The sequence below is a fragment of the Amphiura filiformis genome, chromosome 13 (genome assembly GCF_039555335.1).
Source record: "Amphiura filiformis chromosome 13, Afil_fr2py, whole genome shotgun sequence".
NCBI classification, from domain to species: Eukaryota; Metazoa; Echinodermata; class Ophiuroidea; order Amphilepidida; family Amphiuridae; genus Amphiura; species Amphiura filiformis.
The window spans coordinates 5470657-5542745 of NC_092640.1; the positions used below are offsets into that span (position 1 = coordinate 5470657).

The following is a 72089-nucleotide window of genomic DNA, read 5'->3' on the forward strand; positions in this document are numbered from 1 at the left end:
TGACAATATGGAGTATGCATAGGCGTAGATCCCGGGGGGATGGGGGGGATAAATCCCCCAATATTTTGTCAGGGGGTGGCCCATACAATCATCCCCCAATGTTGACGCCTGTATGTGTGTTTCTGACCAAATTAACCTCATATTTGGCCATTTTAGCCTCAAAAGTGCAAATTTTGTGCGCGCTTCGCGCGACATTATTACACTTTTGCATCAAATGTCATCAGTTTAACTTCAATATGGCCAAATTTTTCGCGTGCTTCGCGCGCATTTGTACCATTACCTTATTCTATTGCTGCTTTAAGAAATTTTTTCCAACCCCATCCTCCCCCCCCATGTCCAAAAGAAATCTACGCCACTGGGAGTATGAAACCGTAGGAGCTGACAAGGACAAACCATACTACCTGGAGGTGCACTGATGTTTTGCGCCATACTGCTTTTGCGCAGTTACTGTTCATTTTCCTATACACAATACACAGTGTTCTCACCATTGAGGTGTGACCTCTACAAACAGTGTATGTGTTAGAGGTATAGGGCATTTCCTAGTTAACGTCACTGTGTGAAAAATAACCGGCCAATATTGTTTGTACTCTCTGAAATTGTAGGAAATATAGTTTTGTAACATGTCCTAAATTTTTAGCTCATTTAGATATTTGGAAATATTCGCACTTTGGTGTTTTAGTAAGGAAGGGCCGGCACGGCATGGCCTGCAAAATTCCCTGTGTAAATCGAATGCAACTTTTAGTGACTATCACTCACTTGTAGACCGCTCTCTTCCGAAGGGCATTAAAGCTAAACCACTTGACGGATATTTTTTGTACTTGTTGTCAATCAAGAATAATGTATACATTACATGTAGGCTAAAAACTGAGTATGTGGGGCATCTGCAAATGTTCGTACCTCCCTGATATGTAAATGACAGACATGACAGATAACAGCAAAAACAGCTCCCATGCATATCCATGATATCTGTCCATAGCTTTGGACAGGGGGATTTCAAGTGGGTGATTATGGATTGGCAAGTGCCATATTTGGGCATAATGGTAGTCCACCATTCAATGTGGATGATAGACTATACTTTATCGATTGGTTTTGCTGGAGTCGTTTCCTGTTAACCAGGTTTAAGTACTGTAAAAGTCGAATCATGTTTGCTGTGCAGTATAACTGCACTATGCACTATTTTTAGCCCCACATGTGATGGGTCGGCTGCCCGGCTGGCTGGGTTGGGCCACCTTAATCATGAACCGCGTTTTCATATTGTATAATATCAAGTGTACCAATCTAATCTGAAGAATCAAAAGTTAATGACTATCTGGAAGACAGTTTGCGTTCCAGCAAACACAAAACATTTTCGACTTTATTTGTAGAAGGTCAGAAAAGTTACCAGAAAACGTTTAAATGTCGTATAAAGAGTATAAAACATTTTCATAATATTCAAAAACATTTTTTGAAAATATTCTAACATAATGTTATTTTAAGTGCTGATTAAATATATATTTGGCACAAACATTTTACATTAACATTTTTGTAGCATAGAAGGCTAATTACTGCAAAGACGAGTATTTTGCACCGGTAGTTCATAATCACTTCATTTGTTTATTATGGCATTTTACGTTCAACTACCAAGAACATGATGGGAAGGTACATGGTTGACATCCTATGAACACATTAAGATTCCATAATACTATACTACAATTTATGCAACATTTGTTGCTGTAGTGTGCTTTAATACAAAACATTTAAAAAATGTTTTCATGACCTTTACATAATCTGACATAATGTTATTAAAACTTTTTACCAAAACCAAAAACCAAAATACGTTGATTTTGCAGATTTGAGGGTTGTGTACACCCATTCCACCACACTCCCACACCCTTTGATGTAAATAGTTTACCTTTTATGCTGTAAAAATTAAGAATAAAATATGTAAAAGTAGATGTATATAATTAGAGGTAGCTTAGTGTTAGCCTATAAAGCCAATCTGAACAAGCCTTAAGCCTATGGCCATAAAAGTATCATTAGCAGTGGCATAGCCATCTGGGGAGGGGGAACAAAATGCAAAATTTGTACCAAAAAAACAATTGCTGAAAAATGCTGACTAATTTTTGGAAAATGGTTGGTCCCAAACCCAGGGTCCCCGACTAAAAGTCAACTACTTTTGTAAAGATTTTGTCTTGCCTGAACTACATGTATATTCAGGAAGAGAACTAGTTCTGCTGTACATATTCAACCATGTTCTATTTCTCCTGTTATGTTTGTTAATTAAGATCATTACTAACCAGCAGGACCGGATTTACCTTTTACAGGACCCTGGGCCCTGAAGTTACTGTGAGGAAGGCATGTGCACTCAAGTGGCCAAGAGTTAGTTTATAAATAGGGGCCTGCTATAGACGAATCCATTTTCACGCATTCCTACACCTCAATGGCAGCCATAGCTGGGTCCCCCTTAGGTCTATTCCACCTAAAATGTGAAATGATGTGACCTTGGCGGGGATATTAAACTGCATTTCATCACCCGTGTTACACGTAGACAAAAGAATGATGAAAGTTTACAATAGAATACAATTCAACATCGATTTTTAAGCGGATTTAATCCACCCAATTGGACAGTAACAACACCAGTTTGGTGCAGACGGGACCCAGTAATGGCCGACTGAATTCTGACCATCACTTGGCTCGTTGGATTCGTCTATAAGATCAACAGAAGCGTTGGAATTCATAAAGTAGACGAGCATTATATTGTTTCAATTAGGACGTTTAGGCTACACACGAAACAAATTTCAATTTCAGACCATTTTAGGCCAAAATGAAGTTGAATTTTACTATGTAAAGGGCCAGTTTGTGCAAAACTTTGCAATTTTACCATATTTTGGTTCGAAACATGATGTTTTCGGGCTACAAAAAACATGCCCAAATCAATTTTGGCCCCCCCGATGATAAATTTGGCCCTGCTAACCAGTGTGATTAAAAATTGCCATGGGGCGTTTTACTTGCTGTCTTTTAGCATGTTTAGGGGGCGGCCTCGCTGAAAGTGAAGGCAAAAGAACTTTAATGTAAATATCATGCTATAATCAAATAAGTAACACTGGATGTACATAAGGCCTAAAAAACAACAACAAAAAGTATTTACCGAACGTCCGACATTTACTTTATAGGTTTATTAAGGGCAATATTAAGGGCAATACAAATTTTTTGGGCCTAATATACGTGCACATATCGAGGGTTGACAAACAGAAGGCCTTAACTCAAAAAGTCCCTTTTTGAGAAAAATATGTAAAATAATATTTTGCATATGAGATGTGACCAAGTATTATTGTGCTATAGATGCAATAGCAAGTTGAATTGAGTTAAGGCTTTATGATTTTAAGAATATGTGGGTATTACAGATTATTTTGGTACCAAAATCTCAAAATGGCCAAAAGTGAGTTAAAGCCTTCTGTTTGTTAACCCGCGATATTATCTTTAGCAGTGAGACCAGAGGGAGAGCAGCCAGGGCCGCCACTAGAGGGACTCAATTTTGTCGGCAAAAATTTACTGTTGTCGTCAAAACCATGTGACTGTCGGCAAATGTAGTCAAAGGTCTTTTTGATTGTCGGCAAATTTGCAAGAGTCAATTTAAAGATTGTGTTACGAAATTGTGCTGTTGTTACATAATAGACCTATTGTTAATGTTAAAGTAGTTAATAGTTTTAAAAAATAAGACGAACAAATTTGACTCCTACATCCTTCCCCCCCCAACTTTTTAGATTAGGCCCTATGTTTTTAATAAAGTCCCCATGCAGATTCTCAGTTCTGAAAGACCACCAGACAAAAGAGTAAAGATTGGATGCTGGTATAGGTAGTTTGTTTTAAGTTCAAATGCATTTTTATAACATACAGGTCATTTAGCTGTTGGTTACACATTTTGGTGATGTATCAGTTACAATCTGATAGCATAATAACACTTGCATGACCAGCTTAAAGCAAAAATGTGTGATTTGCATAAAGAATAGATTCCTATTTAAATGTTTGTTTTCACTGATCACAGTATCCCCTTTTAATTTCGAGCCAAACAAATGAGGTATAACGAAGAAAATTACGATTTCATTCCAGCGCCTACAATGCGTGTACTACGCTCGCCGATCGTAACATGTAATACTGCACGGAGCATCGCGCTCAACGTGTGTACACATAAGCTGACATCCACGGGAGATGTTAGCAAGCAGTCGATCGATGAACTCTGAATAAAACCGGGTCGACCCGGTTTTAATATAACAAGTTAAATTTTACTGTTATTAAAGCACTTCAGGCTTAGTCTTTTACGTGGTATATTTTAGTACACCACTGAGCATTATAATTATGCAAAAAGTAGAAATCCAAGTAAAATTGAGGGCGTCGCTGTAAGCAAATCACACATTATGGCTTTAACTCATACACTCATATAAATTGTTCGTTGGCATTACTCAGTAAGTTGATGTAAGTCGTTGCGTCAACTTTCCGAGTAATACCAACGCGTACAATTTTGAGTAACGCTGAATCGATATCATTATGTTGGTCGCACTCATTTTATTGAGTTGTTACAACTCAGAAAATGAAACTAGGTTAGCATAATTTTATAGAGGTGCGCTATAGTATACAAAATTTTGCACTGATTACAAAAATAAATATATGAATACTGCTAATTGTGCAGAAAATTATCCAATTACGTGAATTAAGTAACAAAGTACCAAGTTGGAATAACTCAAAACAATAAGTACCAGTAACTTAATATGAACGAGTTACACCAACTTACATGTTGAGTTACAATAACTCAACTAATTGCTTCTTTGAACCTTGTTTATTTTTCTAAGTTCCCTGACCTTAAATTCAGAAGTTGGCATTACTTAAAAGTTGACGCAACGACTTACATCAACTTTTTAAGTAATGCCAACAAATTTGAGTGTAGGAGGGGTACACACATATTTTCATGTTAACGTTTTACGATTTTTTTTACCGTTTCCGGTGTATCAAATCTTATTTCGGTTCACCTTAGGTCACTTTCAAAATTCTGAAAAAAGTATCAACATATATTTGCCCTCATCATTCTAGTATGCTAACCTTGAAGAAGCTACCCTTTACAGAACCAACGTTATAAGCGCGGAGGTAGAACTTATTGAATGACCCTCGTAGAAACCCTTGATGCCAGAGTTGCATTGAAAATTAATCAGGAAATACCTTATGGGCTATTCCAGTTGAAATCCATATAACCCCTATAGAAGACACAACCCTAATCTTACACACACTGGGTGTAGGCCTATATTTCAAATAGAGTCACCCATTCAGATAACTCAATTTTGAAATTCACACCCCCTGTGTGGAAGATTAAGGTCATGTCTTTCATAGGGGGTACATGGATTTCAACTGGAGTAGCCCAATCATTGAAAACAATTATTATTAGCACACTTTAAATATAATTTTCCAAAATAAACAGACTGCCTGGAAACACTGGTAGGCAAAGTTATTTGGAAAATGCATTATTTTTGTTGTGTCCTGTTCTTACTTCTACTAAATAGTAAATATCTTTCGATAATTTATGATGTTACAAAGCAATTCTTGTATGGAATAAAGGATTTGTTACCCTTGAGTGACCTTAAACCATTCTTTCTTTGGCGGCAGTTTTGAAGACAATTATTGAGGTGTGTGAGTTTCATCATTTGAAATGCCGGCAGAGATGGATCGTTTTGAGAAGGTTCGTCTTTAGTGTCACAGCACGTTTTCGTCCATTTTCATGTGCCATTGTATTGCACTTATTAAAATTTGATACACTGTTGACTACGGTATATATTTTTGATATTTTGTTTAAACACGGTATAAATATGACAATTGACTTTTATTTATATTCCTAGCAATGAGAGAAATTTTACATTTTGGCCCCGTTATGACCTTCGACCCCTTGCGGGAAGCATAGTATAGGGGACATAGAAAATATGGAACCAATTCTAGTTTTATAATATGATGTGTAAGGATGCCAAAATTATTGGTTCCACTAATGTAGCAAGACAAAATGCTATCTCAAATATAAATCCTGTTGCTGCACTGCCTGCATGCTTGTAATTTCAAAGGTCAATTTTGTTGTCCACTATTATGACCATTACACATATGAGCTGTCATCAAAATAAACTATCAAAAATGACAAATGGGGATTCCTCATCAAGACTGCTGGTGCCATATTCTAAACAACGCCAGTTATTGGTCATAGTGGATGCAGTTGTCATAGTAACTTATCAATGAAAAGTCTTCAGAGTGTTGACTTTATCTGACCTCATCCTTTAAGTAAATGTAGCAGTGGCATAAAGGGTTTGTGGTATAGCCCTACCACAGGGCCTTTTTTTACACACTATATACTCCGAGACACCATGCTATAAACCATAGTATAAACTGAGAACTGCTAAAAACCCAGTGATAGCTCACAACACACTAACCGCTGTGTCCCTAAACGCTGTGTCCTCGGGGACAGCGGTTAGTGGGTTAAGCAGTTCTCGGGGTATAGCGCATACTGCAGTTACTGTCCGTTTTCCTATACACAATACACAGTGCTCTTACCATTGACGCGTAACCTCTACAAATAGTGTATGTTAGAAGTATGGGTAATTGCCTAGTTAACGTCGCTGTGTAAAAAATAACCGGCCAATATTAAAAGTACTCTTCTAAAATTCTAGAAAATATAGTTTTGTAACATGTCCTAAATTTTTAGCTAATTTAGATGTTTGGAAATATTCGCACTTTGGTGTTTTAGTGATGCATGTTATAGGTAATAGTACATTGCCTAGTTAACGTCGCTGTGTGAAAAATAACCGGCCAATATTAAAAGTACTCTTCTGAAATTCTAGAAAATATAGTTTTGTAACATGTCCTAAATTTTTAGCTAATTTAGGTGTTTGGAAATATTCGCACTCTGGTGTTTTAGGAAGGATATGTAAACGAGAGATAACACCAAAAAAATATGAAGAAATTATTTCCAAACCGTGTTACGGCCCACAGCCATTATGTTTCTCATTTTCAAGAATGTGGTTAACAATATGCACAGTATTGTCTCATTTCGTGAACAAAGGCCACACAGTAATTGTTACCTTGCGTTTGCTTTATAATCGTTCACCCAACTGAAACTATAATACCAGCTCATTGCTCATTGCACAGGTAAAACAGACACATGTGTGTGTGGATTTAACCAGAGAAGATCTGATGTAACATAGTTGAGCTGTTTTCAATTAGTGTTATCTTGGTTTAATAGCTTTTAATGGGGTTTAAGTCCTGCAAAGGTCGTGGTGAATTCTACTGTAGACATGACTGCGTCATGGTAGACTGCTTTGCATTCCATTTTAAAACAATTCATACCATTCCATGCATAAAACACAACACATCCACATCGACCCCCAGTGACTGCCCTGCCCTTTCTCATGGATAGATAGCTGTTGGATCAGAACAGAATTGGTGGATTTTCCATGCTGGGATTAGAGGGATGATAAATTTAAATGGTCTACTACAGTAGACTAGGTATAGCGTGTCTCCGAGTATAACGTATAAAAAAGAAAGAAAAAAGGTCCTGTAGTAGGGCTACTGTGGTAAGACAGTTGTATGTAGAACTTTTTGTTTTTTTGTTGGTGCCATCATTGAGCCATTCCCCTCAAAACAAGGAATGTGTCAAATGTTTACTCTTCTGATATTTTGATAGCTGTAAATATTGGGCATTATCTTCAGAATTGCGTTATACCAAGCAATGGCAAGCATAGATATATTCAAACAATTCCTGCGAACATATCAATCATATTAAAAATTGGATGGATGGATTTTTCTTATGATATATGAATCAGTCTTGCTAGCTCTAGCTCAACCGATAAATGTATGTATCATGCTCAATCCATCCAATATACATCCAACTTGGTAGCATGATAGAGTAGGTCTATGAAAGAATTCTGACAGGGGGCTTGGCGCCGCAACTGCTTATCGTTATCTTCCGCAGTATGTTTGCAACCCGGTTTGCAATCATATAAGGCCGTATGCAGACTTTTTTTGCAGACGTAAAATCGATCATATATTTCTGCCAGATATTATACATAACATATTATCGATTTTACCATGTTTATGTCATCAAACATTCGTTAGAACTTAAATAATAAATCTGAATCTTAGATGTGTATATTTTACACAGGGATGATTGAAAAAGAGAAGTTCGCAAATTTTGCAAAATGAAGGTCCAATTGAAGCCATTTGGTGCATCATTTTTACACTATTTAAATCATTGCTTTAAACAGAAAAACGGGTTCGAACTCAATTTGCACAATTCTAAATATTACACAGGTCCATTGACACCATCGTTTTCAACTATATTTGGCATGCAAAACCGTTTAAGATCATATTCAAAGATTTTGGGGTCACATTGATCCCTAAATCCAAGATGGCCGCCAGCGCCATATTGACAAAAACATGAAAATCTATACCGTATACCATGAAGTGGATCATGCATGTGGATAGGCTATACTGACAAACAATGTGTCGTTTTCCACTATTTTTGGCATGCCAACTCTTTTTTTGTCATATTCAAAGTGTTTTGGGGTCATCTTGAACCTTAAATCCAAGATGGCCGCCAGCGTCATATTGAAAAACATGAAAATCGATATATCATGAAGTGGATTGACTATAATAACCAACAATGTGTCGTTTTCAACTATTTTTGGCATGCAAAACCATTTAAGATCATATTCAAAGAGTTTGGGGTCACATTGATCCCTAAATCCAAGATGGCCGCCAGCGCCATATTGACCAAAAACATGAAAATCTATATACCATGAATTGGATCATGCATGTGGATAGGTAATACTGACAAACAATGTGTCGTTTTCCACTATTTTTGGCATGCCAACTCTTTTTTTGTCAATTCAAAGTGTTTGGGGGTCATCTTGAACCTTAAATCCAAGATGGCCGCCAGCGTCATATTGAAAAACATGAAAATCGATATATCATGAAGTGGATTGACTATAATAACCAACAATGTGTCGTTTTCAACTATTTTTGGCATGCAAAACCATTTAAGATCATATTCAAAGAGTTTGGGGTCAAAATCCAAGATGGCCGCCAGCACCATATTGACAAAAACATGAAGTGGATAGGCTATATTGACAAATATTCCACTATTTTTGGCATGCCAAACCTTGTCATGTCGTATTCAAAGTGTTGGGGGGGCATCTTGACCCCTAAATCCAAAATGGCTGTCTAAGCCATGTCGAAAAACATGAACATCGATATTTAAGATGTGACACACATGAGGCCAATGCTTATTTTTACTCAATTACTTATACTATAGATTTTGAAAGTGTTACCTTTGTTCTTTCAGGGAAGTTGCACGTTAAGAGCATGTGATGGAGAACAGAACAGACACTGAAGAGCCACAGAGCAACCAAGAGACTGATAAACTAGAATGCATGCTGAAAGATCATTGCCCTGTAAAAGACAGTTTAGAAAAAGTAGAGAAATGGGAGAACATTAAGGACAAATTTTTACAATGGAAGGGCCTTGATAAATTTCAACATGTCAATACAACAGTGGAATGGGATAAAGGACCTAAGGGTTATCATATGCATGCTACTTGTTGTACCACGATGTCTAACACACACGCTCACTGCCAAGCCACAAAACGCAAGCACAAATCTGAGAAATAAAAAAAAAGGTTGCGATGTCCGGTCAGTAATCATCTTTCTCAGGACCTCCTCCCAAGAAACTTCGTTCAAGTATAGGTGTTCTGCATGATTAGGCATTGTGCGTCCACAAAAGTCTGGTAACCGGGACAAAAACACTTTTGTTACTTTTGACACAAGATGCATGGAGAAGATTCAAGGCACACACTATCTACATTGCAGATGAGGATACAGGAGAGCGGTTAGATACGTTTATAACGTCAATCCCAAAGAGGCAAACAGCCTTTGTCTTGGAAATCAGATACCACCGTCATTGCTGGCGTCAATATGTCAGCAATCAAGCGAGAGATAATCTCAGTGAAAATGCAGCGCATCTACAGCATGTTAACCTTCGGGAGGCTCAAGCTTTGTTCTTTCAACATATCGAACAAGTCATATTTAAAGATCGTGAAATACGCACCCTTGAAGGACTGCTCCAAGATTACATGCGCATTACTTCAAACTATGGGTACTTTTCCCAAGTAAGGTCCAGCTACCTCAAGAAACTTCTTATCAAAGAATTTGGAAAAGTCATAGGATTTCACGAACGTATTCAGAAGAATGTTAGTGTATGATACAAGAGCTACCGGTACATACATCGAGGCCGCGCTGTTATCACTAGGAGTAACGGATGACCAGTTGGTCAACAATGTCGCAACACGACTTAGAGAACAGGTCATCAAAAGAACCACTATTCCTTGGCCCCCGTACATACATGAGTTGGAGCAAGATGAAAACTTTAGTGAGCTTCTACTAAAGCTCATGAACTGGTTGAAAAAACCTAACACAGGTTCAGCTGATGACAACCCAAAGGTCGGATCAATTTCGTCAATCTTAGAGAGCAATCGTTATTTACGACAGGGGTTGGCATTTTGAAGGGGGAACCCGATTTTTTATCTTGAGGGGGGGTCGAAATTTTTGTTGAACCAGGAGGGGATTGTTAAGTTTTAAATGGAGAAATTTGTGAAAACAAGGGCGGAATTTGAAAATTTGCTTTCCCCCCTCGCGTCCACTCAAAATTGTCAGATTCCCCTTTTAAACTTAACAATCACCCCTCCTGGTTCAACAAACCTGGACCTTACTTGGGAAAAGTGCCCGTAGTTTGAAGTAATGCGAATCTTGGAGCAGTCCTTCAAGGGTGCGTATTTCACGATCTTTAAATATGACCTGTTGGATATGTTGAAAGAACAAAGCTTGAGCCTCCCGAAGGTTAACATGCCGTAGATGCTCTGCATTTTCACTGAGATTATCTCTCGCTTGATTGCTGACATATTGACGCCAGCAATGACGGTGGTATCGTGATTTCCAAGCCAAATGCTGTTTGCCTGTCTGGGATTGACGTTATAAACGTATCTAACCGCTCTCTAGTATCCTCATCTGCAATGTAGATAGTGTGTGCCTTGAATCTTCTCCATGCATCTTGTGTCAAAAGTAACAAAAGTGTTTTTGTCCCGGTTACCAGACTTTTGTGGACGCACAATGCCTTATCATGCAGAACACCTATACCTGAACGAAGTTTCTTGGGAGGAGGTCCTGAGAAAGATGATTGCTGACCGGACATCCCAGCCTTTTTTTGATTTCTCAGATTTGTGCTTGCGTGTTGTGGCTTGGCAGTGAGCGTGTGTGTTTAGACATCGTGGTACAACAGGTAGCATGCATATGATAACCCTTAGGTCCTTTATCCCATTCCACTGTTGTATTGACATGTTGAAATTTATCAAGGCCCTTACATTGTAAAAATTTGTCCTTAATGTTCTCCCATTTCTCTACTTATTCTAAACTGTCTTTTACAGGGCAATGACCTTTCAGCATGCATACTAGTTTATCAGTCTCTTGGTTGCTCTGTAGCTCTTCAGTGTCTGTTCTGTTTTCCTTCACATGCTCTTAACGTGCAACTTTCCTGAAAGAACAAAGGTAACACTTTCAAAATCTATAGTAATTGAGTAAAAATAAGCATTGGCCTCATGTGTGTCACATCTTTTTCATGTTTTTCGACATGGCTTAGACAGTAATCTTGGATTTAGGGGTCAAGATGCCCCCCAAACACTTTGAATACGACATGAAAAGGTTTGGCATGCCAAAAATAGTGGAATATTTGTCAGTATAGCCTATCCACTTCATGTTTTTGTCAATATGGTGCTGGCGGCCATCTTGGATTTAGGAGTCAAGGTGACCTCAAACTCTTTGAATATGATCCTAAATGGTTTTGCATGCCAAAAATAGTTGAAAACGACACATTGTTTGTTATTTACTTCATGATAAATCGATTTTCATGTTTTTCAATATGGCGCTGGCGGCCATCTTGGATTTCGGGTTCAAGATGACCCCCAAAGACTTTGAATATGACAAAAAAAGATTTGGCATGCCAAAAATAGTGGAAAACGACACATTGTTTGTCAGTATAGCATATCCACTTCATGGTATATAGATTTTTATGTTTTTGTCAATATGGCGCTGGCGGCCATCTTGGATTTAGGAGTCAATGTGACCCCAAACTCTTTGAATATGATCTTAAACGGTTTTGCATGCCAAATATAGTTGAAAACGACACATTGTTTGTTATTATAGCCTATCCACTTCACGATATATCGATTTTCATGTTTTTCAATATGGAACTGGCGGCCATCTTGGATTTAGGGGTCAAGATGACCTCTCAACACTTTGAATTTTATCTTAAAAGGTTGGGCATGCCAAAGATAGTGGAAAACGGCATATTATTTGTCATTATAGCCTATCCAGAACATGGTATATAGATATTCATGTTTCTCAAAATGTCACCGGCGGCCATTTTGAAAAATGAGCTATAAATAGATTTTCCCGCCATTTTTGGGAGGGACATAGGAGCTATTTTTTCTTAGAATATGTCCATCTAGTCAAATCCACAGAGAAACAAAGGTATACTATGAATGGTCACGGATCGTAAGAAAATGATTCAACTAGGGGGACCCAAATCCGCACCTGACAGTGCATGTAAGCTAACTTAAACAATTTGGAATTAATCTGGGTTTTAAGTTCAGGGGGTTTTGTCATAATATGAAACTATTGGTATTAAGAAACATTTGTGAAATTGGTCATGGATGTATTAGAAAACTTCCTCTGCATGGATTTCAAATTTGTCATGATGAAACTATACTGGTATTAAGGAAACAATACCGAAACAATTACTTCCACTATGCTGATCAATGTGGTAACAAATGTGTCGCAAATAAATATTGGAAAGTTTGATGTATGAATAAGTAAAAGTAGGTAATGGGACTACGCATCCTGCACAAGAACAAACAAACACAATGGGGAACGATTGCTCGCTGCAAGAGGAAACTGAATATATTTAATAAGAAAGAGTGAGCAGTTTAACCAACCCAAAGTGTTACAATTAAACGAGACAACAAATAAACACAAATCCCGACTGGCACACAACCCAACTTGAAAAGAAAAGCAAGGGAATGTGCCGACATGGGATTCCAACCCACGACCTTCCGATCTCTAGACGGACGCTCTATCTGTTAAATCTATCTATCTGATACATGGTGATTGAAACTGGGTACTCATGTGAGCAGTCGATGTATACAATACACACAAACAAATATTACACAAGTACAGGAGATCAAATGATGCTTAATCATTTCCCCCAGTAAAGTAGGTAATGGGGATACGCATCATGCACAAGAACAAACAAACACAATGGGGAATAATTGCTCGCTACAAGAGGAAACTGCATATTGAAATAATGTGGATGTGGTAGTCTACAGTCAAGCGTGGATGATATTTGCTCTCATATTTCATGCATAAGTTTTGAAATCTGAGAATCCAGTATTTTGTAATTTCCCCTCTTTGTGTTTTTATTACATTGTTTCTTGTTTGCGTGCATATGATATAAATGCGAACACTTAAATCAAACAGTCATAGTTGACAATTTGTCAAGAGCATAGTGTGACCACAAATCTACAATTCTGTAAAGAAGTATTGCAATGACAATGGCTTGCAAGACTACATTTTATCTGTTGGCTTTGTGTATCTGTGTCAGCTTTATCTTTCATGGTAAGGAACAAGATTTTGCTCTTTATTTAATATTATTGTTTAAAGGTATTTTTTTGTCTAGCCTGACAAAGGATGTGACAATTAGCAAACTAGCTTAGGCCCGCTACATACTTTTTAGTGGCTGTAGAATATTATCTATTTCCAGTAATGTTTAATTTCTAACAAATGTTTGATGCCCCCATCACTTCGCCAATGCCAATCTCCTTTTTAATGATAAAACTTTTATTGTTTTATAGGCCTACATGTAGACTTAGCGATCACTATACATTACTATATACTATAGTCTATAGACATATATGGACCTGGCAGCCTTAATACATTCTGATGTGTAATCAATCATCAAGGGCCTTCAATGTATGTAAATGAAGTGCCTATTTGGGTGGGTGGTAAAGAAGTGTGCTTTATAGATGAATCCAACGAGCCAAGTCATGGTCAGGATTTGGTCGGGCATGACTGGGTCCCCGCAGCACCAAACTGGTGTTGTAAGTGCCCAATTGGGTGGATTAAAGCCGCTTAAAATTCGATGTTAGATTCTTTTGTGTTGTAAGCTGTCATCATTCTTTTGTCTACGTGTAACACGGGTGGTAGAATGCAGTTTAAAATACCCTCCAAGGCCGCATCATTTCACATTTTAGGTGAGATGGAGCCGACGGGGACCCTAATATGGCTGTCATGTAGGTGTAGGAATGGGTGAAATTGGATTCGTCTATAGGCCTGAGACCGGCACAAACACACCTTTGCGATACATTCAAATTTAGTCATACCACTTTCTCAAGTGGGGAACTAACCCATGACTTTCTATTTATCACTTATTGACAGTCACCTCCCATGTAAAGTGTTATTATGTTATCAGTTACCAATTTAATGGCGGAACCCTTTTGTTCGAAACAATGGTTACACTTTGATATAATAAGCCTGTCGGCAAATCCATTTGGTACAAAGGAACAACATTACATAATTTATATACCCTAGTTGTTCTAAATTTCTTTAATCAATAACATGTAGTTAGGGACTTCAATCTGCCAAATATCAACAGTTGTGTTCAATCTGATACGAGCATAATTTTATTGCTTGAACAGGAATTTGGCAAGGCGATCGATAAACATTCGGAGAGGCAAAAGAGACGTCGCTTTTGTGAGTTGACGAAATCTCAACTTCCGAGCGATGTCGCTTGACACGTCAACCAATCATTTCCTAATAGGAAATTTATTGCTATCATCTGGGTCTCTTATTTTGCTAATTAAGTTACCTTTCTCGATCATTAACTTTCGGATATTAAATAATACAAAGCAATAATTATTGATGGCAATGGACGTTCTAAAAATGTATTTTGTGGCTTTTTGTGTTTTACAATCGTAATCACCGTGATTATTATCCATTCCAGCTACATACAGTGACACATTAATTTCCCTGGACCGTTGATTCTCCTTTAAAAGTCAATATAACAGGACTGTAGTGCTAGTTATCATGCCCTCCAGTGAACATAGGCCTAATCTTTCCCAGGACAATATGCATGAATATTGAGCAGTTTTAAGTCAGTCGTTTTTATACACATAAATTATACAGGCTGTATCAAAATGATTCTCTGACTTTTCAATTTTTGTGAATTGTTTAGTTCCGTAAAATTTGTTGGCATTTAAAAAAAATATTAAGATCTCTATAAACACCAGGTGCAACACCCCTTGATAAATTTGTGACTATTTTTGCATATTTCTCAAAAAATAATAACACACTGGTAACAAATGTATATTATAGGGACAAGGAATCCAGTTACTACACTGGAGTTTTCAGTAACTCAAGACAAGCAGTACATTATTTATGATAAAAAAAAGAGGTACCGCTAGAATGTACCTCATTTCTTAACATAGGACACGTGATACGCCAGTATGTCGAATAATAGTTGAATTCATACCCATATTGGCCACACAGCCGCGATATACCAAAATAGTGGTGTATGTCACATATTTACGACATAGTGGCGTATGTCACTGATACGCCACTATGTCGTCCAAAACAAGGGGAATGTTGTACACAATAATTCCATTGAGTGAGATACGCCAAACCTAATTAGTGATAATACTTAATTAATTCATGACATGCAAGTTTGTCAGAATGTAGTGCTTTATACATAGATTATGAAACTGATCTTATCTCATTTTGTCAAAAATGGCTGATACGCCACTATGTCTTGCGAGCGATTATAATGAACCACTTGAATCACTGAAATTTCAGTGAAGTAATTGGATTCCTTGCCCCTATAATATACATAACTTTTGTTACCAGTGTGTAGTTATTTTTTGAGAAAAATGCAAAATTATTCGCAAAATTTATCAGGGGGTGCAGTACCACCTTAATTGACTTAAGTAAGGCATTTGACACTGTAAATCACAATATTCTGATTAAAAAACTGAAAATCTTGGAGTCAGCAAATACAGTATTGGATGGTTCAAAAGTTATCTCTTTAATCGTACTCAAGCTACTTTTGTAAATGGTATACTTTCTAACTTTGATTATATTAATTACGGTGTTCCTCAGGGCTCAATCTTAGGACCACTCCTTTTCATTTTATTTATGACTTGCCTAATTGTCTTCACTTTTCTCAAACAAGTATGTATGCTGATGACACTATTATTTACTGCTCTGCCAAAATGATATTGATATTGTAAATAGCTTGAATAATGATCTGTCGAGTATCAAGTTATGGTTAAACAATAATAAACTGAGTCTGAATGAGAATAAAACTAAATTTATGATGCTGGGTTCATGGCAGCGACTAAGTAAAATTAATAACAATAGCTTAAATGTACATTTAAATTGGAATGCTATAATTCAGGTTTACTCCAACACTCATCTAGGTGTAATAATTGATTGTTATTATTTAAATTGGCATGAGCATATGGAATTTGTTTGTAAAAAATCTGTATCACAATGATCAGAAGGGCTAAGTATTTTGTCTCTAACAGTACTCTTAAACTTATCTATAACTCTATTATTGTACCACACTTCAACTATTGTGATATAATTTGGGGCAACGGCAATTGTAGCAAAAGTGATCCTATTAAGGGGGTTCTACACCCCTGCCCAATTTTGTACAAGTAAGATATGTATATTATAGGGGCAAGGACTACAACTACTGCACTGAAAACTCAAGGCAAGTAGTTATTGATTTATTGATCAAATATTGGTTTTCCCTCATTTTTGACTGTAACTCCACAACTGTTGTCTGTGCTGAAATGAAATTTCTAGTGCAGTAGTTGTAGTCCTTGCCCCTATAATATGCATATCTTACTTGTCACCAATGCGCTCTAATTTTTGAGAAAAATGCAAAAATAGGCACCAAATTGGTCGGGGTGTAGTACCCCCTTAAGCTACAAAGATTACAAGCAGGAGCTGCTAGATATATTTGTAATGTTCCTTGGGATACCCTAGGAGCTGAAGGTCTGGAACAACTTAAATGGTTATATCTTGATAAGATTAGAAATATTCATCTTGCTGAATGTATGTATAAAGTGACAAACAATATACTTCCTGTAAGGCACCAGAAACAAATTTGTTCGATCTTTGGATCGACCGTCGATGCTGATTCGATGCTTGTTATTAATGAACTATCAACTAATTAATCAGAATTAACGCTAAATTTATATTGGACAATATCAATACAGGCACAAATTACAATTTTATCACAATTAATAATAGTAAATTAATTGATTTCATAAATAATAAGGATCGACCAAGCATCGATGGTCGATCGAAAGAAATCAAGAAATTTTAATATTCCCTTTTCTGCAAATAGCTACAAGAAGTGTAGTCTTTCTTACAGAGGTGCTACTATGTGGAATAATATGTCATCTCCAGCACAGTCCTCTGATTTAAATTTTACCTAATTATTTTGCATTATTTATTTTTTCCTACTGCTTTAATATGTATATGTTTTATTCAACTGCCACCACACAGATTGGGGATACTCCAGATGTACACAGGATGGGGAATGCCTTAACAACAGGCCCTCTGCAAATGATCTTACCCTTTTTTACAATCCGAAGGAGCCTGACAGCTTCCATTCCCCGCGCTGGAATACAGGTTCAAACCCGGAGCTCGCCTTTGCAAATGCCAGTTTCCTACACGGCGAGTCCTTGACAGATTTCCACGATCTCAACACCGACCTTCGCTGATAACATCTCCATCTCTCGTAGCATCAACTACCAGCAAAGCAGTGAAGCGCTGGAACTTTCACAAAGCTAACTGGGAGCAGTTTCAACGGATAACAAACGAGCAGGTCTCAAGGCTACCACGCCCAGACAGTGAAGACCTGGACTCATCATACAAGGCCTACTGCAACCTGCTCATCCATGCAGCAAACCAGTCAATCCCACGTGGCTACCAGAGGAGCTATATACATCCCATGCTGGGACGATGAATGTCAAGAGCTGTATGACGATTACATCGAAGCTGGACCAGGTGAGAGGTCACAAGGAACTGCTTCCACACTGCTGTCACGCCTAGATGAGAAGAGCCAATAACGCTGGGCTGAAACTGTTGAGTCAATTGACTTCACTCACTCCTGCCGCAGAGCATGGCACACAGTCAACCAATTAACTGGCTGGGAAACTTCATCTCCAACCAAGCGCCCAGTAAGTGCTAACTCCATCGCATCTCAGCTAGTCCAGAACGGCCGATTCAAGATCCCAGATCGGGATTTTTCAAAATGCGTTGCCAGGGAAGTGGCCAGTCTTTGGAAGACGGACACCCATGACACGGAGCTAACCAATCAGTTCACAGTGGAGCAGTTCCTGAGTTCCTCCTTCATGCTGGCAACGCTGTTACTAACTGGCTCTCTTTGTCATCTTCGATGAGCCAGTGTAAAATCCCAAAGATCTGGCGCAGGGCTACTACCGAAGCCGAACAAACCCAAGGATGATCCAAAGAGCTACAGGCCCATCTCATTGTTGTGCATCCGCTACAAACTTCTTGAGCGACTAATTTACGCACGGGTCAACCCCAGGGTAGGTCAACTGTAGATCATGTGACCCTCCTTACACAGGACATTGAAGATACATTTGAGAACTAGGAGAAGGCAGGGGCTGTCTGTGTGGATGTAACTGTTGCATATGACACCGTATGGCACAGGGGACTCACTGCAAAGCTACTTCGTATGATACCGGATTGGCGTATGGTTCACGTACTGAAGACCAGTGACGGACAGCAAAGCAGACTCCGCCGGCGGGTTTCTCAGGGATCTATATTGGCTCCTTTGCTATTCAACATCTATATTCATGACCTGCCAGAGACAACATCAAAGAAGTACGGCTACGCAGACGACATAGCCATCCTGGCCATATGCGTAGATCCCGGGGATGGGGATAAATCCCCCAATATTTTGCCAGGGGGTGGGCCGTACAATCATCCCCCAATGTTGACGCCTGTATGTGGGTTTCTGACCAAAAGGCTTGGCCATTTTAACCCCAAAAGTGCCAATTTCTTCACGTTCGCGCGAATATATTCCACTTTTGCACCATATTTCATCATGTTAGCTTCAATATGGCAAAATTGTTCACGCGCTTTGCGCGCATTTGTACCATAAACTTATTTGGTCGCCAAAAGGTGCTGGATTCGCTATACTTCAAGAAATCTTTTCCAACCACATCCCCCCCCCCCCTCATGACAAAAAATATCTACGCCACTGATCCTGATACAATATCAACATATCTGAGGAACTGGCGCCTTAAACTCAGTGAAGGGAAAACAGCTTTCCACCTGAACAACAAAGAAGCTAAGCGGGAGCTAAACATCGTGGTCAATACGAGTCGACTTACTTTCCAAGCTACTCTTACCTACCTTGGAGTGAAACTGACAGATCGCTTACCTACTGACAACACCAGACCTCCGCGACAAAGTCACAGCACGGGGAGCTCTTATTCGACGCCTCGCAGGAACAGGTTGGGGAGCCAGCATATCCACCTTACGCACTGCAACGATGGCTTTGGTTTACGCCCCTCCCGAATACTGCACACCTGTATGGAGTAGGAGTGCCCACGCACACCTGGTGGACACAAGCTTGAACAACTCTCTCCGCACCATAAGTGGTTCCCTTCGCCCAACCCCAGTAGAACAGCTGCCAATACTAGCAGGTATTCCACCAGCCGATCTGAGGAGGAAGTCGCAGACCATGGTCTTGACTCGGCGTGCTTTGAACAAGGCCATCTTCTCCATGAAGTGGTCAACAGAGACGTCCAGCAACCTCGACTGAAGTTGCGGCACCCATTTACATCAGGCACAGACCAAGGAGACATCGACTCACTGGACTGTTAATGAATGGCAGCAGAGATGGCAGTCGTCATCTTCGCCCCTGAAGATCTATATCCCAGATACGTCGAAATCCAGCCCTGGCTCGCCACGCCATGCATGGGTGAAACTCAACTGTCTGTGAACAGGAGTGGGCCGCTTCAGGGCCAGTATGGGGCCTCACCCAAAGCCCACTTTGTGAATGCGAACCCGGGAGTGCGAAAAGGAAGAGCAGACGGCAGACGAAAAATTACTCATGAGAGCAATTATTCTGATACAGCCTGATACCGTATAGTTTGATTCAGACTCCAAATCGCAGCGTGATGCGATGCTTTTAAAACTGAAATCTGAGCCAGGTTTTTACGAGCTTGGCGGTGATGAGATTCGCATTGCGCTGCGATATCGTGGCCGTGCACACTTGTAATTGGCTGCTGGAAAATCAAGGTCATCAGAATGATCATAAAAGGAGATGCAAACCCCACATACTTTTAAAACATTGCAGCATCACGCGATGAAATTAAATTGTACATTTTGATTTCATCGCACGGTGCTGCGATATTTTAATAAACGGATGTTGAGTCTAGATTTCTGTAACAAATTGCCTGTAGAATATTAACGACGCTTTTTGTGCCAAGTTTATAATTAACTGACTATTAATGACATATTATGTTTGTTCTTTTCCTTAGTTTGTGATGCTGATGCCCATACACAAGGCCAGGACTTTGTTTTTAGTATTCCTGCCAAGAGAAGCTGTTCTCCATATATTCTGTTGACTGCCACATCTAAGAGTGCCGTAGTTACTGTAACTGTACTTGCATTTAGAGAACAATATCTGGTGGGCACAACCAATGTTGTCAGAGTTGTGCTTCCACCATCTGCGTGTGTACGTACCTCTGGTGTGAATGACCAATCCATCAATGTACATTCCACAAACACAATTTCAGTACATGTGTTTAGCAGATATAATCATGGAAATTATGGTGGTGATGGTTTTTTAGCAATACCAACAGGAAGACTTGGGTTAACATATTACATCGCAACATATCAACCATCTAGTGGCGATCACTCATTTATTGCCATAAGCTCCTTAGACATCACAACTACGATTGAAATAACTCCAAGACATGAAAGTACGACCCAAGTCACCATTCGTCCTTACGAAACGTATGTGGTTCACTACACGAATATTGATCCTACTGGTACTCACTTGAATGCTGACCACCCAATTTCAGTTGTGGCTGGCTCTGGATGTTATGATAATAATAAATGTTTGCCCTTATTTGAACAACTGCCACCAGTTGAAGAACTTGGGTGGACATACTTTGTTGGCCCCTTTAAGGGACGCAATTCAGGCTATGCATGTCACATTATTGGAGCGAGTGATATTCCAACAAATATTCAAATATCCAATAGAGATTCTGTTCAACTCAACTCTGGAGACATTGAAGAGATTGAAGTTAGGGACAATTCCTTGCTTGAGATTTCTGCAGATAATCCAGTATTGGTGATGCAGTACATGAAACCCCGCGACACTAGTTTTGGAATCCCATCAATGGTATTAGTTACCTCAGTTGACCAATTTTCTACAAACATTAGTTTCCCGGTATCTGAACTTTCAGATTTTACCTATTATGTACATGTGTCCATTAACTGTTTGCATAAATCTGATCTATTCTTTGACGGAAAGACAATGGCGGACTGGGAAGTCTTAAGAAATGTACGTGGTAGCATGTGCCTCTTACGTAAGCGGACTACATCTGGCTTGCATAATTTGGGGCATCGTGAGAATGCACCATTTAATGCTATAGTTTATGGATACAAATCCAATACTGCCTATGCTTATCCAGCTGGTTTTAATTTACACAGAGGTAAGTACATGTATAGTAATGTGCGTAATCTGTGTGACATAATATATGGCGGGGGGCATGAAAACAATCAATCTGAGCACATATGGTGCTATTTATTTGTTTATTTATTTATTTATTTATTTATTTATTACAACTGCACCTAAGCAAGTGAATGTTCAATTTAATGCTAAAATGGTCAAAAATGAGGATAATGGAAGATGCACATTACAACTTTGTTCAGTTTTGTCGCAGTATTAAGGTGGGACCCGAGGCCGGGGAGGGGGAGAATGATAGCGGGCTAGAATCTTGTTGTGACTGTGCTAAAGACAACATTAATTAACAAAATTGCAATCATATTTGGATGACAAAAATTGGAGAAGTAGATCTAGTCTGAAAATAATATGATAAAAATCATGCCATTGCTGTCATATTGCAGGACCTGCTTCAATAGAAGATATGGTGTCGACACCTGCAGCACCGACCCATCATGTACCCACAACAGCTAGACACTTTGATAATGATGATGATATGGTATCAACATCTGCAGCACCAACCCATCATGTACCCACAACAGCTAAAGACTTTGATAATGATGATGATATGGTATCAACATCTGCAGCACCAACCCATCATGAACCCACAACAGCTAAAGACTTTGATGATGATGATGATATGGTGTCAACATTTGCAGCACCAACCCATCATTTACCCACAACAGCTAAAGACTTTGATGATGATGATCTAGTTCGAGAGTTGGAAAGACTTGCAGAAGTAAGTTGAATAAAAATTACTAGGACACATTTTTCTAATTCTGTGACCGGTTGAAAATCTGTGAAAAATCTTGTGTTGTATTACAGATTTTTCATGAATTTTTCAACCAATCACATATTTTTGTATCCTAGTGAATTGACAAAACAGGTCTTCTATTTCAAAGTGAGATTATGGAAGCTATGCAATGTAGCTTGTAGCCCGGCATTATAATCAACAATAATTATTGGCTGACACGAATTGGGGCGAAAACAGTTGTTTGGAAATATGTGTAACGTTTCAGCTGAAGCATGAAAGTGTATGAAACATGAAACAACACCACTGTACATACAAAATCTCCTAAAATCTCACACATTTTCTGATGGTATGTTCCTACGATCACATGCTGATGGCAGTCTGCTTGAATGTAAAAGAACTCACACAACATATGGGAATAATGCCCTCTGCAATTCTGTGCCAGCTCTCTGGAACAAATTACCTGTAAAACTTCGTACTTCACATAGTCTGGCCACTTTTAAATCTAATCTGAAAACCTATTGTTTCCAAACTAAGTTTTTTATTTTTAATTAAGTTGTACATTTTACTGTAGCCTAAGATGTAGTGTAAGTTGTACTTTTAAGATCATTGTAAAGCGCTTTGTTCATACTTATGCTAAGGCCATATATAAATTCCGTTTATTGTTTATTGTTTATGTGATAAACTTTTTTTTATTTTGAGGGGACATTTTTGTTTCTTTGTGAGGCAATTTGTTATTTTTATACATCCTAATCCAGAATTCTAGTTGCATATTTCATAGAAAGCATAGCCAGCCGCATGGGCGTCTTTTGGAATTTTCATTAACATTTATAAAAATGGACTATGTTCTTATTGTGTATGGCATATACGACTAACCTTCGTGACCCATTAGAAAGAAGAAGGAGGAAAAGAATGAAAATGTCAAGAACAAAATGCTGACAATGCTGATGTAAAAAAAAGAACAGGGAGAGGAAGAAGAATCGAAGGAGGGAGGAAATAAGATGAATAAGAGTTGCTGGAGGAGGAAATGTTGAAGAAATAGGAGGGAGTGATGCTGAGGAAGAAAAACAAGATTTAATTGACAGTGAATAGGAAAAATGAAGAAGGGGAAATATATGGAGGAGATGATGCAAAAGAATTTAACTAAATTCATTCTCTGTCATTTTCCTTTTATATGCATCATTTTATACCAGGAAAATGTTTCGAGTGATAATGTGGACAATGTCGGTGGCGAATAACTTAGCACTCCTGATTGCCATGGCGACTGACCTTGACGACCAGCATTTAGAACTTATCAGCAAGATTCTAACCAGAATAACCGCCATTAATGACCCATCATCCGAGGTGAGCATACAATTTCTCTTATGATAAACAATTTGTAAAAAATCAAAACCAGGGGAAAGATGTCCGAAGTGGGGAGCTTCCCCTTCTCCTAACCATGGCCAGGGAGGGAATGGCTCCTTTGCTTCCTCTTCCCTCTCTTTCTCTCCCCTCCCTTTTCTTTCTCCCTCTTCTCCTTCGTCCTTTACCTCTGTGCACTTACTTGTAGGTCATGATAGTCAAGGGTGATTACCTTAATTGTTATGTATTTGCACAATCTTTATTTTAGTTGATTTATGAATTTCTAGCAACGTCAGCCTGTTTGTTGATGTTCTACTTTTAACTTTGTTTCACATACCTAGGTGACACAATCTGTTGTGAGAACTGTTGACAATGTTCTTAATTCTTACGTTGAGACGGACGATTCAAGCTCAGACATTTCTGTTCCTGAAGCACCCAATCAGATCCATAGAGCTTTAGAAAGACAGATTACTGCTGTGCAATCACAACCAAGAAATACCACAATCGAAGGAAAGCATGTGTCTATCCATGCCGTCAAAGCTTCGCCAGACTCCATTGGAAATGGAAAAATTGTCTTTGAAGCAGTTGCTACAGGAGATGATGAAAAGCCTATCAACACTAGTGTCAGGTTGTCGACTGGAGAGCCACCAAAACCCGAAACTGAGGCTGCTATTTCCTTTCAACTTCCACGGGAGATAATAGATGATGCAATTGTAGAAGATATGAAAAATAACAACAACATAGGTAATAAGAAACTGTCCCTTTTTTATGAGGTTTTCCTACTAACTTAATTTTTCACAATGAAATACTATATAATACATTTTGTTGTCAATTAATATTTAAAAATGTACAAAACATTCTCTTGATTTTATTACATAAAATTGTTTTCTATTCATTAAAGGTAACCAAAACATTGCCATTAGTTTCCTACTATACCAAAATGCAGCATTGTTTCCATCAACAATATTAGCAAACGAAACTAAGAATGCACAGGGTTCGTATCTCAGAGTTGTTGCAAGTCACATTATTTCCGCTACTATAGAAGGAGTCTCAGTGTCTGAATTGTCTCCAGCTTATCCAGTAGAGTTGTACTTTAATATTGATAAGGTAAGATGATTTCATCAGAGGTGTAAGCTAAAAACATTTTGTTTTGTCAAATTTGAAGATATAAGGATGCAGTTTAAACCTTCTTTTTGATTGCTTTTGATTTTTAAATGTACATATTTATGTCATTCAAGAGTTCCGATTCGAGAAACTAATCCTTTAAAGTGGCAACTTAACTTTAAGGGCGAATTTCTCGACGGGTGGCTTAGCAATTGGCTTGTCTAGCCTCAAGGCTTAAGAGGTCGTAAGACCAGGCTTAACTGAAAACGTATTTCCCGAAGCACGGCTACCATAGCCTCGAGGCTTCGTTAGCCCGTGGGCCAGGCTTGTAGGATTAGCCGCAGGCTTTAGTAAAATTGCATTTCTCGAAATCAGTCTTCTGTAGCCGTAGTCTTCGCAAGCCTGTTAGACCAGGCTTACAGCGGCTTTTCTTGGCCCTGCCTCAGAGCAGGTCTTAGGTCGTAAGCCTTGGTCTATTTCAATTTACAAATTATTTAAATTGTAACGCAAAGTGTATCTTTCATATTTTGACGGTCTTTCAATTAACATGAGTAAGCAGTCGCGTAACTAGGGGGTGGAGCAGGGGAGCTCTTGGTAAATTAGGCTTATACTTCTGAGAGTTATAAAACCTCATATTTGGTCATTTTAACCTTAAAAACTCAATTTTTAAGGTTAAATAAATTACATTTATCCCACTTTTGTACCATTGGCCTATATGTCACCAGCTTTAATAGCTTAAATATGGCATTTGTACCCGGGGGGTCACTGCCATTGTGGCCTGTACACCATCCGCGATAATCAACTTTTGAAAAGCACCCTAAACAAGGATTTAACCCTTGGCTAAAACGACACCCTAAACAAGGATTTCATTCCTAACATCAAATTTCATACCATAAATTTCATTTCCGCGTATTTAGAAATTGCAATTTTGCTACCCTTTTTCCAATTTTTCATGTTTTGACACCCTAAACGCGATACGCGCGTATCGTGCCTACCCACGAAAAACGACCCTTTTACGCGTTTTCATTATCGCGGATGGTGTACAGGCCACAATGGGAGTGACCCCCGGGCATTTGTACCATTTTTTTTCAATCCCACCTCCCCCCCCCCCACGCCAATGTTCCGGGGACACTTTCCAAGCAGATCCCATAACTCCTCAGACCCACTCCACCCCTTACAAACCCAAACAGCATGAACGATGCCTGCCCCTCATTTATTATGTTTGCCCCGCTTTCCCCACCCACCCCCAAATGAATGATGATTTTTTAACAACGAATATAATTTTAAAGAAAATCTTTCATCATCATCATGATCATCATGATCATCATCATCATAATCATCATCATCATCATCATCATCATCATCATCATCATCATCATCATCATCATCATCATCATCATCATCATCATCATGAAGACCTATATGATACCACCTGTCCCTATCCAAGCCTTAATAGTTTGATACTCGTACTTTTCATAAGTAGGCCTATTCAATATTATTTTGGAGTGCCTATATTATACCAGGTTGGACATCAATTTAATACAATAGAAGAACGACAAAATTGGTAAAGATATAGTAAATATTTGACACGAATTAATAATGCATGCAGTATTAAAACTGAATTTACGGATAAGATGCATATAATATTGCTATATCTTCTACTTAAATAATTACAAATATTGTACCAACAGTAACTTCATGTGAGATCTGAGAAGACTACTGATATCAGCAGTAGATAGCACGTTGATTGCTTTCCTTTTAGGGTAATCACAGATTCCTTTCCATTAGGCTTAACAGTTTTACCCTTTTTGGGATGCAAAGAAAAAACCACGAGTATAAAGCATATTCGTAGGCCTATCATTCATACAAGTTGGACTCATAAAAGGTCAAGTGGAAATAAAATAATACATAAAAGACACAAAAACAGACACAATATTCTTGCATCAAGTTGTGTACGGTATAAGCCCAAGCACAAGACCGTGGGTCCAGGCTAGTCTTTGCGCCGGGAACATTGCGATAATGAGACGGCAACCTTGTTAGTACGGTAAACCGTGAGGACCACAGCTTATGTACATCTATACCTCCAACAGCCTATACAATTAAGTCGCTGGTTGAAAGGGACGAGGTTGTCATGCGTTAAGCCTGCCAGGCCACTAAGACTAGGTTGAATTTGCGTTGAAGAAATCCGGCTAGAGTTAAGACTCGGGCTTCGAGAGCGGGCTAGGCTTAGTAGCCTCAAGGCCACCTTAAGACTACGGCTTAATAAGACTCCTGTCGGGAAACTCGCCCTAAAAGTTTCCCAATATAAAATAAACATTGCACATTTACACTCCCCACTATAGGCTATATGTAAATCACTTTTGTTTCTAAATTGGTCTAGTCTACTCCTAAAGTAAAACAAGGTATCTGCTGAAATTAATAAATTAGACACAATGTTTTACTTTGGATTGGAGATATAGGGCGAATTTCTCGACGGGTGGCTTAGCAGTTGGCTTGTATAGCCTCAAGGCTTAAGAGGTCGTAAGACCAGGCTTAACTGAAAACGCGTTTCCCGAAGCACGGCTACCATAGCCTCGAGGCTTCGTTAGCCTGTGGGCCAGGCTTGTAGGATTAGCCCCAGGCTTCGGTCAAATTTGCATTTCTCGAAATCAGTCTTCTATAGCCGTAGTCTACGCAAGCCTGTTAGACCAGGCTTACAACGGCTTTTCTTGGCCCTGCCTCAGAGCAGGTCTTAGGTCGTAAGCCTTGGTCTATTACAATTTATAAATTGTTTTTCTTTAATATTTTTGACGGTCTTTCAATTAACATGAGTACTAAGCAGTGGAGTAACTAGCGGGGGAGTGCAGGGGTAGGGGAGGCTTCCTTGCCCCCTCCCCCCATGAAAAAGTTAATTAGGCCTACTTCTGAGAGTTATTTTTTTAAATTGCTGTTGCTATCATAGGCCTACTCAATTTGAATGATGATTTTTTTTTGAGCAACGAATATAAATTTTTTTAAACTTCTTTCATCATCATCATCATCACCACCATCATCATCATCGTCATCGTCATCGTCGTCGTCGTCGTCGTCGTCGTCGTCGTCGTCATCGTCGTCGTCATCGTCGTCGTCGTCGTCGTCGTCGTCGTCGTCATCATCATCATCATCATCATGAAGACCTATATGATTCGTCCTGTCCCTATCCAAGCCTTTATTAGTTCGATACCCGTATCCGACCTTTTCATAAGTATTACAATATGATTTTGGATTGCCTATATTATACCAGGTTGGACATCAATTTAATACAATAGAATGACAAAATTGGTACATGTAAAGATATAGTAAATATTATGTTTTTGCCTTAAATAATGTTTTACTTTTGACAAAAATTCGAATGATTTGTTTGAAGTGTGAAACAATTTTTGCTTTACTTTTTAGGGGAATCACAGTTTCCTTTCCAGTAGGCTTACAGCTTTACCCTTTTTGGGATGCAACGAAAAAATCACGAGTAAAAAGCATAGACGTATCATTCATACAAGCAGGACTCATAAAAAAGTCAAGTGGAAATAAAATGATACATAAAAGACACAAAAACAGACAAAATATTCTTCAATCAAGTTGTGTACGGTATAAGCCCAAGCACAAGACCGCGGGTCTAGGCTAGTCATTGCGCTGGGAACATTGCGATAATGAGACTGCAACCTTGTTAGTACGGTAAACCGTGAAGGACAACAGCGTATGCACATCTACCTCCAACAGCCTATACAATTAAGTCGCTGGTTGAAAGGGACGAGGTTGTCAAGCGTTAAGCCTGCAAGGCCACTAAGACTAGGTTGAATTTGCGTTTAAGAAATCCGGCTAGAGTTAAGACTCGGGCTTCGAGAGCGGGCTAGGCTTAGTGGCCTCAAGGCCACCTTAAGACTAAGGCTTACTAAAACTCCTGTCGGGAAACTCGCCCATAATGTCCTAAGTATTTGGGCTAATATATTCAAAATCCACAATCCCCCTGTGGAAGATTTTGGAAATATCTTCCACAGGGGAGCATAAATGGAATTAGCACATTAACCAACTCTATCTGAAACTCACCCTCCCTGTCTGTGGAAAATTCAAGTTGGATCTTTCTCAGAGGGTGTATGAAATTCAAATGGAGCTGATGTATTCCTTTTGAAATTCGCTCCCCCTGTGTAATTAGATATTTCCAAACTTTTTCACAGGGAGAGTTTGGATTTTAAATAGAATAGCCCATTTCGACTGTCTCTTATTCTGCTTATGATGATATTACAGGAACCTGGGGAGAAGATAGACAATATTCAGTGTGTTTATTGGGATATCACCGCTAGTAACGGTCTTGGAGATTGGTCCGATACGGGGTGTCAGCTTCAAAACAGTTCAACAGGTGGTCAAGTGATTTGCCATTGTAATCATCTTACTAGCTTTGCTGTTATTACGGTGAGTCTACCAAGGGCAGTTTGAGATATGGTCAACATGTGGCGTTCTTGGAGGCTAGTATACGGCAGCTGTTTACACTAAAAGTTACAAACACATGCTTTGCAATATTTATCTTTGTCACACCTTAACACACTTCAACATTGTAGCATTCTAATCAAGCATTTTTGGTGTTTTGGGTGTGTTTTGGATTTTTTGGTTGTATTTTTGTTATATTTTTGTTTTTGTTTTTTGCATTATAAATTATTATATAGTTCTGATGGTCTGTGTTCGGACCAATGATTATAATCAATATCATTTGCTTTAATGTATGGTCTACATAATCGGAGGGCAGTATTCAAACCTGTTCAATATGTTCAATATAGCCCAACATTTTTCCTGTGTCATTTTGCATTGTGACAAACAGTGTGTTTTCGGTTCTCCTTAGAGCAATGTTTTGCTGAAACTATCATAGCTTTCATCTTTGTTTTTTTCTCTACCATGTTGATGTACGTATTATTGTGAAAGGAAATTACTTATGCGTTTGTGGCAAGTGCAAAGTGTGCGTAATTAAGCCTTCAGACTTTTTACTTCCATTTAAAAGCCCAAAGACCATGCCCACATAGTTTGCTGGGCCTATAATTGGCTAAAATTATTCGGTTTTGTTAATGCTCAAATCAATAATGTCCCAACGTACGCATATTCACATAAGCGTTGCACATGCTATTCCAAGGTTGTTTAATAGTTTGTAAAACTGCGTCATTTTTAAGAACAAGTGAACACTGATGGCGCTATTTATCTTAAATCGCGTTTTTCCATCTTTACTAGGTATAATGGCATTAAAGTGACAGAAAAAGAGACAGAAAAAGAGAAATGGCAACGAAATAGTCAAAAAACTTGTTATCATGAAATGTTAGGAATATAACGTATATAATTAAATTTAGTAAGATATATGTAAATAGCGCTCTCAATTTGAACACAAATATACACGTTTATAGAATAAAAAATACCACAAAAAAGCAGAAAAGGATGAATAAGTTGAAAAAGAAATAAAAATCTATGTTAAAAAGAGCTGGAAATATATGTACATATTAGTATGATAGTTAATTGTTGGTATTGTCCAGGTCTAGAAATGAACATTTTATATAATGTTTTGTTAAAAAAACAAATGATCACATCAAACACATTATGTTATGAGTCTCATTTTCTTTTGACAATTATAAGCTGAACAAATAATAGTAACTGTTTCTAGGATATGTTATTTCAAAATTGTATGATTTTGATATTTTCAGGATCGATTTCAAGGAAGTTTTTACGGATTGGACTTGTTTAGCAAAATTGGATGTGGGATTTCCATCGCCTGCCTGATAGTCACACTTTTCATATACTTATCCAGCAGGTATGTTCGTAGTACAGTAAATGGATGCAAAAGCTGATAATTGCCATTTTCAAACTTTTTTAGTTAAGGCCACCAACATCTGTCTTTTTAACGCTAGCTTTAAATTGATACCCTTCTTAAAAAATTAAGTTAATATTTTGAACAAATCAAAATGGCATGTTATTTTATTTAATCTTATGCCATAAACATAAACAGTTTTATTGTTGTTATCCTACAAAATATTGACAAAGCGAACTTGACCTTTGCACCGAAAAACAAGAGCTACCAATCACAGAAGCGCGACGGTATCGCGTGGGCGTGTGCATAGTCATTATACATAGCGTATCACGCACGCGCGTGCAGAAGGTGTGTTCCAGGAGTCATTGTCATCGCAAATCAAACTCTTTTGATTGGATCGCACTTGCTGCGTATATTCTTCAGGTTATGAATATTATGTAAAATATTTTTCTGCCAATTTTGCCACTATAGAGGTAGTCATTGTTACGTCAACGCCGCCATCTTGTGGGTACGGAGTGCCTTGTTGCCAAGATCACCGCGTTGACGCTTGACTGAAGAGGTGCGTCACGCGCTGCAGGTGGTCCAGATGTATTATCATATTTCTTTCAATTGGTCAATTTTTTCTCAAAGAAAATCCCGCCCCTACTGGCCATACTGATTTTTAAAAGTTAAACTACCAATAATAACATTTTTGTAGAAACTGGACCTGCATGTGCATTCCTTGGGCTCACGCCTCAAGTTCATAATAATTGGTTACCATGTACAGGAAGTCACATGTACATGGAACTTCAAACTTAAGACCACTAACGTGACAAGTAGGAACCGTTCATAAAATATGTCCTGGTGCTATATTCAAAGTGAATATGATCTGCACCGAAGTATCAATCATGTGATCGTTCTTTGTCTCATAGAAGTTTCACTTTGTTTTTCCTTGCAGAAGCTTGCGTATGAAACTACCTCAACGTATTTTTATTAGTTTTTGTTCATCATTACTATCGCTGTACATTGTCTTCGTTATTGGCATTGAACAAACAAAATCAGCGACTGGATGCGTGATTGTGTCTATGTTGTTGCATTACTTCACATTAACGACAACTTTATGGATGGGTGTTGAAGGTCATATGATGTACATGAAACTTGTCCAAGTCTTCAAAAAAGGTGCCCATATTTCGAAGATGATGTTAAAAGCATCAATAATGGCATGGGTTAAGTACGTCATTATAATGTGTTCACTTATGATTAGGTTTTCATATATATGTTGATACAGTCCTGGGGCATAAGCATCTGTGTGTGAATAAAAACGTAGATTCGTGGGGTGGTTTTGAAAAAGCAAAACACAGAGCTGTGCTTAGGGTCTAACTTGATTTCATAAAAAAGGGTGTTTAAGTACCATGGTTGCTTAGGGTAGTTTTTAAACTTGTCGGCGTTGGAATATGATAACACACTGAATATCTGCAATGAAGTGATTTTAAAAAGTTTAAACAAGCGTAAGAAATCGTAACCTTTCAAGTGTTTCCCCTTACTGCCCCCTCGATTGCAAAAGGCTGCTTATGTCACTGGTATAATCATGTTTTAATTTTTCACAGGCGTACCAGCGGCTATCGTATTGGTTGTTGGCATAGCTGATATCAATCAGTATCGCAACACAGAATAGTAAGTACAGAGATTTCTTTGAAAAGAATATTCTTTGATTGTAATTGATAAAAATAGATAAATTTATTTTGTAGAGTCACAAAAAGATTTTCCGATGCTAGATTATCCAACTGGTTCAGGGGATTAGCGGTCTTATCAGCATTTATACAGTCATTCCAGTGACCCATAACCCATATGCACTGCGCTCTCCATGTTAAAAGTTATTATATTTTCTCATGGCTTTGATTGTAATTTTTACATCATTGTATTTTTTTGTATATCCTACCTTTTTAAAGGTCTATATAGTCTGCTACAGCTCGGGTCTTTATCTATGCCCATGCAACGGGGCATAGATATTGTATTTGTTCTTCTCCTCCTCCTTCTCAAGACCATTTATTTGCACTCCTCTAGCGAAAGAACTGAAATAGCCTCAGGGCCCTTACTTGGTGTAATGATGGCCCATGACCCCTAGATATTTTGCAGGGTAGTCTAAACCCCAGAGGTCAATGGTCATAGGCTTTAGGGGGCAATATGTGTAAAATTTGAAGCATCTCTAGCTCAAGAACTACAGCGCCCTCAGGGTTCATACTTAGTATAATGATGGCACATGACCCTTAGAAGTAACTTATGGTAGCCACACCCCAGACGTCAAAGGTCACAGGCTACAGGGAGCAATATGTGTAAATTTTTAAAAGCGCTTTAGCACAAGAACAATAGCGCCCTCAGGGTTCATGCTTCGTACAATAATGGCCTATGACCCTTAGATATTTCCTTCAGTAACATCGACCCCAGAGGTCAAAGATCATTGGCTACAGTGAGCAATATGTGTAAAATTTCAAATAGCTCTAGCTCAAGAACTATAGCACCACCAGGGTTCATACTTTGTACAATAATGACCCATGACCCTAGATGTATTCTATATTAACCGCATCACCAGTGGTCAAAGTGTGAAGACTTTAAAAAGCAAAATAGGTACGACCTATATTAACACAGTGTAGCGCAATAGGTAGTATTTTGTTAGCAATCTGTGTTTGTAATTGAAGGTCTGAATCGTACGGCAAGGAAACTGATCACTTGACAAAAACTCCCTTAAACGGGAATGTGTAGGCATTTTGATTTTGGTTCCTTGGACCACCTCAAAAGCTTGTCATGATGGGACAAGAAGGGATGGGGTATTAGAGAGTGTGGTCCAGTCTGGCGGTGTTTTAGAGCGAGTGAGTGTCTGGTGGAGTATAAGAGAGAGTGAGGGTCTGGTGGGGTATTAGAGAGTGTGTGGTCTAGTCTGGTGGTGTTTTAGAGAGTGTGATGGTCTGATGGGATATAAGAGAGAGTGAAGGCTTGGTAGGGTATTAGAGAGAGTGTAGGCCAGTCTGGCGGTGTTGTAGGGCGAGTGAATATCTGGTGGAGTACAAGAGAGAATGAGGTTCTGGTGGAGTATTAGAGAGAGTGTGGTCCAGTCTGGTGGTGTTTTAGAGTGAGCGATGGTCTTGTGGGGTATAAGAGAGAGTGAAGGCTTGGTAGGGTATTGTGTGTTATGAGCATTACATGTATATCAAATGAAAGCTTTAAACAAGGGCTTTTACATGGTGCTCACCAAGTTTTCTTTTGTGATTGATTGATGTTGAAGCTTTTTCGCAAGCTCAAAAATTAGTTTGGTCAAGACATTTACTAGACCCCAATTATGATAGCTTTTGGAAACTTTTAGAGACACAGGTTCTTCAGGTATTTCATAACGATACTACAGTTTTATGGAAAGCTGATGCGCCAAATTGTGTTCTTGCTTTGCTAAAAAATTCACAGTTAGCTGAATCCCACAGGGTTTGGTATTTGTTCAGAGATAAGGTGATAGAGAACCTTGGGTACAATGGTTATCATCTTCAGAACTCCATTTGGTGGAACCGGAAGGTGCGTCTTAAAACTAAGAAGTTCTTTTTTTATCAGGATTGGTTTGAACATGGTATTTGCACTCTGAATGACCTTAATAGAGGACATAACTTTGTGAAAACATTTGAAGATCTTGTTATGGAATTTGATATCTTTATTAGGGACAGAAGAAAATACAACTCACTTATGAACGGTATTTTAATTGATTGGTTCTACAGTCCCAAAACGGTTCAGGTGAATATTGTTGATAACATAGTTGCTACTTTGTTTGAAAATGGCAAAATTACCAAGTATTCTTACAATATTTTGAAAGCAAAGTACAGCCCTGTAAACACTGAACTATTTTGGATTGATGCCTTGAATCTTGATGATGATATTAAGTGGAGTAAAATTCATGATAACAACTTTACTTGCAGTATTGAAACTCAGATGAGAGCATTTTACTTTAAGGTTTTTCATAGAGCTGTTTGTACTAATAAATTTCTTCATAAGATTGGTAGAACCGATTCTCCATTTTGTTGTTTTTGTAAAAAAATGATGAGACCCTGGTGCATTTGTTTTGTGAATGTGAAAAATTACTTGTTTGTGGGATAGCTTGAGTGCCTGGATCGAAAGTAAAACCGGTGAGTGTTTTGGATTCTCAAATTTTCAGAAAATGTTTGGTTTGGATGTTGAAGATTCTGCGCATAAAAATGCCATCAACTTTCTTGTATTATGTTTGAAATATTATATTCATAGATGCAAATTTCAGGATGTCAACCCTAGTTTTCAAGCTTACAAGAACATGGTGAAAGTTAAATTTGGCACAGAATATAAAATTGCAGAAAGCAAAGGAAAACTGGGTAATCATTTCAAGAAATTTTCCTTTGATCTTGGTTTTTAATGGGATGTAATTTTCAAAGATCATTGTGTGTTATTTTTATTTGCACTGTGATATGGGAAAGTTATCTGTGTTTTGTTTTGTCACTTGTCTGCATGTATGTGTGTTTGGGGGATGGGTGTGTTGACTGTTGAGGGGGTGTTTGGGTGGGATTTTTGTTTTGTGTAGAAAATCCCTGGTCTAGTTTATTGATGTACATGTAACCAACATAATTTGTTCATATTATACAAGTATATGTTGTATAGTGCTGATTCTGCCCTCCCATGGCAGGGGGACCCAACAGTTACCTTTGTGTAGGCCTTTTCATGCTTTTGCTGGGCTACCACTTCTTATTTTGCTTGCCTTTTTCATCACTCTTGGATTGGTAGTGCGCAGCATTTGCTCTTTCTTTTTAACAGAGGTATTGGTTGGGTCCTGTTGTCATGGTGGGGCGGTATTATTTAAAATCTCATACATATTCTGATCTTTGTATGTATCTTGGTTACAGTAATTAAGATGGGGTCTGGTGGACCATGACTGTATGTTTTTTTCCTTTCCACCAGGCCCAAGTACAGGTGAATAAAAATGGAAAAACAAACAAAACAAAAAAAACAAAAACAAAAAGTTTTCTTTTGTGAATAGGGGAAGATTGGGGAAGGGGGTTAGGTGTGGTCACGGGCATAGATATTCGTGTTAGGTCAAACACAACTGTGCCATCTAGTTGTACATTCTAATCTTGATGTATTTTTATGAATAATAAAGTATGATTAATATTGATGTTAGAATCAATTTAATAATAATTTATTATGATTATGATGAATGTTTTCAATTGTTTACAGTTGCTTCATTCGCCTCGATTACGCTTTTTACTTCACCCACGTGCTGCTTTTAGGACTGACCCTAGTCTACAACATGTATATCTTTGTGCGTGTGATGTACCGACTTACTTATGGGAGGATGCCCAGCAGTGTAAATTGTAACAAACGGGAGAAGATGAAGAAGGGTGTTAGAAGAGCTTTTATGCTGACTTGTCTCCTTGGATTGACGTGGATATTTGGTCTCTTTTCCCTCATCCACCAGGATGCTGCTGTTGTCTTCCAGGTTCTTTTCTGTATATGTAGTTCTCTTCAAGGGTCTGTTATCTTTGTTATGTACTGTGTGATTAATGAAGATGTTCAAATGATCGTGAAATCATGGTTTTCTTGCCAAGACAGGACCATTACCGTACAAGCACCAGGTTTCTAAAGTAGTGAAAACAATGATAAAAAAGGAATACATAATTATAGTAATTTTAAGAGTTGCATGCAATGATCTAAGCTGTAAAATCTCATTGTTTTTTATGAAGTTTTAAGTCTTTTAGCGTTGAATTAAAGCTTTAATATACGATTTGGGTCAAATTTCAATTTGGTTATTCTTTGCCAAATATTATTCAATTGTAAGGAAAGTTTTTTGGCCAAGCTAATGAGGTAAAAACTCACCAGCTTCTTAGGCGCTTATATTGTGGTAATCTATGGGGAATTGTAAGTTGCTCTATTGTCCTAAAATCACATTGAATTTGGCTGAATTCAATTAGGTGCAAGTTGAGACATGTGTATTAAATGCAAATATGCCAAAAAATCTGCTTTGAAAAAAAAAATGACCAAACTCATAAGATCGTACATTTTATTTTCTCATTTGTACACACAATTACAATATATATCAACAATCTCCCTAAGGTTGTAAAGAATTGCAAAATTAACCATGCCGATGACACTGCCATTTTCTTTGCTAGTTAAAGAAACATTGATGAAATAAACAGTGTTCTCAATATTCTGATATGCAAAGTGTTGCTTAATGGCTTCACCAACATAGGCTAATATTGAATGTTACTATAAAACCGAAACAATGCTGATTAGATCGGCATACAAACTTGAATCCTCTGGTCCTCTTACTCTCACAATGATCAGCCCCTTGAGTGTGACATTTTAAGTATATTGGCATTATTTATGACCAGCGTTTAACTTGGGAACACCAAATTAATAAAATAATAATTGGTATTTTTTACCGTATCAGATAGTTTTGAACTGTTGGCACCCTGAAGTTGGTGTATACATCCGTTGTTTTAAAGTTGATTATTGTATCTTAGTTGATCAAATGCAAGTCTAACTCTCCAGAACAGGTTGTATCGCCAGCAAAAACGTTTTGGTAACGCAATCATTGGCGTTGCAATGCGCACTCCAACTCATTTTGTGTTTTTTATTCCAAGTTAAGCTAATGAGGTAAAAAGCAAACTAGGAAACTTTTTCTGATCGTCGTAAATATCATACATGTCTCAATGTTTTTAAATGTCTTGGGGGGAAGGGGGGGCTGGTACCCCAACCTGTGCAATATTTTCACTAAGCGTATTGATGCTTTTATCATTAAATTATAGTATATAGTTACACTCTCTGATCATTAACCTCTGGAAATTTGGTTATTAATAAGATGCGCACTGAGATTGGCAAGTGAACTTTCCTGTTCAGGGGGCTAAGGCCTTGAATGATCTTCCCCGAAACATCCCCTACCTGTCAACACATGTCTTCAAGAACATATGAAGAACTTGGTTTCAAAACCACTTACATCCACTTGAGCAATTTTGAGAAAACATTATAAGAGGGTTTGCAACAAAAGTATTTTTGGGCGGGATGCTCATCCTACCCAGGCATCCCGCCAAAAACTGCTTTTGTTGCAGACCCCCTTATATCAATGATTTTTTTGATGATTTATTAATGTTTTCTCAAAATTTCTGAAGTGGATGTAAGGGGTTTTGAAATTAAGCTCTTCATATATAGTAACTTGCAATCATCTCTAAATTTTCCTGTTTAACTACTGTAAGGTTACGCCCGGGGTTACGCCTGCACATGAACTTCCTTGACAATCGGGATTTTGAGTGCGGGCTCCCCTCCAGTGGTCCCACCAGCAATCGAGGGGGATCTATGCGTGATTTCTATTTTCATGGCAAGAGAGCCCACCGCTGGGCGATCGAGTCCTTGCGATGTTTGGGAATTATGCACTTTCTTAATTATATGGGGTCATTTTCTTCTCTTTTATGCAGTTTTTTGTAAATGTAATAATTTTATGTTATTTTAATTTCTTTTAGCTAGTACTGATATGTTTTACATGGCATTAATTTGTATGCCTTTTATGTATATTTTAAACACATGTTTGCTGTTTATCTATGTTGTATCCTGGGCAGCAGAGAAGAACAGTGCTGGTCAGGTCCCAGGTTAAAGAAGAAATAAATAAAATAAAAAATGGCTTTAATCGCCACTAATTTTAGACAAAAATGTGTCTGAACGCTAATTATGTATTCACATGCATTAGTTGTCATGGAATAGAGTTCAAATACCTATACTTTTTGTCAAAAGCAGAAACCCTTAGACTAACATGCTAAACAAAATTGATTCAACCAAAATACACCTGTTACCGACTGTCAACATTTGACATTCAATTGCCTCATAACATTGGTCGCATCACATACGGTTCTATTCGAGATTTTTGTCTTTTTTGAGGAAATCGGTGTGTATGTTTGGATCTCTTCAAATCCACCAACTTACATACCATAATTCTTTCTAATAAATGAGATTTTTTACCATGTAAAATTAACTCTTTTTTTTTGGTAAAAATTGGACAAAATAATCCAAATAATGCATTTCACCCAAAATATTGCATCAAGATATAAAAATGAAATTTTTTGTTAACAAATATTGAATACAAATGTAACATGTTTTCTCCACAGCAATTATGAAGTTCATATAATATTTTCTTTCAAAGTTATATCTGTTATAATAATTGGTATGGGTGTTCCTTGCCCCTATAATATACATATTTTACTTGTCCCCAATGCGCTATAATTTTTGAGAAAAATGCAAAAATAGGCACAAAATTGGGCAGGGGTGTAGTACCTCCTTAACTAGAGCAGATAGACCGATGTGGCCTCTCTACTATCATGCATTGAAGAGTAATTGTATTGCCTTATGTGAAATTGCAGATCTAGTATGAATATGATGACTGCCATTGGCCCGTCTAGTCAGTATCAAATTTGAAAAGAAACCCCTAACATTGGTTATCGATGGTTAAGAAATGTTATTATCTGTAAATATAACACCTTAATTGACGAGATTGGACCTTTTAAGGTCCAATTTTTAAAAATGGGTTGATAGCATCCAAAATAAGCTAAGAGGTGAAAACGGCAGCCGTTTTGGACGCCATCTTGGATTTTTTTTCACTAAGCTGCCATATTTGAATAGCAATCATATCAATTCATGACCCCTAGGTATAATAATAAATATCAATAATATATTACCCCCCCAACACACACACACACACACACACACCCCCCCGACTGGTAGCAATACCTCCTTAGGCCCATGTCCTATCTAGTGACTAGTGACAGGGAATGTGTATGAAGGGACTGGAAACAGCTTATTGATGACTATTGTTATCGAATTATATTTGAGGACCTTTGATTATATGCGAGTTGCGCCGATGGCGCGATGTTTGATTTCTTAATACTCATGTTGCCCTCCAAAATGTAATACTAAATATTCATCAAGATATTCTAGTTTTTAAAGTTATGTCAAACTGTGTAACTTACAAAATTTCTTATTTTTTGAACATAATTTCTGTGTAGCGTTGAGAATCATTTACATAGGATTTTGGAGACAAATTGTGATCATTTTATGGAAATGTAGAATGCTAGAAAAGACAAATTAAACATTTTGCTGGAATGAGTAGACCATACTCTCCTATTGATTTCAATACTGAAATAAGTCTTAAAACAATGCTCTTTGATGATTTATGTTGGCATTTCTAGAGTCTCTCATTATAGGTAAACACCCCGGTGGCGGTGGGCACTTGACTATACGGCTATGTTCCCCTGGAAACACCCATTTTTCGATTTCGCACCTCCAAAAGACCCCTAATGGGACGAGCTCTGAAAGTTCTTGATTTTGGACCAAAAACAACGGCATGGATGAAGATCACGTTTCATAATTTAACATTGATAAGTACTTGGAATGCTAGTAAATTTTTGTGTGTGAGAGTTAGGGTTAGGTTTTGCATGGCTAGAGGTCACAGGGTTGGGGTACGTGTTCGGGTGCGTAGTATCCGCGGTATCGTTGCATTACGCACTCTTCTTAAAAAAGAAGCGAGGACACTCAATACTCGAATGTGCAATATGTGCAGTAGACACCTCTTTTGCCCGCGGTTCTTCCAGACGCCGATTTGTTTTTTAATTTTCTCTACAAGAAGACCACTTTCCCCAAGATCCCATATTTTTCTTGTTTCCTCCCCCGGCCAATTTTTCCTACCAAGTCGAAGACCATGCATGAATTGAAAACCATTTTTATGGAAAAAGGTCCTCTGTTAACGTCAAGTTGCTGTGAAACAATGTACGTCATCTGCATGGGATGTGTCATACCATGAAACTACAGGTATAAAGGAAACAATTACGGGCATGCGTGTGTTATTAAGCAAAATTACTTCCCCTGTGCGGATCAATTTGTCTGTAGGTTTCAGCTGTGGCTCGAATGTAGTAAAAATGTGTCACAAAGAAATGAAAAGAATGGACAGTTCGATGTATAGAGTACAGTCATACCTGAACAGCATGATTTCTTTCAACTTGTTAATTTGTATTGTTGTTATTTAATTCTAAAACATTGCATCCACTGTTGTTTGGTGTGATCATTTATTAAATTTTATGAGAAAACACTATATAATGTTCAATTTTAGATCTGGACAACAACAATCACCCTAATATGTACATTATATTCCACAAACATTATAAACACCTCAAATAAAGAAGGTCTGCAGTTATGTAACCCGTCCTACACCAAAACTTGATCTTGTTATGACAATTTGATTGATAGGGTCGTATGCAGAATTTTGTTAGCTCGAATTTTTGACAATGCAAACTATTTTGAAAATCTGTAAAATTACTAACCGTTCAGCACAAAGTTATTTGGAAGAAGTTATGCAGGTATATTAGTTGTGCCCCGTTCATATTTCCACTAAATATCCGATATCCATCTATTATTTATGACGTTACGAATCAGTTAAAGAATAAAAGTTGTTTGATTGACATTAAATGTACATAAAAAGATCCATGAGTTGATCAAGTGTGTTGTGCCATTTTTGAAGGGTATGCGAGTCGTTTGCGCTGAAAATGAAAAGCAGGTTTTTCATCGATTTTACATTATTCCATGCCACGCCAAAACAAATAAAGGTAGCGTGCTGAAATTAACAGAATAAGTAGAAGACATGTCCAACATTATAATACAGGTATCAAAAATAGATACACTGCCCGTCTTCTATTTTTAGTTATTTTTGCAAACACGGTACAAATCATTCTGGGACACCCTGTAAATGACATACTTTTACATGTTATCAAACAACCGTGTGTGTATGTGGTAGTGCCTCGTCCAGGAAGATATTTGCTCTCAATTTCCTGCACAAATATCAAAATCAGAGAATCCAGGATTTTGTCATTCCCCCTTTTTTGTTTTTGTTCCTCATTTACGTGTATATAAAATGTGAACACCTAAATCGAAACAGGCACATTTAATACATTGTCATTGCCAAGATATCAGTGTGACCATAAACCTACAATTCTGTAAAGAAGTATTGGAATTGACAATGGCTTGCAAGACTACATTTTATCTTTTGACTTTGTCTATCTGTGTCAGCTATATCTTTCATGGTAAGAAACAAGATTTTATTTTTATATTTTAATATTATTGTTTAAAAGTATTTTTGTCTAGCATGACAAAGAATATGACAATTAGCCGTCAAACTAGCTTATGGTCGCTACATACTTTTTAGTGGATGTAGAATATTCGATGTAACATGTCTTTGTTATTTAATCTATTCCCGTTCTATTTCCAGTTATGTTTAAGCTCTAACGAATGTTTGATGACGTGAAATTGTTTATATATTTCCATCAGACATTCTACATAACATATTATTATCGATTTTACGTCATCAAACATATGCTACAAGTTAAACATTACTGGAAATAGAATGGGAATAGATTTTATAAGTTGCATCAAATATGTGACCATCCACCACAACTGAGCCCGGATGTCTCCAGTGCCACTATTGAGATATGCTCCATTGAACTTAACAATAAACAATTATAGGAAACAAAGGATTTATTGACTGTTTTATTGATTTTTCACTACTTAAATGTCAAGTACTACAGACATGATATGCATCATTTTAAAGTTAATTTTAAGCAGAATATTTTGGTTGAATATCTCAAAAATGATGATTGGCGACTTCAGGGCTCAGTTGTGCTGGATGGTCACATATTATCTGTCAAATACTCAGAGTCTGTATGGTGACTAGCTGAATTATGTGTGATGTGAGTTCAGTCAGGTGTAAATTGGACATTCTGGCCCTGAAAGCCATAATGTATGATTTCGGTCAAATTATAATTGCAGCATCTTCTCCGCTTCTTCATGAGAAATCCGCACTCAACTAAATTGATTTTAAGGGCGTTGGCTCTAACTAACGTTGTTCCTTATTATGCAAATGAGCAGTTTACGCTTCTGTAGCTTCTACACAGAGATTTCGGAGCTATTGTTGTTATTTCCCTATTCCACGTGCATCAAGGCCGTTTGTATACAGTTAAATGAGCACGAAAAGAATATTCCGCACGACTATACAGTGCGAAGTAAATATCGTTTTTGTATACTTTTGGAATGTATAAATGACAGCGACATCTTATCCTGAGTTTCTCAGAGATTGACATCAGTTTCCCATACAATTCTTTATTGGTCGTGTGTGTTTGCCATGAGACATTTAGTGTGACTTCTTCAATAGACATGTGTAGCACCCATCCATATAGCTCTTCTCATTCTTGATGTATATAATTGTCCACATTTTAGCACCATATGTTAGTACAGATTCTATGGGGGTGTCAAATAACTTGGTCTTTAGGTCTCTTGGCAGATTACTGTTCAGATCTTGACCATGCTGTTGCTTGTTTTCCAAGCAAGTGCCTTTCTGATGTTCAAGTCCTCTTCACTATTTGCAGTTCATGTAGATATTTGATGTCCTGTACTGTTTCCGATTCACTTCCGTCCAGACCAGACAGGGTTTCCTTGTACAGGATTGCCTTGGTCTTCTTGGCATTCATTCTTAGTCCTACTTCCTGTGCAGCAGTTTCAACAAGATGTAACAGTTCATCTGCGTCTCTCAGGTTGTTGGCTAGAAGAGCAATATTGTCTGCAAAATCCAGGTCTGTGATTGTGTGCTGGCCCATTCGCCTACTTTTCCTGGGCTCAAGAGTGAAGCCAAGTCATTTTTCATTGTCTTCCATAGCTTTTGTCAGAATACAGTCAAGGACTATGATAAAGAGAAATGGTTCAAGAGTGTCTCCCTGCAGAACTCCTAGTGGGATCTAAAAATCCTTGGTGACCCCATCTGGTGATGTGACATGAGCTATAGTATGTTGGTACATGTGTCCTATGGCAGCCACTAGCCTCACAGGGACTCCATGCTCTCATTATCTCAAGCATTTTCCCACGGTGGATGGTATCAAATGCTTTCTTGAAATTAATGAATATTACTTCAGCATTCAGATTTTTGTTCCTCAATTATCCTTCTTAGAGCAAGTATCCGTGACATCGTTAATCTCCCAGGTCGAAAACCATTCTGATTGAAACTCAGGACTGAGTCAAGGCAAGGGCGTATCCTATTGAGTAGCTGAATGTTTTTTCTATGTTGGTTGACAAACATATTCGCCTGTAGTTCTTCCCTTCTCTATATCTCCACTCTTTTGGGACTGGTATGAGGTTGAGAAGTGACCACTGATCACGTTTCTTTCCATTCATCAATGCCTCATTACAGAAATTGAGGACTATGTCATCAAAGTTGCAATGTTTTAGGACTTCAGGTGGAATCCCATCTTCACCGGCGCTTTTCCCTTCGGAAGTCCTTTTTGGCATCATCATATTCATCCTGATCAAAAGCATCAGCTCGCTTGTTAAACTCTTGGTATACTTGATCTATGGCTTCTTACTCATCAGTTACATCTGGTAGGTCTTCAAGTGGTTGCTGGAAGTGTTGGAACCAAGCATTCAATCTTTCACCTTGTGTGCTCCATTTTACTTGACCTTTTAGCTTTTTAGCACTGACTTTATTGATGAGACTGCCTTATCCTGGCAGTTGATGTTACAATTCTCCACCTCCTTGGTATTTCTTGTAAGGATTTGTTCATTGGCTTCTTCATAAAACCTTTCTCAGATGATTCTTCTTAGACTGCAGTTCTGACCTTAACATGCTTGAGACTTCTTGGTTATCCACTAGTTGTGTTTTCTGTAGTTTTCTCCTTGCCTCTTCAATACTGGGGTCAAGCCAAATTGCCTCCTTAGGTCGCTTCTTGGCTTTTAGAATCAGCTCCTCCACAACATCCTTAACTTGTTGGCATGGATAAAGCATTCATATACAGTTCAAGGCTGTGATTTCCCCGGATTTATCCGGATTTCTGAATTCTTTACATTTCCGGTTATTTGTGGGGTTTTTTTTGTTGTTGTTTTTTGGGGGGTTTAGGTTTTTTAGGTCGTCCGAAGGAAAATGCCTTATGGCATCACGAGTAGTGTGTCCATCCGTCAGTCAGTCAGTCAGTCAGTCAGTCAGACAGTCAGTCAGTCAGTCTGTCTGTCCGTCAATTGGGTCTTCATTTTTCAAAAGTTTATAACTTCTCAGGGGGTACATCCCCCCTCAGACACCCTCTGCGTCACGCAAGCGCGACGCAATGGCCGCTTCGTGGCCATTTCTTACATTTTATTTTTTTGGTATGCTTTTGTGGGGCGGAAGGTAGAGGCTTTGCCTAGGGCGGCAAAATCCCTAGGAACGGCCCTGTGAGGACTGTATGCATGTGCACGCGGTTTATCCCGATCCATGCTCACTCTCGCAGGTTTTCTCCGGGATCTTCAGATTCCTCCTCCTTTCAAAATAGGTGATTAGTTGATTGGTTATCAAAAACTTCCTTCACCCAATGGCATTTGGGGAGCTGCACAGATAATTGGTGGATGTTACAATCCAAGTGCGGATAGGTAATTGCAACAAACCTAGTTGATGCTAGTTGAAGTCGATTGGCAGCAAAATTACAGTGCTTTGTAACCTCTGGAAAATGCACTCAATAAATCCAATATCCAAAAGGAGTAAAAGTCACATTTCCGGGGTAGGGCCCATAAGTGTGCAACATTTATATTTAAACCGGGGATACCTGATTTTATTCGCCAATCCCACGTAGAGCTCCACAGTTAGGCAGCTAAGTGGTTTACTTAATTTTCCCTCATTATTTCAGCTTAAAATGAACAGTAAACCTCGAAGACAGTTGTGTAATAATTTTTGACAAAGAAGAATAAAATTGAAACTGAATAATTTACATTCCAAATCAAATCGATTTGATGTTTTTAATATGTTCTGGAATGTTCTTAAATTGAGTTGAGTGTAGATTTTCTTTATCAAATTGCCTTTAGTCTATCAACAGTGCCTTTTGTGCCAAGTTTATAGTTACTGACATAATTATGTTTCTTCTTTTCCAAAGTTTGTGATGCTGATGCCCATACACAAGGACAGGACTTTGTTTTCGCCATTCCTGCCAAAAACGAATTACAAGTATGTTCTCCATATATTCTATTGACTGCCGCTTCTAAGAGAACACAGGTTACTATAACTGCTGCAGATTTTAGCGCACTGCATTCGGTGAACACAGCCGAAGTCGTCAGAGTTACGCTTCCAGACTCTGTATGTATGCGTACCTCTGGTGTGAATGATCAAACCATCCTTGTACATTCTACAAACCCAATTTCAGTACATGTGTTTAACAGAAACAATGGTGGTGACGGATATTTAGCCATACCAACAGGAAGACTTGGGTTAACATATTATATAGCAGCATATCCACCATATAATACCTATTACTCATTTATTGCCATAAGCTCTTTAAACATCACAACTGTTATTGAAATAACTCCAAGACATGCAAGTTCTTACACAGTCACCATTGGCCCTTATGAAACATATCTGGTTAGACTGCGTAATGATCCTACTGGGACACGCTTGGATGCTGACCACCCAATTTCAGTTGTGGCTGGCTCTGAATGTTCAGATATTCCACGTAGTACAAGTTATTACTGTGAGCCCTTACTAGAACAACTGCCATCGGTTGAACAACTTGGGCGGACATACTTTGTTGGCCCCTTTAAGGGACGCAATTCAGGCTATGTATGTCGCATTATTGGAGTGAGTGATGTTCCAACAAATATTCAAATATCCAAAAGAGACGCAGTACAACTCAACTCTGGAGACATGCATGAGATTGATATTACGGGCAATTCAATGAATTCATTACTTTCAATTTCATCGGATAACCCAATCTTGGTGATGCAGTACATGAAATCCCGTGAAACGGACAGTATTGGAGACTCATCGATGGTGTTAGTTACCTCAGTGGACCAATTTTCTACAAACATCAGTTTCCCAGTAGCTGAAAGGTTGGAATTTTCCTATTATGTACATGTAGCCATTGACTGTGTGCATAAATCCGATCTATTCTTTGACGGAGATACGATGGCAAACTGGAAAGTCTTAAGAAGTATTAGCGGTACCATGTGCCTCTTACGTAAGCAGACTACACCTGGCTTGCATAATTTGGGGCATCGCGAGAATGCACCATTTAATGCTATAGTTTATGGATACAAATCCATTAGTGGAGGCAATTCCTTTGCCTATGCTTATCCAGCTGGTTTTAATTTACACAAAGGCAAGTATATTAATTGGCTTAATCTGTATTTTGTATGACCTCGGTCAAATCACAGATTATAGAAGTGGTCAAATGTGCAGGGTTTTATCAAGTTTAGTCGGACCATAGTACGGGTAGTAACCGCAAGCGACCATGGTCAGACTATAGTCTTACCATCTTTCCCCAATTAACATGATTAATATTGTTTGCGCCCAAGTTACTATGGTGATACTATAGTTAGCATGGTTAGTACAAACAACCAACCACGTGACGCACAATGAATGCGTCATCCAATAGTCTTGCATTTCAGCATGAAAACAAGCTCTTAGTACCATTATCTGACTCTAAGTACACTGCCGTACTAAGACATGATATTATTAAAGTCTTTTGTCAAACAACGAAATATATGGGAAATATTTGACACTTGTTTTTAGGTAATAGCTCAATATTCATTTGAATTACAAAGGACTCGACTTCTTGCAAATTATAACTTATAGTTTCCAAGACCTGCACACCTTTGAACACGTGATGTGTATCCACACTTCAATACCAATACCATAATACTCTATCATTTACAGTTGCATTTGTTACAAAAGATATTGATCATTCTAATAATCTTAACATTACAATTATCAGAGAAATTGCCATCAACTATCATGACTATAGAGCCGACATTCAAAGCCGAATCAACACATGAAGTGTCATCACACGAAACATCTACAATCATACAAAGCACAGGTATGTACTTGTTTTAGTTATTGTTCCTTTTTAAACTCAACACAATGCAATTTAAATCCCAATGTTAAAGTCTCATTCATTGAAATAGGCTTTAGTAGTGTATCAAAAGTGTCCCCCACCCCCCTCAGAAAGTGAACGTATGAGCGTTTGGACAGTATTTCTGTGGGACATGAGAGCACATCAGACATATCGAATTGCATTCTACAAAACATACTGTCCAAACGTTCATACCAGAGGCCTTAAAGGTACTGCACCAAATTATCTGCTTCTGTTCTTTCATACCAACCAGCATACCTAGTCTATACTTGGCAAAAAACGTAATTAATTTGACCAGATAATAACTAACAGTACCCAATAAGAACTGCTCAGCTGTGAACATCTGAGCAGCACAAACTTGCAAAAAGTGTGTATCCACATTCAATACCACGATGTTACAGTTGCATTTATTACTTAAGATATTGATAATTATTCTAATGCATCTTTATAAACATTAACATTTTCAGAGAATTCAACTATAGAACCAACCATTGAAGCCGGTATGTACTTTGTTTGTTTACTTATTGTTCCTTTTTAAACTCAACACAAAGCAACTAATAATCCCAATGTTGATATTAAAGGAGTATTTCGTGATCCTAGCATCCTCTATTTATGTCATTTTTCATTAGATACCCACGAAAAAACCTATTCCCAAAATTTCAGTTGATTCCGATTTGGCGTTCGCGAGTTATGCATGATTATGTGTATTACACTGCTCCATAGACAATGCGTTGTAATTTCGTTCTGGTGCACCAGAACGAAATTCAAAATTCACGATATCTTTGCTAAACGAATTAATCTGCAAGAAATATTTTGTACATAAACATTATGTAGCCAGGGGTTTCCGGTGATATAAAAATCTCAACTTTTTTTGAGAAAAGTGGGGGGATGAGGCTGTGGATCACGAAATGCCCTTTAAGGGCTCGGATAACGATGTTTCCACTTTTTTGAAATTGAACACCAAAATATTAGTGACTTTTGGGGGGAAAATGTATATACATCTTCAATATGAAGGTCAAAATTTTCAATTGATGGTCAGCTTTTCATCCCAGCTACATACATTTTAAGTACATATAATTAGGTTTATAAAGTTTTCTTCAAGGACTATTAAATATCAAAAATGTAAAAAATATTAATTTTTAATAATTTGCCATAAAATGTGTAATATATCGCGAATTTCGTAAAAAAATTATTTGATATCAGAAGGTCATTCTTCATATTCAGAATGCAATTAGATATGTCTGATGTGCTCTCAGGTCCCACAAAAAATACTGTGCAAATGTTGCTATCCGATTGCTAAAGGATCAAAATATCTGTGGGAGGATTATAGCACTATATGACAATCCACAATTTCAGGTTCTAGCTTCCAAAGTGTCCAAGACCTCATTTTCAACTTTATGACATTCTTTATGCCATGGCTAATTTTTGTGTGGGACAGGTGTGTGTAGAAAATCATCACACATTCCTCAGATTTTTAAATTTGAACAATATCTGTGATATTCTGACCCCTAAAGATCCCATTTTAGGATCTTCCCTTAACTCATAGACTTCAATTTTAGCATCTGCCACTGACCCCATTTCAGATCTCAGATCGAAAGTCCACCGCAGATCTATAATATTAGCACCTGTCCTCAAAAATTGGGCTATTCCATTTAAAATCCACATTACCCCAGTGGAAGATTTAGCTAAAGTCTTCCACAGAGGGAGTATGGATTTTGAATAGAATTAGGTAACTTACATTTGAAATGCTCACTCCATTTGTGGAAGATAAAATTAAAGCCATAATACAGGGTGAGTATGAGCTTCAAAATGATTAACCCTGACCAGTTAAGTAGTAATATGGCTTTCCAGGACATCTTCCGGGTCACGAGGTCAAAGGTTTAAAAAAATAAGAAAACACCGAATTTTTGAAATAAGAATTTTTTCCCTAATTTGAAACGTCGTATCGGCCGTTCTAGGGTACGTATCGGCTTCAAATCCGGTATACAGGGTGAGGTTCGATTAACAAACTACCCACGGGAGGTCGAAAGAGCGATGCGCTTAAAAAAAGTATTTTGTCTAGGGAAATATCGTATTTTTCGTTTTATACTCCATATCGAAGTCAAACTTACACGATTTTGACCCCTACGTGACCTCACCTCAAATGCGCAAATTGCATCAAACGCATCAATTTTGCGGCAAAATGAGCAGCAAAATGAGTCAATGTGGAGTGAAATGAGTCAATGAGGCGTGAAGTGAGCAAATGAGCAGTGAAATGACCAAATAAGCGGGGAAATGAGCGAATGAGCAGGGAAATGAGTCAATGAGCATGTAAACTGAGTCAATGAACATGTAAAATGAGTAAATGAGCGGTGAAATGAGCAAATGAGCAGTGAAATGAGCATGTCAATGAGTAAATGAGCATGTAAATGAGTAAATGAGCAGGGAAATGAGTCAATAGCGGTGAAACAAGTCAATGAGCTGTGGAATGAGTCAATGAGTGAAATGAGTCAATAAGTGAAATGAGCAGGGAATGAGCAACGAAATGAGTCAATGAGCAGGATTAAGAACAAACTGGAATTTTGAGGGATATTTACTACTCGTGATATAGAACCAGATAAACTGGTTTAAACCGGTTCTTCTCTCCCCTCCCATCACCGCCAAATATACAACAAATTGCACAAATGCGTCAAAATGCGTCGATTGCGTAACAAAATGCGTCAAAGCGTAACAAAATGCGTCAAAAATGCGTCATTGCGTCGTGAAATGCGTCAAAGCGTAACGAATCGCGTCACAAAATGCGTCATTGCGTCGTAAATTGCGTCAAAGCGTAGCTAATTGCGTCGATTACGCAACGAAATGCGTCAAAACGTTGTACATTGCGTCAAAATTCGTAAATTGCGTCGTAAATTGCGTCGTAAATTGCGTCGTAAATTGCGTCGAATACGCAACGAAATGCGTTATGCAAAAGCTTATATAAACCGGTTAGCTTAAACCTCGGTCATTTCGATCAAAACCTTCAACGAGTCAACATGAATACCTTCAAATCTTACCCTTGTTCCCTGTGCGGCAGGACGTTCTCAAGCAAGTACGATCTCGAGAGACACGAGCGACACGTACACTCCAAGGAAAGTGAGGAAGAAGAAGAGGAGGAGATGGATTCCGACGATAAAGACTCGGAGGTCGAAGAGCGCGAAGTGTCGGACGAAGACAACGACGAACTGGAAGACAACAAGGCTTATCGGGAATGGTACGATGGAGCTAAAGAAGCTACGGAAGACATGAGGCGGGAAAAATACGAAAAGTACATCAAAGACGGCATGGACCCGGAGATGGCTAGGGAAAAGGCCTACCTGAAGACCGTATGGGCCGTTAAACGCGACTTTTTCGACCAGTACAGTACGTTCCTACGAAGTCGCGCGCGTCTCAAAGACGAAGACGTTTGTACTGAGATCACGGACGATCTGGAGGAGAAAATGGAGAAAGGTGTCGAGGTAGACAAAGCGGTGAAGAGAACGGTGGCCAAACATCGGTCTAAATTTGACGGGTTGTTCCAGTACGACGAAGATGATGACGTTGATGAGTCTGCCACGGACGAAGGTGGCGATGATTAACCCGCAAATAATCACGATAATAAAGTAGAGAAACAAAAAAAATCGACTCTTTTACTCGTTATTAGCCAAATTTTAAACCTCTAACCTCCCTTTTGCGTAACGCATTTCGTTGCGCATTCGACGCAATTTACGACGCAATTTACGCATTTTGACGCAATCTACAACGCTTTGACGCATTTCGTTGCGTAATCGACACAATTAGTTACGCTTTGACGCAATTTACGACGCAATGACGCATTTTGTGACGCGATTCGTTACGCTTTGACGCATTTCACGACACAATGACGCATTTTTGACGCATTTTGTTACGCTTTGACGCATTTTGTTACGCAATCGACGCATTTTGACGCATTTGTGCAATTTGGTGTATATTTGGCGGTGATGGGAGGGGAGAGGAGAACCGGTTTAAACCGGTTCTAACCGGTTTATCCGGTTCTATATCACGAGTCCCCCTTGACTAGTAAATACCCCTCAAAATTCCAGTTTGTTCTTAATCCTGCTCATTGACTCATTTGTTGCTCATTCCCTGCTCATTTTACTCATTGACTCATTTCACTCATTGACTCATTCTACAGCTCATTGACTCGTTTCACCGCTATTGACTCATTTCCCAGCTCATTTACTCATTTACATGCTCATTTACTCATTTACATTCTCATTTACATGCTCATTTCACTGCTCATTTCACTGCTCATTTCACTGCTCATTTGATCATTTCACCGCTCATTTACTCATTTTACATGTTCATTGACTCATTTCCCTGCTCATTCGCTCATTTCCCCGCTCATTCGCTCATTTCACTGCTCATTTGCTCACTTCACGCCTCATTGACTCATTTCACTCCACATTGACTCATTTTCCTGCTCATTTACTCATTTCACCGCAAAATTGATGCGCTTGGTGCAATTGGCGCATTTGAGGAAATGTCACGTAGGGGTCAAAGATCGTGTAAGGGTCACTCAGAGTCGACCGTCACTTCCGGGATAAAGGTCACTTCCATTTTGCATGGTCGTACCTCTAAGTTTTACTTCGATACGGGGAATAGAATGAAAAATATGATATTTCCCTAGACAAAATAATTTTGAAGCGTAGCGACCTTTCAACCTCTCGACCCCCGCGGGTAGTTTGTAATTCGACCCTCACCCTGTATACCGAATTTGACGCCGATACGTTCCATAGAACGGCCGATACGACGTTTCAAATTAGGCAAAAAAAAATTTTCTTATTTTAAAAATTCGGTGTTTCTAGAACATAAACACCCCCGTGAGGATCATTTCGGGTCAAAGGTCGCTTTGAAAAAAATTGTATGATTTTTTTTTTTTTTTTTTTTTGAAATTTTTTAGGAAATTTTTTTGAAATTTTTTTGGAAATTTTGTTTTTGAAATTTTTTTGAAATTTTTTGAATTATTAAAAAAAAAAATTTGGGGGAATTTTTTTGAATTTTCAAACTGGAGGTATTTCCGGTTCACATTTCAAAATGGCGGCATTTCCGGTTGACCTTTGACCACTTTCGGTTGGCCTTTGACCTTGATTGACCTTTGACCATTTCCTGTTGACCTCATGACCCATGACCCGGATGTGACCTTTGACCTGAGTTGACCTCCTGACCCCTAAACCGGAAGTGGCGATGTCCTGGAAAGCATACTTACTACTCAGTTACATTTGAAAAAACAGCTCCCCCTGTGGAAGATATTTCAAAAATCTTCCACAGGTGTAGTGTGGATTTCAACTGGAATAACCCAATGCCCCCATTTTTAGGTCGTCTGAAGGAAAGACCTTATGGCAGCATGAAGCATGTATCTGTGTGTGGGGGTGAATGAGGGTGTGTGTGTATATAGGTGTTTGCCGGCAAAAGTGGATGTTTAATATGAAAGTTTACATTCCAAACATTAATGTACTTGACCATTTAACTGACATGTGCAATTGACTGCAAACAAGCTAAAAATGCATTTTAGAGTGCATCCTCTATTGTCGATATTAAAACCAGTCTCCGGTTGGTAAGTTAAAATTCCATTGAAGGCCAAATTGAAGCCATTTGTGGACAAGTTACCTTTAATGACATAAAGTGTCAGGTGTCCAAAGTAGAAAAAGGCGACTACAGAAGTGAGAAACTTTTGCAAAATGAAGGCCCAATTGAAGCCATTTAGTGGACCATTTTTGCAACTACAATTTTAGTTTGACAAAGCCGAAAATTAGTAAAATGAAGGCCCAACTGAAGCCTGTGAACGGTTTGACACTATTATTGTGTAAAATTGGATAAGGACCAATTGAAACCATTCCTGGACCATTTTTGGGTCGTCCGAAGGAAAAGACCTAATGACATCATGAGTCGTGTGTGTGTCTGTGCGTCAGTCAGTTCATCAGTCAGTGTATCCGTCGACCATTGTGTAAGGCTTTGGGTTCAAATTGGTCTCATATCAGCTGCTCACATCCTATTGCAACCGATAATTTTGATGAATCCAAGTGTGTGAAAATATTGGATCCAACCCATATTAAATAATGATAAAATTGGATGCTTTACGCCCAATATTTATTGGTCTCGCTATGAGTTTTAAAATATTGGACTCTACTACGTCTCGTCCTATATTTAAAACTCATATAGCTCAACCAAGAAACATGGTCTCAATCGATCCAATTTTGACAACTTCATATATTGGCGGTCTTCAGGGTCATATACACAGATCAACGATCAACTTGTAAAATACCTTTCTGTCAGACCTTTGGTTACCAAAAAATCAAATTTGGTCAATCTGGTCACATATTCCAACGAAGCTTGGGTCATAACTGCACTATTGGAACCCTCGTCTATTGGTGGTGTTCAAGGTCATATACTGAGGTCAAAGGTCATTTCAAATCAACTTGTAAATAGGCTGACAATACAAAATCTGGTATCACATGAACAGTTTACATCCAATTGCCACCATTCACGGTTGTTTGATGTGGTCATTTATTAAATTTTCTAACAAAACATATGTTGAATTCTAGACCTGGACAATACCACCAGCTACCACACTATAATTATATACATATTTTTAGCTATTTTTAAGACATGATGCAGTTATGTCTACAGTAGAATTCACCACGACCTTTGCAGGACTTAAACCCCATTAAAAGCTACTAAACCAAGATAACACTAATTGAAAACAGCTCAACTGATTAAATCAGATCTTCTCTGGTTGTGCACATGTGTCTGTTTTACATGTGCGGTATCGCAATGAGCTGATATTAAAGCTTCAGTTGGGTAACCGATTATAAAGGAAACGCAAGGAAACAATGGTATGTGAACCTTTGTTCACGAAATGTGACAATGGTCTGCTGCCCTTGTTAACCAGCATTCTTGAAAATGAGCAACATAATGATTGTTGACTTAACACGGTTTGGAAATAATTTCTTCATATTTTTGGTGTTATCTGTCGTTTACATATCCTTCCTAAAACACAAAAGTGCGACTATTTCCAAATACCTAAATTAGCTAAAAATTTAGGACATGTTACAAAACTATATTTTCTAGAATTTCACAGAATACATTAAATGTAGCTTGTACCGTTTTTTTGTGGCATCCTTCAGAACTGAGCGGTCCGTTAGCAATATTTTGGTCAAATCTCTATTCAATTAACACGGGGAGTTGGCTAGCTATGAGCTAGCTATGCCTTGCCCTCACTCATATTTTACGAATGTGCGACTATTTCTGAACATCTAACCTAGCTGTAATTTTAGGTCATGTTAGAGAAAAATATTTGCTAGAAGTTTGGAGAATTTAAATATTGGCCAGTTATTTTTCACACAGTGATGTTAACTAGGCAAATGCATACTTCTAATATACATTATTTGTAAAGGTCGCGCGTCAATGGTGAGAGCACTGTGTATTGTGTATAGGAAAACGGACAGTAACTGCAGTATGATAGATTTTCATTTCAACTTATTTATCTTTTTTATGGTAATTTTTTATTCTAGAACCTGTATAATATATGCTTGCAAATAGAGAGCGCTATTTACAATTAGTTTAAATTTAATTTAGCTAAATAATATAGGTTATTCCTTACATTTCATGATAAAAAGTTTTCGAAAATGTCCTTGCTATTTGTTACATACTGCAGTTACTGTCCGTTTTCCTATACATAATACACAGTGCTCTTTCCCATTGACGCGTGACCTCTACAAATAGCCTACGTAAAAAGTATGGGGATATGCCTAGTTAACGTCGCTGTGTGAAAAATAACCGGCCAATATTAAAAGTACTCTTCTAAAATTCTAGACAATATAGTTTTGTAACATGTCCTAAATTTTTAGCTAATTTAGATGTTTGGAAATATTCGCACTTTGGTGTTTTAGGAAGGATATGTAAACGACAGATAACACCAAAAAAATATGAAGAAATTATTTCCAAACCGTGTTAAGTCTGCAAACCACCATGTTTCTCATTTTCAAGAACACTGGTTAACAATAAGCACGTATTGTCTCATTTCGTAAACAAAGCCCACACACAATTGTTCTCTAGCGCTCGCTTTATAATCGTTCACCCAACTGAAAGGATAATCCCAGCGCATTGCTCCATTGTACGTGTAAAAGCAGAAACATATGATGTGTGTTTTTAACCAGAGAAGATATGATTTAATCAGTTGAGCTGTTTTCAATGAGTGTTATCTTGGTTTAATAGCTTTTAATGGGGTTTAAGTCCTGCAAAGGTCGAATTGAATTCTACTGTAGACATGACTGCATCATGACTCTCGTATTTCTGATGTTTTAATGCCACACAGTGTCATCGCCCCGATATCTTCATGGCAGAAATCGCCATGGTAGGTTGAATCCACAGCCATTTTGTTCCGACCTGTTTAATAGTTTTGAGACGCATAATGAGGAGAGGGACATCCGACTAAGGCTACTGACAACAGCCTGATAATTGACCTCTCTATGCGTGAGTGAGCATGTATACGCTATGGGTCATCTGCTTTTAGACTGCCTCCACCACATGTCCGTCCACGAGTGAGTGCAGCTAGCCTACGCTGCGCTATAGTTCGGCACATATAAAATTAGAATTTTGGTCAGTTTTGAGCTCAAGACGCACGTTTCTTTCTCAATACGCAAGCTAACTACTATCATATCCTTTCAACACATATGTTCAAGTGCAAGGAAATAAATATGGCTTCTTTAGAACAAAAAAATTGCGGGAGATATTCATCATTTTCTACCCCGGTATCCAAAGATTTATCGCCTGAATATCAAATCATGCATAGCACATTCACGTGTATCGATCCCGTGTATTCATTTTAGTGTCTCTGCTGTACAATGTAATTATTAACCAGACGATGTCGGTGTGTGCCATTATACATGTCTACCCCTTGTAATGATGAAAACACGATTTAAGATAACTAGCGCCATCACGTGCCCTGGGCACCACCCTTAAAATTAGGGAGGGGCGCCGAATTGATCAATTCAGAATCGATTCTGCGCCCCTCCAAGCGATGAAAGTCAAATATTTCGCGCGCTTCGCACGCATTTCCATGATTTCAGCACAAAATCATTTGAAAGATCAATTTTAAGCGGACCGATATTCATCTTCATTATAACCGTGATTATTACTTAGTGGTAGGCCCTATTTGTGTGTAATTGTTTCAAAGATTAGGGGAGCGTCATTATGTATCCGTAGCCCTGGGCGCCACAAGCCCTAGCTACGCCACTGTCTGTATAATACTTACAATCGAAGCGAATAATTAAGATATTCACCTTCATTATAACCAAAATTAATAAGTGGTAGGCACTATTTGTGCAAATTTTCGCGCACTCCGCGCGTAATTGTTTCAATGATTTGGGGCGTCATTATGTGCCCTGGGCGTCACAAGCCCTAGCTACGCCAATGTCTGTAGTTCATGTAGTTACAATCGAATCGATTGTGCTTTTTTAAGCATGGGCGTATTCAATTACGTGCAATTTAACGTTTCCTCTTCTCTTTTCTCACTTTTCTTCTTCTTTTTCTCTCTTTTCTCTCCTTTCCCCTTCTGTTTTTTGGGGGTTGAGGGATAAGTCTAACGATATATATTTGCTGTATGCTATAATATTTGTTCACGTTAGCATTAACGCTATGTCTATCATAAAAACTCTTTCAACAGTATTTCGTAATTTCTTATTGTGTATATATTACCATTCTTAGGCAATTCTTCGACAATTACTTTAACGACTATCATAGTCATTGCAGTTGGAGCTGGAGTTGCAGTTCTTGTGATCATAGCTATTACAGTAGCCCTCGTAACATACTGTAAAAGGTATGGAAAACTTATTTTGTACACTATGTTAAAATACAAGGATGGCATTTGTTTATCGACAATATCTATATGTTTTATTATTTTCATTTTTTTTTTGTCATATAACATTTCAGCATGTCTTATACATAGTGCTGAGGCTCCATGACGTTTTCAGCGACCTAGTGCTTGGCATGTGAGGGGTCTCGGGTTCGAATCCCACCCAGAGCAAACAACTTCTTTGTTTGTTTTCTCTCTTTATTCCTCCCTTCTTTCCCTATCAAAAAGCCCTTCAGGTATTAGGGCTAATACATTTAATCGTTTTAATTATCATTTCCACGCCGGGGTTCCACGGACCTCTCCCTTTAGGTAGTTAGTAAGTAAATTTATTAGTTTATCAACCAGCCAAGCTGAGAGTGGGCCTAACATTTCCACTATTTATTAACATGAATAGAAGACATAAAATCAAGTACTTATCATATTGTGAGAATTTAACCAAGCATGTCATCGCTTCCTTTAAAACCATAAATTTTTATTTTCTTATTCTTTACGCAAAATGCTGAAATATAGTTGTCAGGAAAGGTTTCTGTCCATTTTAGGCCGCAATAACAAGGTAACATAAAAGCATGCATGAAAGAAACGCCATCGGCTATTTTGGACATTTAAAATAGAGTTCTATTTAGGTACCAGGAGTCAAACCAATTTCAATCTCCATGAAGTGTCATGGAGTATTAATGCAGGGAAAAGGACTTGTACTTCATGTGCTGCCAAAATTTGGAACAATCTTTCTGCTGATATTAAATGTAATTATGAATCCATGAATCTCTCTGAATTCAAGCATAGGATTCTTACGTCATAAAATTGCATCGGCATTATAAGCCCATGTGTGTATTTGTATTTCATTTTTATAATTGTAAAATAATTAATATAATTTTTGTACTTATATGTAATTTTATAATTTTAAATTGTTTTTAATTACTATATAAGAATTTTGTACTTTTTGCTGCAGGGCCTCCAAATCAGTATATTAACATTGAAGGGGCTACCCTGCCTAATGAAAGAATGAATGAATAAATAAATAAATAAATAAATAAATAAATAAATAAATAAATAAATAAATAAATTAATAAATAAATAAATAAATAAATAAATAAATAAATAAATAAATTAATTAATTAATTAATTAATTAATTAATTAATTAATTAATTTAATTAATTAATTAATTAATTAATTAATTAATTAATTAATTAATTAATTAATTAATTAATTAATTAATTAATTAATTTAATTAATTAATTAATTAATTAATTAATTAATTAATTGGTTTTTAATTAATTAAATAATTCTATGGGGAACTGAATGTGTGTCATTATGACATTATGTCCAAAATTGCTTTGTTGACCTGACAAACACAACAAATTTGGCTGATTCCATAATTTAGGTGTAAGTTGAGACATTACAACAAATCAGGTTTGAAAAAGAATGACCAATTTTATATTATAAGATCATACATTATGTTTTAATTGTACATATATATTTTATTTTATTTATTTTTATTTTATTGTTATATTTTCAAGAAACAAGAACCCAGCTAATGGAATAGTTGCATATTCTACTTACATACCGCCGCCACTACCACCACCAAATATACCAATTGATGACCAAAATGATGATACAGAAGTAGAAATGGCTTATGCAACCACAGGAGCTGACAGAGACATACCAAACTACCAAGGGAGGAGGTAAATAACAGCTAGGAAACTAGTTTTGCCCACCCAGTAAAATATTTTGCCCACACAATAAAATATTTTGCCCACCTAGTAAAATATTTTGCCCACCTAGTAAAATATTTTGCCCACCTAGTTAAATTCAGCTTGCTCATTGCTCAAATTATTTTGCCTCAAAAATTTGGACACCATGTAATTTTCATAAAATGGACACAATGAACTGTTGCCATTTGAAAGTGTTGTATCTTTTATCACATTGCCAATTATATTCAGTTACAACTTTGGAGCAAGAGCACAATACACAATAGCATACCGTAAAAACTCGATAGTTAGCATATGTGCTTACTATCGAGCGCTTTTAAAACATGCAAACATGAAGAGCCCCATCCACAAGTGTCATCCAGGGTTTTGAGCAAATCATCAATACACATAGTTATATATAAACAAGTAAACTTGCAAATGTGTGTTTCAACCCCATTAGCTCAGTAGGTAAAGCGCCGAACTTTGGTACAATTTCATGTTTTCAAAAGCGCTCGATAGTAAGCACGTATGCTAACTATCGAGTTTTACGGTATGAAGATAAAACTAGTCCCAAATGGTGGTCTATGACCACAAACCTACAATCAAGGAAATCAATGTTGGCACACTCCAACATTGATTGAGGGGGAATGGGAAGGGGAAAGGGGAAGGTTTGAACTTCTTATCAAACATTGTTAATGTTATACTCATTCCACTGAACTTTCAGAGCGGCGATGAAGAGTTCCAACATATTGTCAGAGGGTGCCAACTATTTATTTCCTTGATTGTAGCTTGGGCATGTTGGTCTTTTGGAGGTATCTGACCCTGCAAAATGTTCCAAAAAAGTTCACCTGGTCATGAGGCTTGTTGTCACTGAGTTTGAGCCCCGTACTCCTTACATATGTCCAGAAACTGCAATTCGAAGATTTGACCCCAGATGACCTTTGACCTGACCCCTGCAAAATGTTCCAAAATGTTCCTCTGGTCATGAAGTTTGTTCAATCGAGCCCAAATTCAACAGGAATGATCTTTAAGACATTCTTAACATGTTAAAAAATATTGTGATCCAAAAGGTAAATGTTTAGGGGTCAAAGGTAAATTTTTAGAATTGGTCAAATAGAGTTCAAATTCAACAGGAACGATCCTTACTACATTCTAAACATGTTAAAAACGTTTATGCCCCAAAGGTCAAAGTCTAGGGGTCAATATGGGTCAAAGATCAAATTTCAAAATTGGTCCAATAGATTGTTGCAGGTTCATTTACTTCTGCTACCAAAAGTAATTATTGCGAAAGCAAGCGGCCGCGAAAGCAGGCAAGACTCGTGGTTCAAGAACCGCCTTGTTTGACACGGAGAACAGCCTACCTTCTCTTCTAATGTTCACTGATAGTCGGGTTGATAAAAATTGCTGCAAAAGGTTTTTCAACGGTTTGTGGTAGTATTTGGCATTAGGAATAACATACTAATAATTTAAGAAAATCTGACTTCCGGAAAATTATTATTTACAAGATGGTGTCCAAGATGGCAGCCATTACCCTTAAATGGGTTATAAGTAGTTTTTTACTCACCCTAGAGCCGTAATTTTGGTGTCTAACCTAGGTTATAGGGGTTAGGAAACCCACTGAGTCCAATAAAACTGTCATTGAGTAATCAGGTAACCTTCAAATCCAAGATGGCTTGAATTGAAACTAATATAAAGAAAAATATTGAAATTTATGTAAAATGACAAAAAAGCTGTTCACTCTAACAAAAACCGTTGCTTTTTAGCAAAGAAAAGATGAGAGCGTATAAGAACTGTAATCAGTATTACTTTCTTATTTTTAACCTTTTTGAATTATATTCAGATAATTATATTTTAAGCACAATCTATTGCCAAAACACTGATTTTTTTCACAGAAATCCCTTGACATGATATTCTATTGATAGAATTGCATTTAGAAGAACTTGTGTGGGGGAGGGGAGGCTAGAACATGACCCCTTTTTTGCAATTATCTCTCAATTCCAGTTGTGTAATACTAATACACACAAAATTCAAACATTCTAACAATATAAAGCCTAGGCCTATATTATTCACCAAAGGCAGAAATGGTGATCCTCAGACGTAATTGTAATACACCGTAAAACCCCGTCTACAAGCATGGTGTTTTTTATAAAAGCTTAATTAATTCGAAGCAAGCGTTAATATACCAATACAATAGTATAGATCGGTCTTAAAATAATACTTGTTTGTATATGCTTGGATCCGTAATTTATTGCTCAAACTCCATAATGGTGACTGGATTAATGTAGGTTTCATCAGAAGCACACTATATGCTTGTAGACGGGGTTTTACGGTATACTGCTTGATTGTTGTTTTTTGTGATCGCTTTGCAATGTGTGTATATATATACATTATATATATTTCAGGAAAAAGGAACCAAAACAAGACATGACAGAAGATTCAAGTAAGTCAGAGGAGCAACAATATCATAATATTGGCGTCTCTTCGTATTCGACTTATCTACCAGACACGGAGGAAGATTCGGATAATCCAGTAGAGGAAGAATATGACGATACGGGAATTGAAATACCTCATGACAATATGGAGTATGAAATTCCCATTGGAACTGACAAGGACAAACCAAACTCACTACCTGGAGGTGAAGATTCAAATAACTCAGAGAAGCAACATTATCATGATATAGGCATCTCATCGTACTCAACTTATCTACCAGATACAGAGGAAGATTCGGATAATCCAGTAGAGGAAGACAACAACGACACGGAAATTGAAATACCTCATGACAATATGGAGTATGAAACCGTAGGAGCTGACAAGGACAAACCATACTACCTGGAAGTGTACTGATATTTTGCGCCTCACATGTGCTAGGCGGGTCGGCTGGGTTGGGCCAACTTCAATCATTTTTATGAACCGCGTAAATTCTAGTTTTCATATTGTATAATATCGAGTGTACCAATCTAATCTGAAGAATCAAAAGTTAATGACTATCCGACAGTTTTGGGTCCAATCAAACACAAAATGGTTTTGAATTTATTCGCAAAAGGTCAGAAAAGGTTGCCAGAAAACATTTAAATGTCGGATTATATAAAGGGTATAAAACATTTTCATAACGTTCAAAACCATTTTTGAAAACTTACTGTAAAATATTCTAACATAATGTTATTTTAAATGCTGATGAAATATTTGGCAAAAACATTTTACATTAACATTTTGTAGCATAGAAGGCTAATTACTGCAAAGAAGAGTATTTTGCACCGATAGTTCACAATCAGTTCATTTGTTTATTACTGCATGTTATGGTCAACTAACAAGAGCATGATGGGAAGGTTGATTAACTACACGGTTGACATCCTATGAACACATTAAGGGTACATAACACTATACTATAATTTTGACAACATTTTAATACGACATCTAATGTTATTAAAACTTTTTACCAAAACCAAAACCCAAAATGGTTGATTTTGCAGATTTGAGGGTTGTGCACACCCACTTCACCACACTCCCACACCCTTTGATATAAATATTAAGTTTACCTTTTAATATGCTGTGAAAAATTAAGACTAAAATATGTAAGTAGATGTATATAATACATTTTAATGGCTTTAAAAAGCCATGATCACACATGACACACTAGGCGCTTACCTCTATATATGTTAGTGTAACACGGAGGTAGTACAAAGTTATCTTTTAACACTGAGACTTGTTCACACAGCCCCTCCCACCCAGGCTTCCAACTGACCTCAACAAACACAGCCCCTCCCACCCAGGCTTCCCACTGACCTCAACAAACACTAAGTATTTCAGTCGAAATCCATACACCCCCCTACGGAAGCAGGGCCGGATTTACCATAGGGCCAGATGTGCCCGGGCCCAGGGCCCCCAAATTTTGGGGGCCCCCAAAATTGCCCTGTGCGGTGTGTATCTTCCATATTAGCCGAAAAACAACAGTTTTGGGCCAAAATAGTGTACAAAAATTGCAAAATGATGCGCACTTCGCGCGCACTGGCCTATTACGAGCGTATATAGTCAAATTTAGCTTCAATTTGGGCTAAAGTAGTCTAAAATTGAATTTTTGCGCAAATGTCCTAGTAAAATCTAAAAACTTGGCCACTTGAGTGCACATGCCTTCCTCATGGTGCGTTTGGGGCACTCGTAATTTTGGCCTGGCCCAGGGCCCCCAAAAAGGTAAATCCGGCCCTGTACGGAAGACATGACCTTAATCTTCCACACGGTGGGTGTATATTTCAAACCATTCAGATTACCCCCATTTGCAAACTTCCTGTGTGGGAGATTAAGGCCATGTCTTCCATAGGGGGTGTATGGATTTCAACTGGAATAACCCAATCATTGAAAACATTATTAGCAAACTTCAAATAATCACCAGAAACATCCCAACTGACCAAGGGAAAGAACACTGTGAAAAACAATCATCACTGCGCCACCACTTTGTAAGTGTGCAAATACAAGTGGCATGGGCAGACAGTCTTATATGGTGTCCCAGGTCTTTATTAATTAGGAGAGAAAGATGTCAACAAAATGTAACTGCTCTATGTTTTGACCTAGAATTAACAGACCTATCGAAATTTGAATACCACTTTTAAAATGATCAGATTGACAATTTGCCCACACACAAATTGTTCATTCAGCCTTTTATTTCACATTTGATATCATATCTTTAAAACTGTTTTATCAAACAAACTCCATTTTTTGGGCAAATGATAGTTACAAGATGTGGTATTCAATAGTAAAACTGAGCGCATAACAGCAATCAGCAAACTTATACAATATCAAATAGCAAGCTTACACTTAGTTTGTGCTATCTTCAGTAGATAGCAAAAATTGATTTCAGCAGAACTGAGCACTAAACAGCAAATAGCAAGCTTACACTTAGTTTGTGCTATCTTCAGTAGATAGCAAAAAATGATTTCAGCAACTAAACAGCAAATAACAAGCTTACACTTAGTATGTGCTATCTTCAGTAGATAGCAAAAATTGATTTCAACAGAATTGAACACGAAACAGCAAGCTTACACTTAGTTTGTGCTATCTTCAGTAGATAGCAAACATTGATTTCAGCAGCACTGAGCACTAAACAGCAAATAGCAAGCTTACACATAGTTTGTGCTATCTTCAGTAGATAGCAAAAATTGATTTCAGCAGAACTGAGCACTAAACAGCAAATAACAAGCTTACACTTAGTTTGTGCTATCTTCAGTAGATAGCAAAAATTGATTTCAGCATAACTGAGCACTAAACAGCAAATAACAAGCTTACACTTAGTTTGTGCTATCTTCAGTAGATAGCAAACATTGATTTCAGCAGAACTGAGCACTAAACAGCAAATAGCAAGCTTACACTTAGTTTGTGCTATCTTCAGTAGATAGCAAAAATGATTTCAGCATAACTGAGCACTAAACAGCAAATAACAAGCTTACACTTCGTTTGTGCTATCTTCAGTAGATAGCAAAAATTGATTTCAGCAGAACTGAGCACTAAACAGCAAATAACAAGCTTACACTTAGTTTGTGCTATCTTCAGTAGATAGCAAAAATTGATTTCAACAGAATTGAACACGAAACAGCAAGCTTACACTTAGTTTGAGCTATCTTCAGTAGATAGCAAAAATTGATTTCAGCAGAACTGAACACTAAACAGCAAATAACAAGCTTACACTTAGTTTGTGCTATCTACAGTAGATAGCAAAAATTGATTTCAGCAGAACGGAGCACTAAACAGCAAATAACAAGCTTACACTTCGTTTGTGCTATCTTCAGTAGATAGCAAACATTGATTTCAGCAGAACGGAGCACTAAACAGCAAATAGCAAGCTTACACTTAGTTTGTGCTATCTTCAGTAGATAGCAAACATTGATTTCAGCAGAACTGAGCACTAAACAGCAAATAGCAAGCTTACACTTAGTTTGTGCTATCTTCAGTAGATAGCAAAAATGATTTCAGCATAACTGAGCACTAAACAGCAAATAACAAGCTTACACTTAGTTTGTGCTATCTTCAGTAGATAGCAAACATTGATTTCAGCAGAACTGAGCACTAAACAGCAAATAGCAAGCTTACACTTAGTTTGTGCTATCTTCAGTAGATAGCAAAAAATGATTTCAGCATAACTGAGCACTAAACAGCAAATAACAAGCTTACACTTCGTTTGTGCTATCTTCAGTAGATAGCAAAAATTGATTTCAGCAGAACGGAGCACTAAACAGCAAATAACAAGCTTACACTTAGTTTGTGCTATCTTCAGTAGATAGCAAAATTGATTTCAACAGAATTGAACACGAAACAGCAAGCTTACACTTAGTTTGAGCTATCTTCAGTAGATAGCAAAAATTGATTTCAGCAGAACTGAGCACTAAACAGCAAATAGCAAGCTTACACTTAGTTTGTGCTATCTTCAGAAGATAGCAAACATTGATTTCAGCAGAACGGAGCACTAAACAGCAAATAGCAAGCTTACACTTAGTTTGTGCTATCTTCAGTAGATAGCAAACATTGATTTCAGCAGAACTGAGCACTAAACAGCAAATAGCAAGCTTACACTTAGTTTGTGCTATCTTCAGTAGATAGCAAAAAATGATTTCAGCAGAACGGAGCACTAAACAGCAAATAACAAGCTTACACTTAGTTTGTGCTATCTTCAGTAGATAGCAAAAATTGATTTCAACAGAATTGAACACGAAACAGCAAGCTTACACTTTTAGTTTGTGCTATCTTCAGTAGATAGCAAACATTGATTTCAGCAGCACTGAGCACTAAACAGCAAATAGCAAGCTTACACATAGTTTGTGCTATCTTCAGAAGATAGCAAAATTGATTTCAACAGAATTGAACACGAAACAGCAAGCTTACTAAGTTTGAGCTATCTTCAGTTGATAGCAAAAAATGATTTCAGCATAACTGAGCACTAAACAGCAAATAACAAGCTTACACTTAGTTTGTGCTATCTTCAGTAGATAGCAAAAATTGATTTCAACAGAATTGAACACGAAACAGCAAGCTTACACTTAGTTTGTGCTATCTTCAGTAGATAGCAAACATTGATTTCAGCAGCACTGAACACTAAACAGCAAATAGCAAGCTTACACATAGTTTGTGCTATCTTCAGAAGATAGCAAAATTGATTTCAACAGAATTGAACACGAAACAGCAAGCTTACTAAGTTTGAGCTATCTTCAGTTGATAGCAAAAAATGATTTCAGCATAACTGAGCACTAAACAGCAAATAACAAGCTTACACTTAGTTTGTGCTATCTACAGTAGATAGCAAAAATTGATTTCAGCAGAACGGAGCACTAAACAGCAAATAACAAGCTTACACTTAGTTTGTGCTATCTTCAGTAGATAGCAAACATTGATTTCAACAGAATTGAACACGAAACAGCAAGCTTACACTTAGTTTGAGCTATCTTCAGTAGATAGCAAAAATTGATTTCAGCAGAACTGAGCACTAAACAGCAAATAGCAAGCTTACACTTAGTTTGTGCTATCTTCAGAAGATAGCAAAAATTGATTTCAGCAGAACTGAGCACTAAACAGCAAATAACAAGCTTACACTTAGTTTGTGCTATCTTCAGTAGATAGCAAACATTGATTTCAGCAGAACTGAGCACTGAACAGCAAATAGCAAGCTTACACTTAGTTTGTGCTATCTTCAGTAGATAGCAAAAATTGATTTCAGCAGAACGGAGCACTAAACAGCAAATAACAAGCTTACACTTAGTTTGTGCTATCTTCAGTAGATAGCAAAAATTGATTTCAGCAGAACTGAGCACTAAACAGCAAATAGCAAGCTTACACTTAGTAGACTTCATCTAATGTCATTACCAATGCTATCTTCAGTAAACAGCCATACTGCAGTTACTGTCCGTTTTCCTATACACAATACACAGTGCTCTCACCATTGACGCGTGACCCCTACAAATGATGTATGTTGGGAGAATGGACACTTGCCTAGTTAACATCACTGTGTGAAAAATAACCAGCCAATATTTTATTTATTCTCCAAAACTTCTAGCAAATATATTTCTCTAACATGACCTAAAATTACAGCTAGGTTAGATGTTCAGAAATGGTCGTACTTTTGTAAAATATGAGTGAGGGCAAGGCATAGCTAGCCAACTCCCCGTGTTATTTGAATGGAGATTTGACCGAAAATATTGGTATCGGACCGCTCACTTCTGAAGGATGCCACAAAAAAAACCGGTAAAAGCTACATTTAAATTGGAAGAAAGACGTTCTAGAAAATAAAGTTTTGTAACATGTCCTAAATTTTTAGCTAATTTAGGTGTTTGGAGAGGGTCGTACTTTTGTGTTTTAGGAAGGACATGTAAACGACAGATAACACCAAAAATATGAAGAAATTATTTCTAAACCGTGTTAAGTCAAAAATCATTATGTTGCTCATTTTCAAGAATGCTGGTTTACAAAAAGCACGACATTGTCTGATTTCGTGAACAAAGCCACACATAACATTGTTTCCTTTCGTTTCCTTTATAATCGGTTACCCAACTGAAGCTATGAATACCAGCTTTATTGCGATATCGCACATGAAAACAGTCACTTGTGCACAACCAGAGAAGATCCGATTTAATCAGTTGAGCTGTTTCAATGAGTGTTATCTTGGTTTAATAGCTTTTAATGGGGTTAAGTCCTGCAAAGGTCGAGATGAATTCTACTGTAGACATGACTGCATCATGCATCTAATGTCATTACCGATGCTATCGTCAGTAGACAGTATCTCATGTCATTACCAATGCTATCTTCATTAGACAGCATCTAATGTCATTACCAATGCTATCTTCAGTAGACAGCGTCTAATGTCATTACTAATGCTATCTTTAGTAGACAGCATCTGATGCCATTACCAATGATATCTTCAGTAGACAGCATCTAATGTCATTACCAATGCTATCTTTAGTTGACAGCATCTGATGTCATTACCAATGCTATCTTCAGTAGACAGCATCTAATGTCATTACCTATGCTATCTTCAGTAAACAGCATCTAATGTCATTACCGATGCTATCGTCAGTAGACAGTATCTCATGTCATTACCAATGCTATCTTCAGTAGACAGCATCTAATGTCATTACCAATGCTATCTTCAGTAGACAGCGTCTAATGTCATTACTAATGCTATCTTTAGTAGACAGCATCTGATGCCATTACCAATGATATCTTCAGTAGACAGCATCTAATGTCATTACCAATGCTATCTTTAGTTGACAGCATCTGATGTCATTACCAATGCTATCTTCAGTAGACAGCATATGTCATTAACAATGCTATCTTCAGTAGACAGCAACTAATGTCATTACCAATGGACAGCATCTAATGGCATTACCAATGCTATCTTTAGTAGACAGCATCTGATGTCATTACCAATGCTATCTTCAGTAGACAGCATCTCATGTCTTTACCAATACTATCTTCAATAGACAGCATCTGATGTCATTACCAATGCTATCGTCAGTAGACAGCATATGATGTCATTACCAATGCTATCTTCAGTAGACAGCATCTAATGTCATTACCAATGCTATCTTCAGTAGACAGCATCTAATGTCATTACCATTGCTATCTTCAGTAGACAGTATCTGATGTCATTACCAATGCTATTTTCAGTAGACAGCATCTGATGCCATTACAATGCTATCTTCAGTAGATAGCATCTGATGTCATTACCAATGCTATCTTCAGTAGACAGCATCTGATGTCATTACCAATGCTATCTTCAGTAGACAGCATCTAATGTCATTACCAATGCTATCTTCAGTAAACAGCATCTCATGTCATTACCGATGCTTTCGTCAGTAGACAGTATCTCATGTCATTACCAATGCTATCTTCAGTAGACAGCATCTAATGTCGTTACCAATGCTATCTTCAGTAGACAGCATCTAATGTCATTACCAATGCTATCTTCAGTAGACAGCATCTAATGTCATTACCAGTGCTATCTTCAGTAGACAGCATCCAATGTCATTACCAATGCTATCTTCAGTAGACAGCATCTAATGTCATTACCAATGCTATCTTCAGTAGACAGCATCTAAATGTCATAACCAATGCTATCTTTAGTAAATATCATCTGATGCCATGACCAAAGCTATCTTCAGTAGACAGCGTCTAATGTCATTACTAATGCTATCTTTAGTAGACAGCATCTGATGCCATTACCAATGATATCTTCAGTAGACAGCATCTAATGTCATTACCAATGCTATCTTTAGTTGACAGCATCTGATGTCATTACCAATGCTATCTTCAGTAGACAGCATATGTCATTAACAATGCTATCTTCAGTAGACAGCAACTAATGTCACTACCAATGGACAGCATCTAATGGCATTACCAATGCTATCTTTAGTAGACAGCATCTGATGTCATTACCAATGCTATCTTCAGTTGACAGCTTCTCATGTCTTTAACAATACTATCTTCAATAGACAGCATCTGATGTCATTACCAATGCTATCGTCAGTAGACAGCATATGATGTCATTACCAATGCTATCTTCAATAGACAGCATCTAATGTCATTACCAATGCTATCTTCAGTAGACAGCATCTAATGTCATTACCAATGCTATCTTCAGTAGACAGCATCTAATGTCATTACCAATGCTATCATCAGTAGACAGCATCTGATGTCATTACCAATGCTATCTTCAGTAGACAGCATCTGATGTCATTACCAATACTATCTTTAGTAGACAGCATCTGATGTCATTACCAATACTATCTTTAGTAGACAGCATCAGATGTCATTACCAATGCTATCTTCAGTAGACAACTGATGTCATTTACCCCCAATATGGTTCAGTTTTGAATTGTGACTATTTTTCCAAGTGTAAGGATACTTTTTTGGCGCAGTATATAATACACTTAGCCAAAAAAGAAACTTATAATTTTCACAAGGTCATATCTTAAAATCCTGTCCAGCAACATTAACCAAAATTACACACAGGATTGCCTCAATACTCTACTCTAAACCCATGGCAGTAACCAATCAGTTGTCCAACTGACATAACAGCAACATGCACTGATATGGAACAACTTCCTGGACCATATTCACAGCCCTATTGGCACCCAGCAAAAGAAATCTTGTGAGAATGGCATCTTGAATCACAGGTCACAGCAAACAATTTTAACATTAAGTTAAAAACATTAAAGAGAGTTAAAACAAACTTACCAGGATCATCATGTCACATGTCCAAACAAATAATGAAGTCCTTTAGCAACGGGAAGCATGGGACGATCTTCCCCGGGATATCATCAGAAACTTGGTTGGAAGCATGAGAAACAGGTGCACAGTATGCGAGCAAGCGCACGGTGGACATACCCGTTACTAAAGGACTTCATTATTTGTTTGGACATGTGACATGATGATCCTGGTAAGTTTGTTTTGACTCTCTTTAATGTTTTTAACTTAATGTTGTTAAAATTATTAAACTATTGGGTGCCAATAGGGCTGTGAATGTGATCCAGGAAGCTGTTCCATATCAGTACATTTTGCTATTGTGTCAGTTGGACAACTGCTTGGTTACTGACATGTGTATTTTGATGGACAGGATTTTAAGATACGACCTTGTGAAAAATTATAAGTTTCTTTTTTGGCTTAGTGTATATGCCAATCTCCTTAAAATAAAATAAGTCCGATAAAAATACCATATAGGCCTACACATTACGTATAGACGTAGCGATTATACTTTATACAGTACTACAGAAAGCCAAAGAATTTTAATTCTTAACACAACAGGTACCTTAAAGCCCAGAAATAAAGACAAATGTCAAAATTAAAACAAGCAGCCTGTCTTGGGTTAGGATATACAGGGGGTGAACATAACTGGTACCATAATTCGTTGGCTAATTGTATTATACAGTTCTATAATACTGATAAAATGAACTATGGACCGGTTCATGGAAATGAACTATGGACCGGTCATGTGCGTCCCGATCAAACTGCGCAATGGCAACATCTACGTATCCATTTGGTATATAAAACAAATATTGACAGCTTTATTCGGGACATGGTTAAGATTATAGGCCCGCGGTGATATCAAAAACCTTGGCTGCGCCTCGGGTCATAGCATGGTTTGAGATCATCTTGGGTCTTAACCATGCCCCTCATAGCAGTCAATATTTGTATAATATTTAAAAAATGAGAGGAATTTCCAAAATATACAAACCTTCCATTCCCTGTTTTTTGTTTTTTATAGTCACAAAATATTGTATTTTTGTAAAATTGCAAACATTAGGTTATTTATCCATATTCAGTGCAGTGCATTATTATTCCAAATTATATATGACGCATACGAGATAAGAATCACAATAGGATAAAATTTAAGTTTACCTGAATTCTTTTTATTTCACATAGAATTTATACACACAAGCAATAATGGTTTGCAACGTTTACATATTAATATGGATATGTTAGGCGACGAAAAAAAGAAACTCTGTTCTACGGGCGGTCGGGCCTTTCAAGTAGGGTCGGTCGGTCGGTCAGCTTTTTTTTTTTTTTTTTTTTTTTTTTTTTTGAAATGACCCAAAAATCACCAAAATCTGTAAATAATTTGCAATTTGAGAAAATACAAAAAAAAATTTGTTCCTGAAATTTCCGAAATTTGGGTCGGCATTCATTTGTACAGGAAAATTTTTTCCAAATTTGTTCAAAATCTGGGTCGGTCAGGCC

At 37.7% G+C, this 72089-nt stretch overlaps 5 protein-coding genes across 5 annotated transcripts in view; all 5 read left to right on the plus strand.

Annotated features, from left to right (window-relative positions):
• Positions 1-121, plus strand: part of LOC140168798 (uncharacterized) — a 12060-nt gene extending 11939 nt beyond the window's left edge. The window contains exon 5 of the mRNA XM_072192207.1: positions 1-121. This exon is cut by the window's left edge and continues 109 nt beyond it. The gene's annotated coding sequence lies outside the window, so the exon portion shown is untranslated.
• Positions 122-13616: 13495 nt separating this feature from the next.
• On the plus strand, positions 13617-24446 carry LOC140167923 (uncharacterized). Its single transcript, XM_072191213.1, has 5 exons — positions 13617-13724; positions 20693-21874; positions 22290-22624; positions 23830-23980; positions 24319-24446. The coding sequence occupies exons 1-4, from the start codon at positions 13655-13657 to the stop codon at positions 23872-23874; spliced, it is 1632 nt and encodes a 543-aa protein (XP_072047314.1). The 5' UTR covers positions 13617-13654; the 3' UTR covers positions 23875-23980; positions 24319-24446.
• On the plus strand, positions 23894-38756 carry LOC140168799 (adhesion G-protein coupled receptor G2-like). Its single transcript, XM_072192208.1, has 8 exons — positions 23894-23980; positions 24319-24721; positions 24879-25084; positions 29342-29506; positions 30775-30881; positions 31816-32083; positions 32464-32531; positions 36093-38756. Exons 1-8 carry the CDS (start codon positions 23894-23896, stop codon positions 36496-36498), a joined length of 1710 nt encoding a protein of 569 aa, XP_072048309.1. The 3' UTR covers positions 36499-38756.
• A 5528-nt stretch (positions 38757-44284) lies between these two features.
• LOC140168800 (uncharacterized) lies at positions 44285-47085 on the plus strand. Its single transcript, XM_072192209.1, has 2 exons — positions 44285-44312; positions 45830-47085. Exons 1-2 carry the CDS (start codon positions 44285-44287, stop codon positions 47083-47085), a joined length of 1284 nt encoding a protein of 427 aa, XP_072048310.1.
• Positions 47086-47666: 581 nt separating this feature from the next.
• LOC140167175 (uncharacterized) lies at positions 47667-62784 on the plus strand. The gene is made up of 5 exons (XM_072190544.1): positions 47667-47764; positions 48268-48300; positions 57542-57653; positions 59208-59372; positions 61781-62784. Exons 1-5 carry the CDS (start codon positions 47683-47685, stop codon positions 62220-62222), a joined length of 834 nt encoding a protein of 277 aa, XP_072046645.1. The 5' UTR covers positions 47667-47682; the 3' UTR covers positions 62223-62784.
• Positions 62785-72089: the final 9305 nt, after the last annotated feature.

Excerpts from the sequence above, each read along its gene's own strand:
- LOC140167923 (XM_072191213.1), top strand. The coding sequence starts at position 13,655 with ATGACAATGGCTTGCAAGACTACATTTTATCTGTTGGCTTTGTGTATC. Across the intron at positions 21,875-22,289 it reads TGGTTTTAATTTACACAGAG|GACCTGCTTCAATAGAAGAT; the intron begins GTAAGTACATGT and ends GTCATATTGCAG. Across the intron at positions 22,625-23,829 it reads AGTTGGAAAGACTTGCAGAA|GAAAATGTTTCGAGTGATAA; the intron begins GTAAGTTGAATA and ends ATTTTATACCAG.
- LOC140168799 (XM_072192208.1), top strand. The coding sequence starts at position 23,894 with ATGGCGACTGACCTTGACGACCAGCATTTAGAACTTATCAGCAAGATT. Across the intron at positions 23,981-24,318 it reads TTAATGACCCATCATCCGAG|GTGACACAATCTGTTGTGAG; the intron begins GTGAGCATACAA and ends TCACATACCTAG. Across the intron at positions 29,507-30,774 it reads CTAGCTTTGCTGTTATTACG|GATCGATTTCAAGGAAGTTT; the intron begins GTGAGTCTACCA and ends TGATATTTTCAG.
- LOC140168800 (XM_072192209.1), top strand. The coding sequence starts at position 44,285 with ATGGCTTCTTACTCATCAGTTACATCTG. Across the intron at positions 44,313-45,829 it reads TTACTCATCAGTTACATCTG|TTTGTGATGCTGATGCCCAT; the intron begins GTAGGTCTTCAA and ends TCTTTTCCAAAG.
- LOC140167175 (XM_072190544.1), top strand. The coding sequence starts at position 47,683 with ATGACTATAGAGCCGACATTCAAAGCCGAATCAACACATGAAGTGTCA. Across the intron at positions 47,765-48,267 it reads TACAATCATACAAAGCACAG|AGAATTCAACTATAGAACCA; the intron begins GTATGTACTTGT and ends TAACATTTTCAG. Across the intron at positions 57,654-59,207 it reads CTCGTAACATACTGTAAAAG|AAACAAGAACCCAGCTAATG; the intron begins GTATGGAAAACT and ends TATATTTTCAAG.